The 58,452-nt window shown below is 31.2% G+C and overlaps 3 protein-coding genes, 1 non-coding gene and 1 pseudogene across 4 annotated transcripts; 2 read left to right on the top strand and 3 right to left on the bottom strand.

Moving 5' to 3' along the window:
* Window positions 1–3,346: 3,346 nt before the first annotated feature.
* LOC129296124 (wall-associated receptor kinase 5-like) lies at window positions 3,347–6,510 on the bottom strand. Its single transcript, XM_054934720.1, has 3 exons — window positions 5,962–6,510; window positions 5,696–5,815; window positions 3,347–4,677 (listed from the first exon to the last, which is right to left on the bottom strand). Exons 1-3 carry the CDS (start codon window positions 6,488–6,490, stop codon window positions 3,476–3,478), a joined length of 1,851 nt encoding a protein of 616 aa, XP_054790695.1. The 5' UTR covers window positions 6,491–6,510; the 3' UTR covers window positions 3,347–3,475.
* A 14,643-nt stretch (window positions 6,511–21,153) lies between these two features.
* Window positions 21,154–21,227, top strand: TRNAV-AAC (transfer RNA valine (anticodon AAC)). The gene has a single exon. It is a non-coding gene; the product is annotated as a tRNA-Val (tRNA).
* Window positions 21,228–23,270: 2,043 nt separating this feature from the next.
* Window positions 23,271–26,941, bottom strand: LOC129296127 (uncharacterized). Its single transcript, XM_054934722.1, has 11 exons — window positions 26,836–26,941; window positions 26,241–26,354; window positions 26,012–26,124; window positions 25,765–25,811; window positions 25,581–25,681; window positions 25,117–25,204; window positions 24,752–24,860; window positions 24,490–24,661; window positions 23,914–23,991; window positions 23,645–23,758; window positions 23,271–23,494 (listed from the first exon to the last, which is right to left on the bottom strand). Exons 1-11 carry the CDS (start codon window positions 26,935–26,937, stop codon window positions 23,402–23,404), a joined length of 1,131 nt encoding a protein of 376 aa, XP_054790697.1. The 5' UTR covers window positions 26,938–26,941; the 3' UTR covers window positions 23,271–23,401.
* A 22,964-nt stretch (window positions 26,942–49,905) lies between these two features.
* On the top strand, window positions 49,906–53,053 carry LOC129296125 (formin-like protein 8). The gene is made up of 2 exons (XM_054934721.1): window positions 49,906–51,449; window positions 51,536–53,053. Exons 1-2 carry the CDS (start codon window positions 50,164–50,166, stop codon window positions 52,743–52,745), a joined length of 2,496 nt encoding a protein of 831 aa, XP_054790696.1. The 5' UTR covers window positions 49,906–50,163; the 3' UTR covers window positions 52,746–53,053.
* A 229-nt stretch (window positions 53,054–53,282) lies between these two features.
* Window positions 53,283–57,839, bottom strand: LOC129296126 (protein WVD2-like 7; annotated as a pseudogene).
* Between the last annotated feature and the right edge of the window lie 613 nt (window positions 57,840–58,452).

Raw genomic sequence — 58,452 nt, 5'->3', positions numbered from 1 at the left:
CATGCGCCACGACGCACCCATCCTCCACCACGGCACTTGGCACAGTGAGGGAAATCCTCACTATGCTCACATGCTCTACGTCAGGATTCCACTCTTTTACTCACATCTGTTCATATAACATTCCAATGAGTCCAATTAACATCTCACTATCTAGAACTCTAATCCTACATTAAATTACTAATTCATTCCCTAATCAATCCTTAATGTAGGATTAAAAATTTGAGATATTACAGAATATGCAAAGAGCCTTTGGAATTTTTTCAGATATAATGAAAATCTTATAAAAATTTGTAGCTTTTTGACAATGAGTACCCTTACACTAGGGAAGAAATTAGTTTGGCATGTCAACTTCTTCAAGAGCTATTTACATAGTCCATAATTTATAGTTTGTTCATTATAGTTAGAATTTTAGCTAGACTTATTAGAAAAGTTAGATGGTTAGAAACTCTAATTAGTATATTGTTGTAGTTCGTTGGACTTTGATTGTAAATATTGAACACTTGAATAGATAATGATTTTGGTGTTCCATTGGTTTATATGCTTATATTGATACTGCTGTTATTTATTGAACACTCTAGCTATATATGTTGGGTTGTTGATGTTGTGAAAATTTGCAAGTTCAAACGACTGTAAAGAAAAATATTGATCAATATTTTAAAAAATAAATAACATCACTTTTATAACAAGATATGTAGTTTATATTAACCACGTTACTTTTTATGGATAAAAGCAACTTGGTTTTTAAAGAAACCACATCCCTTTTCTAAAAAATGGATGTGACTTCTTCATAAACCACGTCTCTTCTTATTAAAAGCAACATGGTTTTATTATACACATCCCTCTTAAAAGTAATGTGAATGGGTTAACTTTCTAAGTCGTCTTGATCTATGTACCCCATAATAAAGACAAGAAATGCACTAAAACAGCATCGTGAAAAGCATCCTTTATGGTGGTAAGAATTTAATTGCCTTCACACACACACACGTATTGTAGGAAGAAGTGACTCTTATTGTAGAAAGAGGCCTTGATGCCTATAGATTTCATTTATTGATCAATGATGCAAGTCTTTTACTAACCTAGGTGCATTATGTTGAAAATTATTATATTGATTTTCAACATCTTTCTGTCATATCTTTCACTTATTATTATTTTTATTTATAATTATATGTTAATTATCTCTTGAGTCTTTTTTACCATTCTCTATTTGAATATAATATATGTGGTCTTATTTTACTTTGTAATAATCATTTTTTGATTTGGCAGGCATGGAAATTTCTTTGCAAATTCTCACTACAAATTTTCTCTTGAGAAGGGGTTAAGCACTTAAGCTATATAATTTCACTTTCTACAATCATGCCATATGGAGTTGAGATTGTCTAACTAGATCTTAAAAGTTATTAAAACTACGTTTAATCACTTTTTCCACCCATGTTTACATAAAGTTGAGATCATCTTATTAATTTTAAAAATTATTAAATTATTTTTTATCATTTCATACATTAATAATAATCAATTAAATACTGATATATTAAAAAAATTACTTTCATACATCCCATGCATTTCACAGGATACTTAGTAATATACTACTAAATATGCAGAAATTGATTTTATTATAATTATTTCACTTATATTTACTTATTTTTTATACTTAAAATGAAAAATTTATCGATGAGAAAATATACAAAAATCTATATATATAAATAAATGTACAACATGAAATAAATTTTATTTCCTTTGCTTAATTGACCTTATTCTACATCCACATTATTATATTATGATAAAAGTGTACCTTTCATCCTCTAATTTTGTATAAGATTTTAGTTTGATTTTATAATTTTATAGATAAAGTATCTTTTCAATCCTACAACCCTACCACCATTAGTTTTAAATGATTATTTTTTGTGCCAATCATTGTATTTTAAAAAATTAAATTACTATATCAATATTTGAGAATATTTTGTTAGTATTTAAAAGTTCAATTTTCTTGATGATGAAATTAACTATGTTAGGGTTTAGGAACTGAAAAAAAAATTATAAAATTAAGGGACCATAATGATACTTTGTATAAAGTCAAAGGATTAAGATACACTTTATCTTTTGCCTAAATTAGATTTTATATAAATTCAACTAAAAAAAAGTAAAATCTCACCTAACACATGGTAAGTGATCATCTCCAATCCTTCGGGGAAGAAGTTCAGGAAATTATTTGGCTATAATGATTCATTCTCATGATAATATCAGCATCATCATCACCCATATCATAAAGGTCTCAAGACTTCAAATGAACAATCATCTTTCAGTCTTTATGTTCTCTATCTTTGACACAATAAACTTGTTGTGCCTCTAAAGTAGAGATATAAGGCTCATCCTCTTCATGTTTATTGGTGTTAAGGTGTTGCCGAAATCATCTGTAGTGATTCCTCGCAAGAATATCAATGTATTTGCCTGAATATATTTGAACAAGTTAAGGTCACTCTAAAATGTCCCTTGGTAATTCAATTCAGTTATATAAACAAGCTTAACATAATAAGGGAAGCCTCTATTAACACATATTGGTGTTAGATGAACTCACACAACTCATAGTAATAGGAAAGGTGTGAAGCCCTAGTGCAAGCCTACCATAGTGTAGGAAAGGATCAAACATATACAATCAAAGATAGATAGTCTCATAGTCATGCAATTATCCATTACCAGGTGAAATAGCACACAATTGAGAACAATTTATTACCAATCACCTAGTGTAGACTTCACTTATTCTAACATGCTTGTAAGCACCTAGAGAACTCTGTTCTCAACTAACAACCAATGACCAACTCCTATGACAATAAGACATGTATTGGGAAAAGAAAAGCTCTAGAACAATCATGACACATATCATCTACGAGTAGATCAAATATCTGCATCAAATGCTTTAATTTTAAAAAAATAAAAATAAAAAATCACTCAACAAAATGACTTGTCTAACATAAGCTTCGAATCGAATTAGAGTATTTTTGAACTTTTAGATTACTTGATAAAACTTGTTAATATATCATGAAGTGAATTGCAATTTGAATGGATAAGACGTCCATGTGTTTATTTTCACAAGAAATTTATAGGGTGCTTAATCTATTGTTGAACATGAAACAGTTTGTTGGCAAAAAAAAAAAAAAAGAACATGAAACAGTAATTATCGCATGAATTCCAACCTCATTGAGAGATCCATAAAATCAAAGACCGTGAAGATATTTCCTTTTTAGCTCTGGGTATCCCAAGTCAATAAATAATATTTTCCTCCAAACACCAATCAATGCTGCTTTACTATTGATATCATATAATACAATAATCACCATGAATAGATATTATATGTTGTATCTAAAAATAAATTCTAGCATCTGTAAGTTACAAGGAAAATGCCCAAGGGTCTACATTTTCCGTTAAAATAACAAAATTACAGAAAATATTATTGGTGCAGTAAGACTGGCATACCAACAAATCACCTTCCATCATTCAAGTCAATCAGCACATGATTTGTAATGCTATAATCTCCTGTGTTTCTATAGCTGATGCTATCGCCACTTTCACTTATGCCAGATGTCTCTCCAAGCAATGGTTCAATTTCCCCTGAATTATTATCATTGTTTACCCATGTATGCTTCCTTGTCATCCTTATTCCCTCTAACTCCATTGCAACTTCTTTCATGCTAGGTCTCTCATCACCTCTAAGTCTTAAGCACCTCTTAGCAAGTGAAGCCACTTCTTTTAGTATCTCTTCATTGTTCTCAATCATTATGCCAACTTCAAGTACTTCAAACAATTGACCTTTCCTCAAGGATGATAGGAAGTGCATGGCAAGGCATCTTTCGTCCTCCGGTCTATCAAATGAAAGAGCTATCTTTCCTGTAAGTAGCTCCACAAGCACCACCCCAAAACTGTAGACATCACTTTTTTCAGTGAGTTGGTTGGTTTGCATGTATTCTGAATCCAAGTATCCTAGAGTTCCTTGTACCATTGTGGCTAATTCTGTTTGATCAACTGGAACCAACCTAGAAGCTCCAAAATCAGACACTTTGGCTGTGTAGGAGTCATCCAAAAGTATGTTAGATGGCTTCACATCTCTATGAATTATGGGTGTGGAGGCACTAGAGTGAAGATATGATAGTGCTTCGGCTGTCTCTGCTGCAATCTTCAGACGTGTTTCCCAAGACATCTTGGAAGCCTTCCCCGGATTGTGAATGCAATCATAAAGGGTGCCATTGTTGATGAACTCATAAACTAACAAAGGAATTTCAGTTTCCAAACAACATCCAAGTAGCTTCACCACATTCCTATGATTAATTTGCAAGAGGATGACCATCTCGTTGATGAATTGTTCAATTTGGTTTTGATCAACAAGTTTGGACTTCTTGATTGCAACAACTTTGTTGTCATTAAGAATTCTCTTATAAACAGTTCCATAACCTCCTTTTCCAAGTATTAAGCTATCATGGTAGTTGTTGGTTGCCCTTTTCAACTCCTCCATAGTGAAGATTTTAGCTGTTTGGGAAGAAGCTTCTTTAACAGAGAGTCGTTGTTGCAAGATCAAGCCACCATTTTGTCTGAAAAAATGTTCCTTTTGTTTGATGAGATTCCTCTTTCGGTATACCAAATACAGCCAAGACATACTAAAAAGTAAAGCAACTAAGGCTGCACTTGTACCTACATATCAACATTGAAGAATAGAAAGCACTTTAGCCATGGATAGGACTATACATATCTATGGACTTATGTAATGAACTGCATGGAATATATTATATGTATGTATATGGAGGAATGACACCTAGAGACCAATGCTTCAATTTAATTCAAGTTTCAGACAAAAAATTTAAATTTGAAATTCCGGTTTCGTCGTTAATAATCAATTACTCTTTTCCCTAAAATGTTTCATGTTAAGCTTTGGAAGATTAGTTGCAAATTATCATATAGCTAGTTGGCAATAATTAGATGAGTGTTAAATCCTTGCAACAAGCTAAGTACTTCTGAAATTTCAAACTATCCAAATTTTGACACTATTGTGGGAAAAAATGCACCTAATGTCAACTTTTAATATGGAAGCATGCAGTAAATTGCAAATTAGTAACACAAAAGCCTATGGTATGCTGGAAATTGTTTTCTGGGGCGCAAGATGGCAGTACAATTAGAAAAAGGAATAAATAAGTTTGATACGCAGAAATGGCCGAAAAAAAAAGTGTTTGATATGCAGATGGAAATGAGGAATAATGTTTCTTAAATAAATATATTTATATTATAAAAATACCAAAATACATATCAAATTAAAATACAAAAAAAAAACCATCTTTATCCCAACAATCAACTCTTACCCTCTTCATCACTAACAACAACAATTCTCCTATTTCAGAAAACCATTTACATACCAATAATCATCATTTTACCATTTCAACAATCCCCAACGTTTAACAAGTCAAACATAAATGATGAAATCGCCATTTGAAAAAGAAATTGCTTTATGTATCAAAAAAATTGAAAAAAGAAATTAAAATATCATCCACGGAGGAAACATGGAAGCATCAATCTTGAGAGTTGAGCTATATTTGCCCCACTCAGTCTATGAAGCCTTGTGCAAAATTGATAATAAAAGAAATTTGCGAACCGAGACCGAAGGAAAAAAAAAAAAAAACACACACACACACACACACAATGAATTAAAGGCCATTACCAATGAAGATCCTTGAAAATAGACTTCTTTTTGGTCCGCAACGAAAACCCCCGATCGTGTTGACACAATATTCAATAACGCTGCATTTGTTCATTGAATGATCTTGACATTCGTCTATATCTGTAATTTCAGTTTGTAATACGAGCAAGTGTATCAGTAAATAAGAAATTATAAGGGGAAAAAAATAAAGGAAGGGAAGTATGCAAATTCAAGTTAGTTAAAATTAAAAAAAAAAGAAGAAGAAGAAGAAGAAATAAGGGAATTACCATGACATCCATCAGGATGGTATGGGTTTCCTTCGAAACCATGTTTGCATCTGCAATTGTACCCAAATCCACCAGGAGAGTCCACACAATCGGTGTTGTTGGTGCAAGCATAGTCTAATCTTGCCTTAGCAACATCACAAGTAACATTTGAAACTGTCCAATTTAGCACAAGCGGGGCTTCATCAAAGGGTAACTGCTTTAGATGCCCAAGGGAGAAATTGTACCAATCCTTTTTAACAACAAAAGCATAGCTACAATTGTTGAATTCCGAAATATTCGCATGGTTCTTGAAGCTATATGCTTCAAAATCGATATTCCTCATTCCAACAGGAATATCCACCTGGCAACACCCAATACCTGAACAATTTTTAGCATACATCTCACTCGGAAATGTGTCGCACCGCGTTAAGCAGCCGGTGGAATAAACGGTAGTACTGTGGTTCACGAAACTATTTAAGTAGCCGTAAGTATCACAACCAACATTTATGAACTTGTTTTCTGTGCTAGAAATGGTGAAAGCACTACCCATGGTAAGGGATATAGACGAGCTAGAACCTGTTGTGACTCCTGGTTCATTGTCACATTTTGAAGCCACAGACATGAACAAAGTCATTTGACCTTGGAGGGATATGCTAGAACATTTCATCTTTCCGATGAATAAGGTCGAGCTGTTACATGTGAGATTAAACCGTTTCTCTGCCCGGGAACAATTTTCACCGACGCCAAATGGGTATGGAATACTGACATTTCCACATTTGTCGGGACAACCAGGTAAGGGTTGAGCTTCAGCTTCTTCTGCCATGGCTGCTAATGTAATGAGCAACAACGGGTTGAACCACATCGTCACTCTGTCGTCTTAACTGGGGGAGAAAGGTATTGTAATGTTTGCCTTAGCTTATTGTGCAGGCTTGTTAATTCCCTTGGCACCTTTATATTATCTAGTGAACGGATTTAGATGTATAATTTTTCCTTTAATTATTAGCATTCAAAATTATATTTGAAATCAAAAATTAGAAGGGGAAAAATGAGTATGCAAACAAGACGACACTGACGAAGTAAAACACGCAAACTGACAGGTCAACATTCTTGGAAATTATGGCGTTAGAAAAGTCGAGATATGATGAAGTAAAACGAAAGGGGTTAGACTTAGACCGAGTCTGGTTTTGGTGCCCATTATATGATGAGCAATTTGAACCAGTCAGATTTTTTTAATTTAGATGCTCTAGATTTTAAAATTTTATTTTTATATTTTTATTTTATATATAAAAAATTATAAAATTTTAATAAATCTATCTTATCATTAATCTAAATAATACATATTTAATCTAAATAGTATAATTTAATATTAAATTTATTTTTATAATTTTTATAAATTGATTATCCAGATGTACCATAAACAGTCTAGATTTAAAATTTTCAAGTTACAACTTTTTCTTAATTTTTTAAAGTAGCAGTTTGAATTTTATCTTTATTTTTGTTTTTAATATTATATTTACTAAAATAAAAATTTATAAAAATATAAAAAATTATTATTAAATTCAGGTGATCCATAACATATCTGGATAATTAATTTATAAAAATTATAAAAATATTTAATATTAAATTGGATCATTTAGATTAAATCTGCATTATCCAAATTGATTATAAGATGGATTTATTAAAATTTTTATATTTTATAATAAATATAAAAGAAAAAATCTGGACACTCCAATTGCTCCTCAAGTGATGTTGACGAGTACCCAAACCAAAACATGACTTGGACCATGTGGTATACAAATGAGATTAGGCAATTTTACTGTCCTAAGATTTCCTGAGATTAGACAAGCTAATTAAGAGATTAGTGTATATATGTTTGATGCATGACAAATTATTTTTTTAGAAAAGAAATGGAAAATGTATCTAAAAATAAAATGAAATAAATGTATTTATTATCTTTGTTCTAAAAGATATCTTTCTATTTGCCAAACATTGCATTTAAACTCTCACTATTTGTTCTTGTTAAGCATTGCCGCCACCTGTTTGATCTAAATCCAGTTGAATTTCATTAACATCTCATTTAACTTTCATCACCTCTTCATCTTTTCCTTCCACACCGTTTCTTGTCCTCTTTATTTTTTTTAAGTAAACAATGTTAAGGATTAGGTGTCAAGGCCACAATTAAACAACGTTAATGCCACTAGTGGCACTAATAGGAATACGTGGCAATTTTTTTCTTCCAAACCATCGCTAGACTTTCCCTGATCACCATACCTCCTTCGCCGGAATTAATCTGCTCTTCTAGGGCTCTACTATATGATGGTATTGGTTTTTTCCATAACTTCAACTTGGGTAGTGCTGGAAAGTAGGAGAAAGTGAACGATTTTGAGGAAAAGAAATAAATTAAAAGCAAGAGGTTTGTAAAATGAAAAATAATCTAGGTATCTGTGAGAGTCAATAGATTCCAGGTAAGAATTAAGAGATTCCATTTTGCCAAATGAGATTATAATATACTATAAATTCATAATTTAATTTAATTTAATTTAATGACGTTTAATTTTACAAAATCTCTAGAAAGCAACAGAAAATTTCAAATTCTGTGCTAGAGGCAAATTCAAAATTTTAAATTTTGTAGTAGTTGTTACAACCGCTATAAAATAAACCCTCCAAATCTCAAATTTTAGAAACCTTGTAGCAGCGGTTCAGAACCGCTACAAGTGTTGGCATCAAATTTCAAATATTTGAGAATATTGTAGCGGTTTGTAAGAGCTACAAAGTTCCCCAAGAAAAATATATTTTCTCCACTTCTCTATCCGTAGCAGTTTGACCTTTGCAGTAATGATTTTTGTGACCACTATCATTATGCTCACTGTGGTAGGTTTAGTAGCGGATTGCAGAACAGCTAGTAATTGTGTTTGTAGTGGTTCAAACTGCCAGTAAAAAGGTTAAAACTGTTACTAAAGTATTTTTGTTTTTGTAGTGATATTCCCACTTCAAGGGCATTTGGCCACACACAAAAAGGGGAAAAAAATCAAGAAAACTTGAGTCATCACGACAAATCCATGTGTCCTTTTGGTTTTAAGTCATTCAGTGTTTCACTTGCATATACATAGATTTAAATTCGGTGATTGTGGCCATTAAGTGTCTGTACTATTTAAATCATTAAAATCTATATCAATAATTCAAATAAATTTACTCATTCATTAATTTTAAGTGGAGTATAAATTTAAAACCAGTGATATGAATTTTAATAATTTAGATGATGTAAGCATTCAATGCATATACTAAGTGATCCCATATACGTCAAACATACATAGATATAGTGGTCATAATTATTCAAGAGATATGATTGGTAACATATTTTATATTTTTTTTATAGGAGAACTTAAAACTCTAGTTCAATGGTTGAGAATAAAATTACTTTTTGGAAAGGGAAAAAAAACTTACGAAAAGACTAAAAAAAATAATGCCTTTCAATTTTTTTAAATATTTGTAATTATTTTATTAGAGTTTAGGGAAACGAGAGTAATTGAGACACGTAACGTTAACCTAAAACAAGTTATGTCAGAAATTAATAATTAATATTAATAAATAGTCAAATTTTACATAAAACGCTGTGTTCACATTTTCATTCAAGGATGATATTATATCCTTTTCTTTAATCACGTTCACAACTTTATATGGCGTAGGATTGAGATATTAAATTCAAAGAAGAAAAGTCCTTGAATTCTCATATTCTGTCTTCATCTCCATTCGTAGTGCCTCTCTATTCAGTCCCTTTCCACGACTTGGTCCAAGTATTTTGCATTTGGGTTTACTTGATAAGCCAGGCCATAAGACGTACGCCATCCTGCAATATTTTCACTGTTAACGAACCAATGGATATTGTACAAAAATTCAACAGAAAGGTGAGCGTTAATATTGCATTTTCATAGTAATGATCCAATAGAAGTCAAGTCGTCTTTAAAGTCAACTGAATAACACATAATATTAAACTAAACTTTATATATTTAAAAGCTTTACAATAATTAAATAACGTATAATATTAAACTTTGGTTTTTAAATCGAGATATAACATTCTATAAACATGAAATTAATTGTTAACTTGTTGCTATATTGATTTTACTTTTAATAATGAAAAAACCTCTAACAAATAGGCATTAGAATAACAATCTTTTTACTATAAGAATGTTATATTTCTAATGCTACGTATATTCGCACCCGAAAATTCCTATCCTATCTTCGTCGTCACTGCTGGCGGGTAATAATTACTAATTGATTACTTGTAGTTCGCTTATAATTTACTTAGCTGTGCAATTAAATTTCTGTTTGTGTATTTGGATATATTATCAGTTAGAATTTAAATTTGGAAAAATTAGACCGAAAATCCAGGTGGGAATAATATTTACTGGAGAGGGCCTTAAAAATTCTAATTATTAAAGATGAACAACTACTAAAATGTAAATTTAAAAAGGGTTAAATACCAATTTTTTCCTTCTAAAAGGGAGTCAAAAATGGGCCAGAATACTTCGTTGTCACTATGCATGGCCTCACAACTATTCTACATCAGTAGATAGCAGAGAAGATGATGAGTCTTTGACGGAAGGATAATTATTCTCATGAAAAAAAAATTTAGGGAGGCATAGTGGCCTACCTTTCAATATAGAGTACCCAACGTTTCTAAAAAAAAAAAGTTTGAAAAAAAATAGTTCTTAACCCATTTAAAAATACTAAATTACCCCCCTGTCAAATCTCCCGCGTTAGCCCACCTCACATCTTAGTTTTCTTTAATAGTTTACTAGGATATGGGTATTAGTTGAAGTTCATGTGTCTCATATATTATATTTCCATGTATATGAATTTATTTTTAATTAACTTGATGAAGTGAAGAGTACTCAGTTCAACAAGAAGCTCTTTAATTGCTGAAAACCACTCTATATAAGTGTTGCCGAAATTCTTCAATGCCAAACGATGCACCCCATGCCAAGTCTGAAAAGGGAGGAAAGAAAAACAGAAACAAAATACCGATGGACATAATGCAGTCGTTTAATCAACCCTCTTTAACAAGGGCATGATGGTCTATCAGTTATATTTTGATCCTTCAATATATTTTGAATTTTTATGGTCCTTTAAAAAAAAATTCATGGTTGTCGATCGGTCAATATATTTTCCCCTTTAAATTTGAAGCTTAAGCAGAATTACTTTTCACAACAATAAAAAAAACATATTCACTACTAGTTCTTCAGACTTAAATTAATTAGGAAGCATAACATATAAATTCTAAATACTCAGAACTCCCTCTATTTAGCTCTATAGTTTCATACTAGATGCCTGATATATCTATTTTCTTTCTGAATATTCACTAAAGTCTTAACACACATTCCCCTGGTTCTTGATAATCTACTATTATTGTAGGATTAAAGTTTTCAATATTTTATACAAAAAAACAAAGTTTTCAATATGCTTGTTCTACTAGACAAGGTTTTGGTGAGCATTAGTTACAATTTCATAACTATTAAGAAATGGATGGCTTGACCACCCTTTTTATCGTTTATCCAAGAGTTGCCACTGTGTTCAATGGATTGTCTATATAGTTCACGGAGCCATTTACAATTGGAGATACAATCAAAGTGTGTCAGGAATTTGACTTGGTCCAACTTAATATATTTTTTCCCCACTTTAATGGGCACAAGTTATTTCCTTTAACATGACACTGTATGAAGTGAGTTGTAATATTTCTGTTATTAATTGTAGGCTGGGTCAGTGGAAGGAGAAACATTGAAATGGGAGTGACAACCTCATCATTGGTGAATGCCGAGAAGTTTATAGCGGTAGTGCCTAACTCATATTTTTGCAGCTAGGTGAGCTTCCGTTCCGCCTCTTTTCTTTGTAATCTCATTCAAAATGTGATTTTCACTACATTATACTCAGTGTTTTTGGTGTTTTTCTTTAAGTTCGAGGATTGAGTTTGGCTAGTAAAGCCTTTGTTGTATGATAACTAGTAGTTTAGATTCTGTGCTAAATTCTTCTCTACGGAATTATGTTTTTGGTTCATCTATTCATCAAGCATAAATCCTCAAATTTTGAATTTGAGTGCGCGCTGGCCTTCTAACATTCTTTGTTTCATGCTTGTGTTTAATTTACTAGTGTGACACATTATTCTTGCACGAGTTCGATCATCATTGTAATTAATTCATGACATTGCAGATTTTTTATGGGGGCTATTCAAAACTTCCAATATTCATTGCTTTTTAATTCAAGAAAGGCATTGTTCATTCAGCCACATGTTCCCTTGATCCTAAGACTTGGGAATGGAAAAGGTGATAGGTTGGATTCCAATATTCATTAATTTTTTATTTTCCATAACTTAGGCATGTTTATGCTTCTATCTTAGTAGTGTAGGGCAAGAGTTTACTGGCACTCCAAGAAATGAACACAAATTTTCTAGAAATGTAGTTGACTAGTGGCACCTTTATTTGTAACAATCTAACTCAGATTTTTTTCACTATTTACAATATGTCTGAAGGACTTTCCATGTAGCTAAAGCTGCATCCAACTCAGCAGATAGGGATTAATGTTGACTGAGGGCCATTTTGAATTCAAGCATTGGGTGAAGCTTTGCATTCGAGATGGCCCGTGTATCATCCAGGGCTTTATTCACAACCTCTAACTCCGACTCCATAGTACCCTCTTCAACTTTAGCTCGTGCCAGCTGTTCCTCGGCAACTGCTAGCTGATGCCTTAAGTCAACCACCTTAGCTCATAACGCCTGGAAATGATCCACGTGAGGAGCAATCTCTTGGACCTGATCATTGGCAGTAGTCATCCAGGCCTTGGCGGCAAGGTACTCATCCCTTACAGACCAATTATTCATCAAGTAGTCTGAAAGGAGTGAGAGCTCCTTGCGGTAGCGGTTCATGATGTCGTAACATGTCGGGACTTGGGTGCAAAGGAACACCAGCTCAGGCATAATGACTGCCTTCTCCACAACCTCGAGGGCCTGAATCATCTCCTCATAATTCTGCTTAGAAATAAGGAGTAGGTCTCGACTGAGTTCAAACTGAATGATTCTCCAAGCATCAAACACCACATCCATTTCAGGGACGTGGATATAGGCTATGAGGGTGTCAATGGGGACTGCCTCTATTGAAACAAGCTAAAGAAAGAAAAAGCAAGGTTAGTGATGAGAGAAAAAGGGAAATGGACAAGAAGAAAAGAGCATAACAGGCTGATACCTAACTTGGGTCCACGAGTGCTTTGTCTTTGCCTATGGACTAAAGGGTACATGCAAACCATGTAGCAAGTCACAAGGCATTCTCCACAAGGCCTGCAAGTGTGAAGGAGTTAGTTTGGCACTGCACTAAGACACCTTGGGTGGAGGCCAGAGTGACTATTGCATTCTCTAGAGTTGGAATGCTAATAGCTGTGAGACCAACTACAGTCACTATCTAAAATCCCTCTAAGGGCCTTTCAGAACCCCCAGCCTAGAGGGCAGCTGTTGAGCTGACAAGCGAGACCAAACTGATAGGGGGAACCACTTTTGAGGCCTCAGTGGAGGCAGTCTTATAAACTTCATTGGCCCCAAGCCGCAGCTCACCACTCAGGGCTGCAGTAAAAACATGCTCTTGGCTAATAGCAGCCTCGAGGTCTTCTTGACCACCAGTACCATCTAGGACCATAGTAGACATGACTCCTCGAACCTTAAGGGTAGCCTTAAATCCTTCTATGTTTTCCATTACATCTCAAGCCACATCCCGAGCAACCTTTAATGGATCCTCAAGGATTGACTTAGGGATTGCAATAGAGGCAACCCCCTGGGAGTCTAGAGTTGCTGAAAAGACGACAGAGGTAGAAGAGGTGACTATCTGAAGGTTCGGTATGGGCTCAGATACGGCAACAGAAGTAACTACTAGGGGGTTCAAAATCTTAGCCACCACCCCTCCACGGTGAAGGGGACTCACCTTGCTGTTATTAAATTCTATCAACAGGATCATGGTTCGCTAGCGCTTATGCATGCGCTTTCCCTTCTGGGGAGTGGGTCCGGCTGAAAGAGGAGGGGAGGAAGGTTGATTAATGAGAGGAGGCATTATCTTCTTCCTCCTCTTAGAGTTAGGCGAAGGAGACAGAGCTCGCTTCCTCTTATTAGGTCCATCTCCTTTGTCCGAGTGACTTGAGGAGTGACTCTTCTTAACCTCGAGCTTCTTTGGGACCAAGATGTGGGAGGATACGTCATCCTTCTCCATCCCTTGAATGATGGTCCTTAATGAGGGGGCGTCTGGGTCTCCGAAGTAGTAGAGGCGTCGATATTTTCCCTCAAAAAGTTCATAAACACATGTGATTGTGTCCAATCATGGCCTACAAAAGAGTCAAAATAGGTTATATTATATTTGAAGGTGAAAAGGAATGAATGCAGGAGACAATACTTACTAGTATGACTCTTTATTATACGCCTAAAGCACAAGGGCCACCATTTATTAAAGCGAAGGCAGGCATCTCTATTTATAAGTTCCACTTTGCACTGCCTTTTGGCAGTATATGGAACAGCTATATGGTCAATAGCCTTCTGGTCCAGCAACTCCATGCTAATTTAAAGGGACAGACCCTGAGGGATGCACTGGCTCAACCCAAACTAGCCCCCTGCTAGTTGAGGGTGACAAGACTTCAAGTAGACCTTCAAAAATTTAGAAGAGGGGCCAGTATATGACAACCACATTTTTTTAGGAGTAGTGGTTGAGAGGAAGACCTCGTCCCTTAGCAGCAAGGCAAGCTTATTTTTTTGGTCCACCAAATATCTGTACTAGGTGGGAAGGCAATGGTCCGAAATGTTGAAGGGCTTCAGGGTCCTTCGCAAGGGCCAACTCTACTTACTGAAGAACTCAAAGAAGTTCTTTGACTCAGTCAAAGGATGACCACCCAAGAGGCAAGTAAAGGGGTGGTTGGTATGGGAATCATTAGGAAAAGGTTCCCAATAAAGCAGAGGAAAGTAAGCCACCATCCATAATGTCAAGAACCAAACTGGCCTATAGAAGTTGCTGAAGGGCTTTTTCATCAGAGACTTCCTTATGCCATTATACAGACAGCATAAAAACATAGTCCTCAGGGCTATCTGGTTGTCACAGAGGAAGACTGGGCAATCCATAGGTGCAGTTTTGCGGGCTTCCCTCCCCTCAAGGCCAGGATCTATTGGCTCAATAGGATTCAGATGAAGACTAGGTGCTCCATTAAGGTGACAGGCTTATTAACTAGCTTCTCAAAGAACAACTCCATAATCTCCATATAGGAGCCAGTGCCCCTAATCTTGCTCTCCAGATTGGCGGGAAAGGTGACATAAGAGTCATGCTTCTTAAGGATTGGGTAGAAATTCTCCTCCTTGGTGATAGGCAGTCCCAGGTATATAAAGACATCCCATAATGTGATTAACATAGGACTCAGCTCAAAGATGAAGGCATTATAGCCTAGAGCCTAAAAACTCAAGAAGGTTGTCAGTAGGTTGACCAGAATATTGACATCAACCAGAAAGGGCAAGAAAAGTGACCAGAAAAAGAAATAATTTTATATTAACAAAGGACGTTCAAAGACAAAGTGACGTTTTAATTTTTCCAAACGTGCCACATGGTTTATGGTAGAAAGGGCAAGAAGTAATTGAGATCATTTGTTTGGGCTAAAATATAAAACATCACTCAAATAGGTCACAAAATTATTTAGGCTGAATAACTGAAGAGTCAGGCCCAATCTAAACAAAAAGGTCGGCCTTGAAGCTCAATAACGGCTATAATAAAATAAACATGTCGAAATCTTATCAGTTACAAATGTTAGACTGTTGGCATATGAAGACATGATCTCAATTACTTCTAAAATCTACGAACGTCATGCCCAAATATTTTGGTAAGACGAGCTGATTACCAAAATGGAGAATACAAAATAAAGATCATGCCATGAGTTTCGTGAGATTCCTGATTCTTCAACAAAATATTCTAGGTCTTAAGAGAAAGGCTATCACCACTCTGACACTATAAATAGAAGATAAAGACACAAAAGAAAGACAGTCGACACTCAATCCAAGATTTGCATTTTGTACCTTTAGCCTTGAGTTTTATCAGTTAGTTTTTACTTTCAATTTAGACTTGTAACCTTTTCACATTTTAATAAAAATTAAAATACTTGTTCTACCAAAGCCTTGTACATCTTTTACATCTGAGTGAATTGTAGTAAAGGAGCTCGGGACCCTTTTGTTATCAATTGAAACTCAGCATCTAGCATGCCTAGTATTTGTTGTTCAACCACCAACAATAATAATAGCCCATTTAGGCGAGGAATCATAGGCTATGTGAAAAGGCGAGACATATCGTTGTATAGTAGGACTTAAACCTCTTGTAGCAAGCAAAGGACATGGTGCAAAATACGCCTACTTCATGCTCTTAACAAATATAGTTCATGTTTTTTTGGCACAGGAAATATCAAAGAAGTAAGAAGATACCAACACATGTTCTGGTCAGAGACTGTTTTGAGTAGAGTCGATAATTCAAGCAAGTCAGGCTTATTCGAATCGGATTTAAAGTATCATATCCTCTTAAAAAACTCATATAGCCAAGCCCGACCCTAACTTTTTTGAAAGAGTTTGGGTTGGCCCATCAGGCTTAGGCTGAATTACCGTCTCTAGTTTTGAGACCATTAGAGAGGAGATAAAGCAGCTCCTTAATAGATGGGTTCAGATCCTCTCATCATCTTTTCTCTCATTTTCTTCTCCTCATCCTCATCTCAACCCTTAAACAACAAATTGAATGGTCCAAATTTATTTATTTTATAAAATAAATATCATATAAATAAAAATAAATTTAAACTATTAAAATTTAACATGCACAATTTATAGCTGTATATTGTTACTAAATTTATTTATTATTTTATTACAGTTATAAACCATACAAATTAAATTTTAACAATTTAAAATTATCTATTTATTTTTTAATATGATATTATGATTATTGTTTTATAAAATAATTAAATCTGAGCCATCCATTTTTTAGTCAAAGGTGGAGAAGAGGATGAGGAGAAGAAAAGGAGAGAAAGGATGAGGAGAGGATCTCCTCCCCTTGATAGACTTGCATGTGGGACGTAATGAGAACACGGTTTGACCAGTCAAAGAAGATAGTATGCAATTCTGCATGTTAGATGAAGAGCTAAGATAGTTTTATATTACATTAAATTTTGAAAATAATTAAATGATATAATATTTTTAAATTCTTTTAAATTTGTAGATGTTCTCAATTTTTTATTTTTTATTTGCACATTATTATCCTCTAATTGGATATCAAGTTCCTTCTATTAGTATATTCTTTATAAAATGAGATTTATTTGATACCTATTTAAAAGCTGTCTATATTTTCAATATCTTGAAATATTTAAATGCTAATATACTCAAGTTGACTCAGATATACAAAGGAATTGGAATTACTTTTCATTCTTTATTGAGATGTAGATATTATATTATAGAATTCCTTGAATTCAAATGGACGTAATGTACAATTATATAAAATCGCGGCCCATATGTGGAATTATAAACATATAGTATAAATAAAATTTATTTAAGTGATATAATATAAGGTTGGAATGATTGTTGTTAAATTTGGAATCATAATTTAGTTAGTTAAACATAATTTGAATTATTTGGTTGAGGAGAGAGGCATATTTTCTCTCATCTTATGTGAACATATTTTTTATTTTCAAAAACTTAAGATAAAACAACTCATATTTCATAATAATAAGATTATTATTAGCTTTAAATTGAAGTTTTTTCGAAGGAAAGACGAAATAATTTTAATTAGATCAAAATACTCATTATAAAAATCTAAAATATCCAAAATCTTTGTTTGATGAAGTAATAATGCTATCTCTCTGTCTTTGATTTATATAATTTGACTTATTTGGTTGGGGAGAGAACATATTTTCTGTCATCTTAATTGAAATTTTTTATTTTCAAAAAATTAAAATAAAACAACTCAAATTTCTTAATAATAAGATTATTATTAGCTTTAAATTGAATTTGTTGGAAAGGAAAGACTGAATAATTTTAATTAGACCAAAATACTCATTATAAAAATATAAAATATCCAAAAACTATGTTTGATGAAGTATTATTATCACACTATCTTTGATTTATATTTGGTTGTTTATTCAAACATATTTTTAATTGTTAGCTATGTAAATGCTTTATATAATTTTACTTATTAAAATAACAGACTCAAATTCGTTAGTTATCCTCCCATACTACAACCTATCACTAAGTCCCATACTATCTAATTTACGCGTGGAGTTAATTTTAAAGATTTTTTTTTTTTTGCCAACATTAAATTTGAGAGGTTCAATAATATTAAGTATATCTTCAGAAATTATAAATGTGATTCAAATTTTTAAACCCAAAATCTTTTTCTAAATTTTTAGGTAGAGAGATATTAATTTGAATTTAAATATATATATATATATATAATATAATTTTATTTTCCAAATCAAATTGTTTGTGGCTTCTTAACAATATAATACCAAACATGTCAAAGATCTCAATATACAAAAAAAGGATTCCCAAACTCCCTTATCTCCATTCACTCGAATGTGAAGATGCAAGGAGAATTGAAAGAGTGTATTTTTATTATTGAAACTAAGTTATAGAACTATAATGGATTGAAATATGAGCTGAATCCTTAGAATAAAGTAAAATTAATTTGAGTAATAAAGTGTTTGAATGAGTTGTTAGTTGTTCGTTGTTGCTTTCTTTCCTCTTTGGAGCTATATTTATATTGTTGGTCTAAGTCCGTTGGTCTCGCAACATCCAGAGCCCAACCTATGTGCCAAAATATCTGCTATACATGCCACGGTCTAGCAAGATTCGAGGCAAATTCAAGTAATAGTCTTCTCAGCTCAGTTGCTCTAAGTCTTAAAGAACACATTTCTTGCACGACTCAACACTTACTTAATCTGAATAATGACCTCATGAGATTTAAGGCACAAGTTGGGATATTGGCCTTGTGTCCAAATAACAATATTCCACGCTTAGTCATTCCGAGTCCTTCAAGTTATGTTCCCTTCCTAACTTAGCACATGCTTAGCACAAACATTTGCCTTTAATTGGATCGTGCCTTCTCTTAGTAGATGAATTATTGGGCTTGACATTTCTTCCTCATTTCCTTTGGGATTTTCTTTTTGTCGTTTCATTTGATGTCCAAACACAAATCTATCAAGAAATAATAAAAATTTAATTTTTTTGTATATATACAAAATGATAAATCATCTTGAGCCTAACTCTAAATCTTAATACTCTATTTTATTTTTATATACATATGAAAATAATAAATCAACTAAAACCTAACTCTAAACTTGAATTTGAATCACAGAATTGCTGGAACATCATCCCAAAGAATAAAATTGTAGCATTCTTAAAAAAAAACATGTGGCATTCATTCGTAACATGTTATTCTATTTTTATATATATAATGATAATAATACTGACAAGAATAAGAATTTTTTTAATCCTCCTCTTTATTAAAAATTGCTAGTCAAAATTTTACCCAAAAGAAAAAACGCTTGCGAAAAGTAATAATAATCCAGTCAACAATCATCATGTCCTTAATACTCTCTTTGGATAGAATGCAAATTTGAGAGAAAAGAAAACTAGCAAGTAAAATAAGAGAGAAAATTATTTTTTCCATATTTAGATGTGAAAAGAAAAGTAGGATAAAAAATAGTGTAAGATCCACCATATTTTTTCCTCAATTTTTCTCTCCACCTATGGAGAGATTTTGGGAAGAAATTCATTCTTCCACACCTACCCTTACTGTCCTACTTCTCCTTCTTGGTTTTCTTAAGCAATACTTTCTTCTTCTCACTGTACCACCTCCACTTAGGAAAATTTGTTGGGATGTTTCATTTATAGATCTGTTCCTCTTCATGAATCTCTTCTTGTCTTCCGGCACATTAAAGTTACTAGCCTACAATTTTGGATATAAAATTTGTTGGGATCAAACCAGACATTGACAGCTCTGTTGACACCAACAGCTTTGATACATGTGGAGGTCTCATTCTTGATTATCAAGGTAATTGAATTTAAGGGGTTTTCTAAATAACTGGGCTATTATTCCAACACTGTTGTTGAATGCACGGGTGTCATAGAAGGCGTAAACCTTCTCTGAAATAACAATCTCACTAAAGTCAATACTCAGACTCAATCAAGGCACTCACTCTCATTTAGTGCAAGTTCACCCAAAACCATCCACTCTCAAATATTATCAATAAAATAAGGGGCTTGATCATGAGAAACTAGATTGATACTTCTTTAATTTGGTCCCATATATTTATAAGATAAAGAGAAAAGAAAAAATTTAATCCTATTTATAAGACACTTGTTAATTTTCAATGTTTATTTTTATATTTTTTTTCCTTATTAAATGCCTTAAATAAAAATATCACTAATGATATTTAAAAACATTTATTGGAAGTAAAGGTATAAACTTGTTAAATTTTAAGATAAGGTTAATGAGATTTATGATTTTCTTTAATTCTGATAAAACATGCTGAAAATAACTTATAAATAAGGTCAAAGGACATACTTCCAATTATGTTTTTAAAGAAGCAAACAAATGTGAGAACTAACTTGCTTGTCAAACATCAAATCTCAATCTTGTTACCATAATTTTTGTGGAACCCCTCTTAGTGTGTAGAAGCTTTTTATATTCTAAAATGAACTAATTTTTCCCTGCACGATTTTCATGACCTTCTATTTAAAAGGGGGAAAAAAATCTCCTCTGTCTCATCGCCTTCCTCTCTAGTATTCAATCCAAGACCGTCAACTTCTTCTCTCTTTGAAATCCGCACTCCTCTAAGAGTCAGACTACCTTAGGAAAAAAATTTTGTTGTTGTTGTTATCTTCCACCATTTGGCTCATATTCCGTGATTTATTGTAAATGAAGGAGAACAGAGTTGATTGGCGAGGGAAGATTCAACAGAGGTGTCCACTAAATGGGGCTTTTAATTCCAAGTTTGGTAATCGTTCTCGTCAATATTTTGATGTCAAACAAGCTTGGGATATTGGCGGTGGAGGAGCTGTGGGCTCTTCAAAATCATGCATCTTATAATTTACCTTAATTTTCAATTTGTGTGACAATTTGGTGATTTGAATTAGCGGAGATTTATCTGTCAATAAAATGAATTGACAATCGACTCAGCAAAGGTGTCGTGGTGTAGTTGGTTATCACGTCAGTCTAACACACTGAAGGTCTCCGGTTCGAGTCCGGGCGACGCCATTCCTTTGCTTTTTCTGTTTTAAATTTTGGGAATTTGATATTTAAGGATTTTTAAAAAACATTAATTATAATTAAAGACTATAAAATCATAAAAATTTCAGAAAATGACCATGACCTTTAGTTGGGATTAAAATTTTTCTAATTAAATTTTTTCAGTAATCATTTTTCAGTATTCAATTTTTTATTTTTTTTCAATAGTCACCTTAGAAGTTTTTAATATTTATTTTGTATGATTTCAATATTTAAAATAATTAGAAATAAGTGTTTTCAATATTAGAAATACGAAATATGATTATTAGAAATGTCAAATATGACAAGTAAAACATTGAAAAAATGAGCATTGACAATGCTAAAGACTAATATTGAAAATGTTGAAGATGAATATTGAAAAAATGAAAGATCAATATTTAAAAAAGGTTAACTCAGAACTATGATCTAAAAAGTAATTTTAAAAGAAAAAAGAAGTATGATCTAAAAGTTTAAAACTTCCATGATATTTAATTATAAATAATATTCTTAGAAAATTCTTAAAGTTCATTCTTCCTTTTCTCTTTTCACTTGAGCTGATCGCCTATTGCCATTCTTTCTACTTTTTCCAGTTTATCGTCTTCCCTCTTCACTCATTCAGAAAAATACAATCATGTAAAATCAGATAAGAAGAAAGCAAGCAATTTCTAGTAAAAAGAAAATCGACTCTAGTTCTATTTTCTTCCTCTGGTAATTTTTTTCTCACTATTTTCCTCCCTTCTTTTTCTTGTTATCATCAAGATATAAAATGCAATAAAGTTGTCTTCTCCAGGTATATTTTTATCATTATATTCTCGTTTCTCAAAATCAGAGGCATTGTTTACTCTTTAAAGACAACATTGCATCAAAATGGCACTATTACGCATTGCTCACTTTCTTTTAATGTTATTTTTATAGTTATGATTCTTTAATAACATTAAATATGCAATTATTATATAAGTTAGTATACTATTTATTAGTACAGAATTTTATTTTAAGTTTCACAATATTTTATTTTATTTAAATATTTTAACATTCTACTAGTGGAAGTAAACACTGAATTCATTTTTAAAAAATCATTTATCATCTATAAGTTAGTTCCATCCTAGGCCCAAAATGCCATTCTTCAAAAATTGGGTTACAGAAAGATGAGGTGGAATAATTATTTTTGAATTGTTCTTGAGGCATCTTTTTTCTTTTTCATTATTTTAGTAAAATATTATATTGGTATCCATTTTCCTTTCTTTAATTTTTACCCATGTCTATAGTACCAATCTTCCTTAGATATGTTTAATGTATTAGAGGAGAGAGAATTTTGTTTTAATCCTATTTACAGGACACCCAATGATTATTCTATTTATATTTTTTTCTTTTGCTCCAAATAAACGCTAGAAAAGTTATTAAATGTTAAAATATTTTATTTTTAAAATATGTATATTTGATAAAAATAAAATTAAAAACTTGTTAAATTTTTAGATGAGGTTTAAATTTAAAATTTTTCTTGATTTCAATGAAATATATTAAAAATAATTTATAAATAAAATCAGAAAAAGTATTAAGCCAAATGTATAGGTCTAATTGATATTTTTTAAGTGGACAAAATACAATGAGAATTGGTACATTATAACTGATAGTTATAAACTCTGCATATTATTGATGTACACAATATAATAAAAATTTTACTTTTTGATAAATGTGAAGTGTCTATTAATGATGAAGAGTTGTTTATAATAAATAAGGGTATTCTAGGAAAATAGCATTACATTTTATCCTATTTATTAGATTTGTTTAATGTGTGTACAGCTCCATAATGACAATAATTCTGGATTGGAGGGAGTAATGAAGCATTCTACAAGTTTTCTCATTGCAGAGTCAGATCACTAACCCATCAAAACACTAATTTCCTGATATGGATTGCAAGACCATTAAAACTGTCTGCTTGGCCCAAAAAAAAAAAAAATCAAAACTCTGTCTGGGCGTAGATGACAGTGAAAGATTGGAATAGTGTTCTCACTCTTCACAAGTAACTCATGACATTTCTGCAGATTCAGTTCAAAATCTCAGTAAAAGGGAATCTAATCCATTCTCACAAATCTGGTTTACATGCAAGTAACATAGTTATACACTCATTTATTATAAGTTTGATATATCAACTTCTTGTAAGTTAATTACATCCCAAAAAGAAAGCAATTTGAGTAGCAAGGAAGCAACAGTGCACTATCTTCCACCACTATAGGCTGCCTGAATGGATTTAATTGAACCTACACGACATAACAGTTCAATGCTTTTGTTGATATCTGTTATATGGTAAGAAATGTGAAAATCTAGATAATTATGAATCAACTCACCACTGAAGAATCTCTCAAAATAAATGCATCTTTCAAAACAATGAATGGAGATAAGATGCTTACAGGTAAACCAAGAGAGCGGCCAGTTACAGACTCAATGCAACGTGCTGCAAGATGGCAAGCTTCCTCGCAATAGTCTGTGAAAACAACCGGGATGTTCATCTTTTTCATTAGCTCCTGAAATTTTCATCGAGAGAACAGAATAAAAATGATGAAAATAAAGGCAAAATTGCCCAGTTTATAATCTGTTTATTACTATTAAAAAAAAAAGTAGTACATAAATTGAAAGCAACACCGAAACATAAAAGAGAAGCATAAGGTGGCAGGCGTACAATGCTAGGAAACCAACTAGTATAAGCTGCAATGCCAGCATTTGGAGCTATGACTAGATGCGGAGAGGAATCCTTATCCTGTTAGGGGAACAAAATTTAAGAGAAAATAGCTAAATTGAATAATCAAACATTTAAAGTCAACTGCAAACAATGATAATATGAATATTGACAATTAAAAGATTGGGAAAATTAAGCATTTAATTTTTATACTTTTGATTCCATTATAATTCAATCCTTAAATTTTAACTCGAGACAACTCAATCCTTATAAACTGACTTAATTGTAACTCAATCACCAAACGTTAACTCATTGCAACCTAGTATCTATAGTTTTAGTCATTTAAAACATTAGTTTTTAAACTTTAACAATAACTTTATTCTTTATAATTTTATTTTTTTAAAATTTAGGGACCAGCATTTTAAATAGATAAAACTACAGGAACTAAGTTTTGAAAGTTAAAGTTTAGAAATTGAGTCAAAACTGTAAAGATTGGGTTGCACCAAATCAAAATTCAGGAACTGAGTTTTTATTGAGTCAAAGGACCAAATGATTAATTTTTCCTAGAAGATTAGATACCTTGACAATATCACTATAACGGTCATGATAGAACCCTTGCCAAAGCTGCAGTGACACTGCCGAAGTGGTATCAGTTTGTGTTTTTAAGATAACATCATCACCAGATAATTTGCAAGAACACTCATCATTATCACAGACAGCATATTGAGAAATACTGATCTTCTCTCCATCCCTGTTCACTGGCAAACAAGAAAGATATGCATTTTGACCAGGTTGTAACCAGTATTAGGAGAGAACATGAATCACAAGAACTGCAATAGACCTGTGTAGAGGAATTGCAGGCCCAACAAGTTCTATATGAATACGCAGACCAGGGAAGAGTGCCTGTAACTCCCCAAATACGACGAGTTGTGGAAGCTCTTTCTCAGGTCCTTTTAGAGACAAGTAATGAGATAGAAGTCAAATGCTGAGGGATCATGGAAATTACTAATGTAAAAGGGAGATGCAGATGCAAAGACTTTTTTAAACGACGATGAAAGTTTCACTACCACTAAAACGATATGACCTTATAACGAGGTAACAGAGAACATTTTAAAATTCACAGAGAGCATAAGAGGGAATTCTTTGGAAAAAGGCATCCGAATCAAATTATAACACTTGAAAGAGAATTGGAAAGTGATAGTTTACCGAGGTAATGTATGTACAGCTTATCACTAATTTCAGGATTCAAGATCGTGATTCCAACTAGTTGCAAGGCATGATATACTGTAAGTGGCTGAAACAGAAAACACCAGAAAATAAATAGATAAATAATTATCAGAATAATACCAGTTCAAACGTGTATATTATATGTATTATCATATGAAGAACCTTTACTGGACGTTTCCTTTTGATCCAAGTAAATGAAAGTAAACGAATTTTCACCTCCCTCGTTCCAACTTTAAAATATCAGAATTATGTCTAATACAAATCCCCTTCCTAGACTACGTAAACAGATTTATGTCAACAAGAAAAGAAATCTTGCAGACAAAAAAATGGCCATGAATAGTGATTTCATTTAGAAAACCTAGCAGCGAGTAAGACATGTTTATAAAAGCCATTGAAAGTAAATGAAGATAAAGCAATTGCTAGAGATCATGAGATTCTCATACCCAGTGAAGAAGAAAAGCAACAGGTGAGTCTAGTGGAATGCACCTCCACTTATAGTAGTCTCCCCAACTATGCAACTCCTCTGATATAGGAGATTCAGGCCCTGGTCATTCATATGTTAAATTTACTCTACATCTAAAGGAGGATCAGAAGGAGAAGACGAAAAAGTTTGAAGCATAAAATTACCAGAACATGGGCATAAATAACTTGGGAGATTCCAGCCTTTGTTTAATCTGCATAAATTAATTTTTCCAACAATGAACATTGATCTAAAACTAGTAGGCTAATGGGAAAAGGTTATCTGAAGATTACAAAAAGTGAAGCATAATTTTTTTGTTATTGTTTATCTTAAACTGAATTTCAATGCTCAAACATAAAATAGAAGGATTTACTTAAGTTGCAGAATATGAAAGACGTAAGAGAAAACCCCAACTGATCAAAGGAAGCACACGACGCCCAACAGTGGCATTCATGCATCCACATTCCAACTCGATGAAGATGCCTCTTGACTAAGAATGAACACCTAGTCTCCTGCTTTTCACAAATCTGGAATAACAAGAGCATTAAGTAAACAAGATATATAAACAAACATATGGAACAACACACACACACACATTAAAAAGATGCAGATCAATATCACCCACAAGCAGATCACCAATCACCTGAAATGTAGCTTCTCGAGAGAATGTGAGAGGAAATTCATGCAACACATCCACGTTCCTCATCTGTTTTTCCAACCGCTCACACTCTTGTTTATGATGACCCCAGTGTGCTACCTATGCAAAATGTTGAGAAAAGAATTATGTGTATTTAATGTAGAATATCAATATTTAACTAGAATATATCTGAAAGTAGCATCCGGTATAAAATAAATTATGAATATCATTATATCAGAAATGTCACACAGGTCCATTTTTTATGTTTCTCGTAGTGCAGAGGACATCTTCTCACTATATCATCCATACAATCTCATATGACAACTGAGAGTGAACATAACCAATACAAAATGAAGATGAAATGGAGGCTTTAAACTCAAAAAATTATTTGTTACTAGGTCATGAAGCACATTACAGACCTAACCCAAATTCAAATTCCAATTCATTTTCGTATGAAGCCCCCCCCCCCCCCCCCAAAAAAAAAACCATCGTCAAGGAAATCAAGAAGCAAGGAATTCGAAACCGAGAAGTTCATTGGATAAAAAATGTGTATAGGAAGCACAATCAAGTGAAGAGAAAGAGACATATAAGAGAGAAGAACCTGGTGAGCGACAGAGCAATAAGAAACAGCTTCACAGCGAGCACAGCGTCTCGTGGCGGGGCCGATGCACGGAGTTCCCCTCCCCTTCGCCGCGCATTCCATCGTACGGCTCGTTTCGCCATGGCTGGCCTTCTTCAACTTTCTCGGTATTCTTTGGGCTTTAAGCCCAATAGGCCAGAGAATGAGTCTGAAGCCCAATCACATACTCACCTTTCTTCTTTCTAATTATTTGACCATAACGCCCTTCAAATTTCTGTTCTCTTCACTTCCTTGCATCGAAGCACGGTTTCAAATTGGTTTGGGAATGGAAGGAACGATTCGAATGAGCTTCATTTTAAAAAGGGACAAGTTGGGTTATAAAATTTTAAAATCCTTACTTATGACATTGATGATTCCTCAAGAATGTTTAAAGAAATATAGTTAGGTAGCCAAGAGACAGAGAGTAAAAATACTCTGACATTTTACTTTATTTTAATTGCATAGACATTCATTTTATACTGAAAACATACAGTTTAGTTTAATCCGTTAATTCTATTTGAAATGTTTTTTAAAAATTCTAAAAAAATATTTTTAAATTAAAATTTGTATTAAAAAAATTTTGTTCAATAAATTTTTCCCTCACCATAATAAATCCTAAATTATATTATTTTCAGTTACATTATTTTATTGTAAAAAACATGTTTATAAATTTTAAATTTAAATTATTTATAAAATCTCTTGAACTTATATCATTTTATGTTTTGAGATGAACAAAAATAAGTTTCACGAATTTGATAAAAATTAAAATCATAATATTTTATAATATGATAAAAATTAATAAATTTTATAACATAATAAAAATTTGAAAATGTATTTATTATATTTTCTAGTCACACACAAAAAAAATATTTTTTTTTCAAATATAGATTTTTAGATAATTCTTATGTTAAAGAAGGGCATTTTGGTCAAACTAAAAATTTAAAAGTCAAACTTAACGGTCAACTAACAGTTGGATGAATGAAAATAAAATTTTAAATATAAAAGAAAGGTTTATGTAACATATATTTAATTTCAAGAAGTTCACATGAGTTTTCAAAATGGGTCTGTGTATTTAAGACATAATAGAAGGGTGATCCATGTATTTCACTCAAAAAAATTCAGGAGAAGGATCTAATACTATTGAAATTTATTATAAAAGACTATAAAAAGAAAAATTAGGATGAAGGACTAAGGTAAATGTAATTAATTGATACTTTGAGGTTCAAAAATATAAGGTATTTTTTGAGAAATTGAATGTTTAAAAATGTAAGGCATTTTAAATTTTTTGAGGTGTAATTATTATTTTTTTTAAGTGTCACTATTGATAATGACTTTATATTTATTTTAGGGTGTTTGATAAGGATAAATATAAAAAAATAAGGTTAGTTTGAAAGGAGATAATTACTTTATTAGAGGGTGAGATTCTATTAAAAATACCTTATATTTTTAAACAGATGGAGTATAACCCTAATATAAAATCTGTCAATAATACCTCAAAATAAGTTACAAAACCCTCTTTTCAAAATAAGGTTGTGCAGTTTTAAATTCCACACACTAAAATAAAAAGTAGTATTAAATTCAATTAAATCAATACAATTTTAAAAAACCTTTGCTTTTAAATAATTGAATCAATATAATTTTAAAATCTTTACTTTTAAAAAGTTAAATTAATATAATTTTAAAAATTGTACTTTTAAAGAATTATTATATTTTTCAAAAAACATCTTGCCTCAATCTCTGCACTTTAGAATTTTCAAGGGAGATGAGATTAGTAACTTACTACAAGTTTCTGGGCATTAGTTTCGCTTTGTTTTAATTTATTATTTTTCATCCCCGTGTTATATTATATATATACATATAAAAGAAATAGTTTCCTCTCAAATAATAAGTTTTTGTTAGTAACTATTTAATATAACATATGAAATGTAGTTAAAAAATGTATAAGGTTTAATTAGGGGGCAATTTAGTATTTTAAAATTTATATTTTGTTATTTGGTCCTTTTTTTAGATCCTCTCTAACAAATATTGTATTCTCTAGGTTCTTTGTAATAATTTTCCCCCAAAAAAAGATAGAGTCGCCTGACTAATTATTAATTAACTATAATTTTTAGTTTAATGGTTGTGTTTAATCCTATATTTATATTAAAGTGAGGCTATGGGTTCAAATCCCCTATGTGTCTTTGGGGAGAGATTGTTGGAAAAGATTTAGCCATCGTCTTCTTTGTTATTTGATAGGCTTAACATTTCAACCCATGATACCTATGATCTTTGCAATCTCTCAGTAAGGCATAATAAAATAAAATTACACCCTAACTTATAACAATAATTGTTGATCTATTGATTGTACTTGATCCTTTATATCTGCCTCGTGAAAAGAAAAATAAATTAAGACTTTCATATTCAATATGTTTCTTATTTCATTCAACACAGAGCATGTTATCAGGCTTGAAGAGCTTATAAATGTACTTATAAATTGTTTATTAATAAGATCTTGACATGAGCTATAGGGTTTGATGGCAAGATCTTGTTGACTGAGTCAAAGTTTTATCAACTGAATTAATTTTTATTGATGAAATAGGTCCATGTTAGCAATGATAAAAATTGGAAGAGTTGGAAGAATCATTTCTAGTGAAGCGTTAAAAGAGCTTTTTCTTCCCCCTCCATGAATGGGTTCAACAGTCCAAGGGAAGATGGGTTCCAAGCCATTTCTTTCCTGGGCTTTATAGGCTATCTCTCTTTCCATTGGACTTTGGGCCCAAAGATTTTTCTCATCATTGACTCCACGGATCAAACGAGCCTATTCAAATTAGTTACAGAAAACTTTGAATAAAAAATTAAGGAGCTAATTAACATTGATAATAATACAAAGGATGCATGTTAAAATCGTTTCTTACTTTTTTATAACAAAAAAAATATAGTTAATATAAAGAGTAGAAAAGGACAAAACAATACAAGAAATGAAGAGAAAATAATGGAGGAAAATTCATATTCATTAGTATACATATGCTTTGAACATGATCTCTATTTATTAACCTCCAACCATTCAAGTCCTAACCTAATGTTATAAAGATATAATGAGGAATATAATGGTGTAATATGTAACCTTTGAAAGTTATAAGCTATTAAGATTAAGAAACTCCTTCCATGCTATTCATGAGGATATTAAAAATAAAAGAATCTTAAAGACTATGAGTTATGGACATCCATAACATAATATTTATAATAAAAAATAGGTTTTGAGATCTCATCAAAATCATGATAAGCTTTGTAATTTGAAGAGTCTCTATCGGGATGTTTATGGATTGATTATTCGTTAATAAGAAACTAGTATTCACAAATTGGGTTGGTGGTGATAGCAGTGGTTACTATTGTTCCTCCTGCTATTACTGTTACTGTTGCTGATGCTACTTCTACTACTGTTGCAACTGCTTCCATTACCAATGATGTTGTTATTACTACTGCTACCACCACCACCACTACTACTACAATTACCACTATTACTACTACTACTACTACCACAACTATCACTACCATTATCTGCTACTACTTCTGTTACTATTGCTATTGTAGCTATTATTACTTCTACTATTGCTGCTGCTACTACTACTCCTACTGCTGCTACTATTACTCTTACTGCTACTCCTATTGTTATTGTTGCTGCTGCTACTACTCCTCCTCTTCCTCCTCTTACTACTCCTCCTGCTGTTGCTGCTGCGGTGACCACCACCACCATTATTATTATTGTTGTTGTTGTTGTTATTATTATTATTATGTAATACATTACATATACAAATACATATATAATATTGTGAAAACATAACTTTAAATTCCTATACTCTGTCTGAGTTTGTTATAGTTCTCTTTATTTTTTTTAATATTCTAAGTCCACACACTTTTATTTTTTGATATTCTAGATTTTTATAACACCACTCATGGAAAAACTTAGAACACTAAAAAACAAAAATGTAAGGACTTATAATATTAAAAAAAGTATAAAAATCTATAGTAAAACTCAAAGTAAGATATAGATACCTAAGGTTATGCTTTTCTTATAATATTTAATTTAGTAATTATGAAATAACCCACTTCATTCCCTTTGCCTTTCTTCCGTCTCTTTCTTCTTAATCTTCCTCCGAATCGAAACTTGAAAGCATTGAATATGTTCTTTCTTACCAATTTTTTTTTTATTAACTTTTGTATAACAAATTGATTATATATTAATTTTAATATTATTATTTTATTATTATATATTATAATTGATAAAATCCACTACCTTATTATTCATAGGCTTAACAAGGTTGGACATGACTTAAGGAGCATTTATTTTGTTGATGAATAAGGTTGGGTATATGTATTCTTTAAATTAAGCACCTTGTTCAACCAAACAACATTTAATAATTCTAAATTCTAAAATATATTTAAAACTTGTAAAACTAATATGTAAACCTATTAAAAAGATTTATTTTTAAATAGGCTTTTAAATAAGTATTCAAGTTAGGTCAAGTTTTTGGGAGACTCAAGTTTGAGTTATAAAAAAAAAAATCTTATAGGATTTTAAGTCAGACTCAAACTTCTTACCTACCATACATATTCAGATCTATTTGATTAAAACTTAATTTAGCTAGTCTATTACCACCCTTGTTACCAATATTAATGTTGGGCAAGGTTATTCTAATTGACTGAATGAAATATTGACCTTAATGTAATTAAGTACAACAAAAAATATATGATTAATATTGGTATAATTATCAATTAAAATATAAAAATTATAACAAATCAGACTATTTATGAATTGTGATTTTTTTTAACTAGAATTTATGAAATGTGATGTTTATCTAGAGATGATAATTTGAGTGTAGCTCATTTATATGAGTCAAGTTTAATTCAGGCCAAACTTAAAATATGTATACGTGCAAAAAGTGTCAAATGGTCAAAGTCCATCCCAACCATAGTGGACTTTCAGGTTTATTTGGGATGACTTAAATATTCATTTTACTTTTTTAGCAATTTTAATTTTTATCTTAAAGATTAAAATTCTTGAAAGCGTAAAAATGAAAATATATGAATTACATTTCCTTTTCATTTTCTAAAAACTATTCAAAACAATTAGTTATTGAAACATTAAAACTTCATTTAGAATGTGAAGGGTGTGATTGAAAAGTTTAGTAGAAAATTTATGAGCGCTAAGTGAAGGATGAAGTGAAAATTAATTTTATTTTATTAATAATAAAAAAAGAATTCATATGTTCTAATTATATTCATTTATGTTAAAGCTTATTCATGCAGCTTGAATAACTATGAAGTAAAAAAAAGAATAGAATTTGGTCCCTCAAAATGCCAAAATTTTCATGAAGTCCATAAAGACTTTTCTAACATTAAGGAATTAATAGAAAAGATCAAATTACTCTTGATTGAAATAAAAATCTCAAACCTTAGAATAAACACTTGCGAATTGCTATTGAATTCTCATGTTTTTAGGAAAGAAAAGTTATAAATATTAGAACAAAAATTGTAAATCGTAATTAATATTTGCAACACTTAAAAAATATCAAAATTTCAAATGCAAACTTGTGAATTATTGTTGAATTCTTGCGAACTTAAGAAGAAAAATTATTAATATTAGAACAAAACATGTAAATGATAATTGATATTTGCAATACTGAGAAAATATCAAGATTTTAAATATGAACTTGTAAATTACTATTAAATTTTTGTAAATTTAAGAAGAAAAATTACTAATATTAGAACAAAATTAGTGAATGATAATTGATATTTGTAATATTTTAAAAAATATCATGATTTCAAATGCGAACTTTGAATTGCTGTTGAATTCTTATAATTTTTAAAAAAAAATTGTAAATTTTAAAACAAAAATTGCTAATCAAGAGCACTTGAAGTATGCTTGAAATTTTTATTTCAATTAAGAACAATTTAATTTTTTACATTAATTTTTTAATAATTAAAAAGTTTTTAAACACTTAAAAAAATTTATAATATTTTAAGAGATTAAAATATTATTTACATAATTTAAAAGAATTTTAAATCCTAAGTATTTTCTTGCTGGCTTATCAGACTTGGAATGAATTACCAACCGCAATTGTAACATTTATTATTTAGACTTTAGAGAACATACCTAGACGTTAATCATGTCAGAAAAGAACATTTGACAATAAAAGATGTCAAATGTTATGAAAAACACTCATTGCGTGAAGGGCGAAACGACAGCTTTCGAATCTTCCAGGAACTTCAAGGTCAAATGTCTTTAATTCATGAATTACTTTCTTTGTTTTGCCTTCAATACCATCATCATTCATTAGTGACGGCCGAGCGCCGACAAATTAATGAGACATCCTCTGCACGACAATAATAATATGCTCTTTTTATTTTAAATTATAAAATAATTCTAAAAATGCTTTTTTATTTAAAAATATAAAATAATTTACAAAAAGATTTTATAAAATAAATTTTTATAATTATTTAAAAATATAAAATCCTTTAGATGGAAAGAAAATTAAAATAATTATAGTATAATGATTAAACGTGTAGATTTTAAATTATATTAAATGAAGATTTTTTTTAAATTTATATTTTTATTTTAAAAAAGTAAGTTAGTGGAGTATCATTCTTATGTTTTATTGGTATGCATAATTTAATTTCAAAATGTTGTACTCCCTTCATTAAAAATGATAAAATATTTTTGAGGAGTTAAATGTAAAACATTTTTAATTTTTAAGGTGTAATTATTGTCTTTTTTTAAAAGTGTTCCTATTAATGAATGAATTTATATTTATTGTAGGATGTTTAAAAAGATAAAATTAGTTTGAAAGTAAGTAACTACTTTATTAGGGGTAAAATTTAATTAAAAATGTCTTATATTTTTTAAAGGAGGGAGTATAATTTCGAACAAATAGAGTAATTATTATTATTATTATTATTATTATTATTAAGTTGTAAAACTAAATGCGGATAGGTCGAGGTCAAAGAGGAGCCCAAGTTGACTTGAAATGGTCAAGTTTAATGGACGCTTATAAATGATCGAATCCAATGGACGCTTTTTTTTAAAAAAAAAAAAATTGTTGGGATTAAACATATTCTAAGAACAGTTAGACTTATTGAACTTTATATATTTAGTATATTTTTATATAATTCAATCAAAGAAAATAAATTTTAATATGTCAATAAGATTAATAATGAGAATTTATTATACAATAAATAATATATATAAAATATTTATATATTTTGATTTAATTGAAAAAATAATTTAAGTATAAAAAATAAATGTAGAATTTTTTTCCACTGGATAAACATATTTAAAAAGACCTAAATTACAGCATGTAAAAGAAAACATTTAAAAAAAAAAAAAAGAGTGACACTTCTGCTCCTCCATCATGTGTCTTCTATTCTCAGTGCCTCTCCATTTAAAATCCTTTTCATTACACGGAATTAATTAAATAAAGAATAAATTTTTAGTATCCGGAATTCAGACAATTTTTTATTTTTTTTGGGGTTTCCCCGGGGGTGCGGGCAGAAATTTCCATAACTTAATGGGAGATTTTGACAGATTATTGTAAAGTTCAAAGATATACTCATATAATTTGAAAAATAAAAAATTGTAATGACATAAATAATTTGATGATCATTTTTTTAAAAAAATTATATTGAATAAGTTGACATAGTTTTTTTATATATTTATATTCTTTATATCTTATGTAGATCATTAAAATAAGGTTAATGAGTATTCTAAATCTTGAAATATTGCACGAAAAATGCCTTGAACGTTGAAATCTTAAAATATACAAAATTGATTCTAAACTTTTAAATTCATAACAAATTAAACTTTACCATTAACATCATTACTATTCACTTAGTGAGTCTAATCAAAATGCTGATGTGACAGTTTTTTACTGATGTGTCATTTTTAATTAGCACCATAAATCTTAAACTATTATGTGAGTAACGTCATGAACCCTAAATTTTGAAATTCAAAGCAAATCACTCACACTATTTATGTGAAAAACGTTGACTATTATGTAAAGCAAATTAGCTTCAACATAGTCTATCATAGTTAATGCATCGTTGGCTACAGCGAACAGCCCATAATTTTGTGAAATGACTTTTTCTTTCCTTTTTTTTTGCAATGTTTTCAAAACAATTAGTATCTCATGCTTTCATATATTTTATAACTCTAATTTAATCTTATTTTAAATAAGTTTTATTTATCTAATGGTGAAAACTTAGAATCTCACTTAAAAATAAGTTTAAGATTTTAATGAACTGGTTAATTTGAGTTTAAAGTCTGTTAATGAAATTGTTGGCTTTTACATCCATCGTTCGTAAAATCCTTTGATACTTAAACTTCTTTTTAAATAAGATTTCAAGTTTTTAACATTAAATAAATAAATATTATTTAAAATAAGATTAAATCAGAGTTATAGAGAAATATAAAAGCATGAGATACCAATCGCTTGGAAAAATTGCAAAAAAGGTAAAAATATCATTTCACAAAATTATAAGTCGTTCACCTCGACTAACAATACATTCATTGCGACAAACCACACTGAAACTAATTTGGTTTACATAATAATTAGCATTTTACACATAAATGATGAGAGTAATTTGCTCTGAATTTCAAAGTTTAAGATTTGGAATGCTACTAGTGCAATAGTTCAAGGTCTGTAATACTAATTAAAAATGATACATCAGTAAGGAATTGCCACATTAACCTTTTGACTAGGCCCCACTAAGTGAACAGTAACTGTATTAATGGTGAGTTAATAGTGAAGTTTAATTTGTTGTGAATTTAAAAATTTAGGATTAATTTTACACATTTTAAGAGCTTAAGATCTAAGATGCTTTTAGTACAATACTTCAAGGTCCAAAATGCTCATTAATCCCATTAAAATATTGGATAAATGAGCAAATTATCCTTTGAACTGTAGGTCTAATAGCACCACAAACTCTAAACTCATTTATTATATAAATTGTTTCTTAAACTTTTGAAAACAATACAATTTATCTCTTATCATTAATAAAAGTTAACTTTAACATTTAGTTGATCAGAAAATAAAAATAAAAAAGACATCAAAAAGTATTAAAAAAAGAATCAAAATTACAGACAATGAAAAAAAATTGGTCTTCTTCTGTAATTTTTTAGGCCTTTTTCTATCATTTTAGAATTAACTAATGATTAAAGTTAACTTTTATTAGCAGTAGAGGTTATATTGTACTATTTTAAAAAATTGAGAGAATAATTTGCATATTAAATAAGTTCAAAATCAATAATATTACTTGATCTAAAGTGTAAAGAGTGATTTGCCTATTAACCCAACTATTTTATATATCTAATAACTTTTTGAATCTAAATATTTTTTATTTAGTTAAAGGATACAAAATATCAAGAATAGAAGTATAAAATTATAAAAAATACATGTCTTATTTGAAATTTTTTACAAAGTAAATGCACCATGATACTTGCCCTTATTAGTATGTGAAAAATGACAAGGACCTTCAAAAATTATATTGGGATAATTTCAACTAAGGAATAATTATCAATGGCTAAAAAAAATCTAAAATTTCACTACAGGTTTATGGATTTAATTGAAATAAAATGGGCGTTGGAAAGATTAAAATGCATTTTTGCAAAATTAACTACTCAATTACTCTTTAATAACATGTGTTAAATAGTTAACTAGTTAATTACATAATTTCATAATCTTAAAAACATTACTTATTAATTTAATAACTTTACTTGTTAATCTGTCAACATAATTTGTTAATTACTTAACTTGACTTGTAAATCCTTTGCAAGACTTATTCACTCTATTTGATCAAAAAATATAATCATTAGTTGTTAATTTTTTTATTTTACTTGTTAATTTATCAATATCAGTTGTAGATTACTTGACCTTACTTGTCAATAATCATACTAATATCAATTATTTATTATCTAACTCTTACTTGTTAATTTATCAATATCGATTGTAAATTACATGACTTGTCAATAATCATATTAGTTCAGTCATTTTATCCTAAATGCATAATCATTAGTTGTTAATTCTCTAATTTTATTTATTAATTTACTAACATAAATTGTCAATCATTTTTTTTTTGCAAAAGGCATTTTAGTCTTTTCAGTCACCCATTTTATTTCAATTTAGTCCAGAAATCCTGCGGTGAAATTTTAAAATTTTTTTGAGACCCACTAGTAAATATCTCTCTTCCATGATCCTCAATTGAAATTCTCTTAATTATAAATAATTACTCCCTCCAAATCACAATACAAATTATTGTTAACTAATTTACATTTTCTAAAATAAATTAGCTAAAATCAAGATTTTCTAAAAATTCTTACATCTTTTTAATCATTCTCCTTAAATGTAATAAATATAATATTTAATTTATTTGAAATACTTTCATTAATTACTCAATAAAATAAAAATATAATTGTAAAAAAGAATATAGAACACCCAAGTAATGATCCATATTCTAGACTAGATAAAACTTCTAAAAAACTATTTATATGGGCCTGGCACTGAAACACCTTTTCCCCCCTCTCTATCCAGACTCTCCCAAGATAGTCAAGAAATTGGCAACCTCAATTTCACAGTCCCCAGTATATGTTGATTCTCTTTCTTCACTCGTTCACCTTCATCCCTTTGGCTTCTTTTATAAGGAAAAACAAGATCTCGAATGGAGAAATGGGGTCATCGTAAAGGGCACAACAGAGAAAACCCATCTTCCTCTTGCACCCTTCTCGACTCTTTTAAAAAAATATTTTTAAAAAATGTCATATAATAAGAAACAAAGGAATAATCTGATTACATGCTTTTTTATCATTTTCAAAATAAAGGAGCAAGAAGGTCAAACAAAAATAATAAAAGAGTTATTAATACTTAATATTAAGAAGGGGGGAAACGTATCATTTCGTATGGAAATAAGAAAATAACCATTTTTATTACTTGGTAAAATATGATTAGAAATGTCTAACAATTTTAATAAGAAGAAATAAAAGGGCATGTGAGTGGCAACAAAAAAATGAAATAAGAAAAAATATACTCCCTCTATTCAAAAATATAAGACATTTTTTAAAGAGTTGGATGTTTAAAAATGTAAGGCATTTTTAATTTTTTGAGGTATAATCATTATCTTTTTTAAAAAAATACCTTTATTAATAACAACTTTATATTTATTATAGGATATTTAATAGAGGTAAATATAAAAAGATAGGGTTAGTTTAAAAGTAAGTAATTACTTTATTAGGGAATAAAATTTGATTAAAAATGTTTTACATTTTTAAATAGAGGGAGTAGCTAAGAAGGAACTTAGTTTCTCTCCTCTCAATCCCATTGAATATGAATCATATAGATTTAATATGAATGATCTAAATTAAATATTTTTAATTTTAATTTTATATTTATTAAAATAAAAAATTTATAAATTTTTTATAAATATTTTAATTTTGGGTCATCCAAATTTGATCTGGATAGCCCAAACCCACCATCCTACATAGAATTAGGGTAGGAGAAATTTTAGCAGACTGAAGACTTGAAGTTCAAGAAACGACAAAGAAAGCAAGAGAAGTGACCAAAATTTGGAAACAAGTTCATATCAACAAAAGGTGCTCAGAAATGAAGTGACGTTTTGATTTTTTCAAACGTGCCACTTGGTTTATGTTACCAGTCATTGGCACACGGGGGCCATTGTTTGGGCTAAATATGAAATGTTGCTCAAATAGATCACAAGGCTAGTTAGGCTGAGTAATCAAAACGTCAGGCTTAATATAAACAAAAGAGGCCGGCCCGAAGCTTAATAAAGTCTACAACACATAAACATGCTGAAATTCTGTTAGCTTCAAATATTAGACAGTTAGTACGAAGACATAATCTTGAGTAATGTCAAAATCTACGCCCAAGTAGTTCGAGGAAACAGGCTATTGATCAAGATGGAAAGACTGTGCCATAAGTTTCACGAAATTCCTAATTCTTCAGTAGAACGTGCTAAGTGTCAAAGAAAAAGCTTATGCTATCAAACACTATAAATAGAAAGAAGAAAATAGAGAAATCCAGTCAACATTCTATCAAGATTCGCATAATTTACATTTACTAGCTCTTTTTTAATTCTTAATTTTTAGTCTGTAATTTTCAAACACTTCAATAAAATTACATACTTGTTCTGCCAAAGTTTACTATCTTTTTATATCCAAATGAACTGCGATAAGGGAACTCAGCACCCCTTTCGTTATCTATTGAGACCCAACGTCTCTGGCACGCCTGATATTTATTGTTCGACTACAAACAGTGAGTTTTTTTTAATAAAATGAAATATTATATTAGAACTTATAATTTAGGTGTAATTTTGTTAAAAAAATAAAAATAAATAAATTGATAGATTCACTTATTTAACTCACTAATTCATAAGAGTTGGGTTGAAATTTTTTTAGTGTATATAAAAACAAATGAATCAAACTATAACTTATATTTTTTAAAAAAAGAAAAGAAAAGGAGCAACTTATATTTTTTAAAAAAAACGAAAATAAAAAGAAAAAGAAAATGTAGCTAAGAAGTTAGTGCGGCTAATAGGCTCTAAATGTTCATATATAATAATGACGAACTCTTAATTTGAATGACATAAATTAGAGTTGCACATTTCAAGAGTCAACGCTCACCCTTCATTCATTTTGTGGGGTCCGTCAACATGTTCCCATGAAGCAGAGTTTGAAGTTTGAGGTTGTTGGTGTACGTGTCGTGTGCTTTGCAGTCATCATCACCCCTTTTTCACGCGTTTTGATTTTTTTTTTTTTGGTGGATCACGCGTTTTGATTTGTTTGGATGCTCTCTGGGTCTATTATCTCCGCAAGCTTCTACACTCCACAGAGATTACTTTCAATAAAGTAGTAATTGCAACAATGGCGCCAGCCAAAAAAAAAAAAAATATTGCAATAATAACGTTCCGTGATGATCCAAACTAATAGTATGCTTCCTCGTCTTTCAAATTTGGCCTCTGTCCCAATCCTAGGCTTTTTTTATGAGTTTCAGTCCCAAGTTCCGTTCATGTATAAATACAGATTTTAATGTGTTTAATTCTTTAATTTTCGGCTTTGGGTGAGTTTTATTTGTTAGCCCAATTAGCTCATATAGTTAAAAACTCAAAAAAAAAATTTTGGTCTTTGATCAACCATGGCCTTGTTATTAAGATATGGTAGATGATGAAAGGAGCCTAATTTATATGAAAATTATTTTGTTTCTTCCCCTTTTTGAGTTTTTTTTTTCAATTAATATAGTATCCAGTTCTATTAAAAAAATCCCATCATATCAAACATAGGTGATTGCTTTTTCAATTTCAATTCTTAAAAAGTGTTATATAACTATAAGAGAGTATTTGGTTAGAGGGGAGAGGAAAGATTTTGTCCTCTCCTCTTTTTGATTTGAAAAATTGGAGGGGTAAAAAAAAATCCTTCCCTCCCTTTCAAACTGAGGGAATTGGAAGAGGAGGGTTAAGATTTTGCATACCCCGATCAATATGCCCTTCATGATAAGTTAAAAAAAATGTAGATACAGTTTTTTAGTATTTCAATACTGATAAATTCAATCTTACTTGTCCAACAATCCAATCCACATGGTGAGAATGATAATCTTTGTTAGAGGCCATATTCAGACAATAGCTTTTCCATCAAATCTACCAATAAAGCAATTGTCAATTTCATCAAAGTGAAAGCAAAAATGATATTTGATCCACTATTAGGAAATGGCCAACTTATGAGGAAAAAATCAAATCTTTCTTTTAGAAAGCTGTTTGGGATTGACTTCAATCAGAATTTGTTATCTTGGGGGATGCAAGCCCATGCAAAAGACTTTGCCCTTTTGGTTGCAATTCTCCTAACTCTTTAATTCACATTCTGTATGGTTGCACAAAATTTGGGAAAGTACGGTCGAAACTTGTCAAAAATGATAATATTAATACTTTCTTTTTTCTTTCATCACAAGAGTGGTTTCTTTAGAATGGAAGAAAATAATAATCCAAGTAGTCCCACTACTAAAAAAACCCCTTAGTAGAGACTTTGTGTTCATGTATGCTAGAATATTAGGAGACATGCAAACTCATCTATTTGAAAGAAGATCATCCTGCCATGAACATTGCTTTCACCTAATATTTTAAAAATTAAATCGAATGATGAATTAGAAAGGTCAGCAAGTTACGATTTTCATGGTTTAACTAATTAAAACAGTGATCAAACTGGTAACTTAATAATTAAATGAAAAGTATTATTTATATACATATATTTAAACAAAAAAATATTAAAAATACTGACAGTATCATTATGAATTCAGAGGTTTTTAATCATAACATATTAAATTTTAATTTTTAACATTTGTTTCATATGTAAAATATTTTTATTTACCTTAATGGTTCTTTTAAAGCAAATAAGCTTTTAATTTCCTCTACACATTCATTCATAAAATATCAATAAACAAATCATGCATTCAATAATTTATTATAATAACCAAGGAGTAACTTGACATTAAATTTTTTTAGTTTGAATAAAAAAAATTACTACTAAAGTAATACTAAAACTAAAAACTGGGTTAAAATGGGCCAACAATTTGGTCTGGGTTTTTGTTGGGTTTTTAAAACCTATCTAGGTTAAAGCGGGCTAACTCGAGCCAATTATTAAAATGTGTTTAATGGTTGAACCAAATGTTTTTTTTTTTTGTTGGGTTACAATTCGACCAGTCCAACCATACGAGTCAATCCAAGTCTCAAAACATTGCTTTTACTTTCACCCAAAAATATTATCAATGACATTAATCTATTCAAAAGTTAACAATCCTTTGAGACATGATTAGACTCATGTAAAATAGTGTCCTACTAAATTTAGCTAGATAAGATTGGATATCCATAGTTCTAGTAGTAGTAACGTATATGCTGCCTTTGGAGGAATCCAACAACGCATTATTATGAATCCACATCCCACCAAGCATTTAGCTATCATGAGTTACGACCTTAGATAAAGTCCTAAGGGAACGAGGGTTAATTCATTCTTGTTCTTTTTTACTACCTGTAGGCTTTTGCCTCTGTTGTTAATTTAAAAAAAAAAAAAATAAAGGCTACCCCTAACACTTTCTTAAAAGGCCACCTCACGAGTTACAAGTGGTATTAAAATAATGTTCTCAACTAATATCTCAATAATTTTATTAAAAAAAAAGTTACCCCTAACACTTTCTTAAAAGGCCACCTCACGAGTTACTAGTGGAATTAAAATAACGTTCTTAACTGATATCTCAATAATTTTATCATATTATTTTAATTATATATATTAACTGCATAAAAATTAACTTAAAGAATTAATGTTTGAAGTAACTAAGCTTGATAACCCATATAACAATTTTAAAACGTAGGGCTTGTTTGATTGATGAATCAAACATGGCGATAGAAACAAGAGTCATATGTAGCAGTAGATTTTAATGGTTAAATATAGTGCGTTTAAAAAAATAAACAAAGACAAACAAAACACTACTCAGTTGACCTTCTTTTTTGGTTTTTAAAAAATTTAAAACAAATTTAACAAATGAAAAAAAAATTAATTGAAGTGTTAACCCTTCCCGGTAGAAGCATTCAATTGTCGGCAATAATTAACTTCTCTTTTTTTTTTTTATATTGAGGGAATTGATCAAAGTTCAAATATTTTAAGGATATAAACGTATAATATAACAAGGGTGTCCATGCTTGTCTCATCTTAATTTGCTCAGTTTTGTCCAAATAATAATGGAATGGGTCTATCCTATCTCCAAAACAAAGGGATAGGATTTTGTATAACGTAAAAAAATATTTAGGACATAGGATCATCGTCAACAAGTCCCATCCTAGTCCAAATATGTTGTTATATTTTTATTAATAATTAATAATTTATTTATTTAGTCAAGTTAAAGTATATTTTTTTTTATATATTTTATGTTCTTTTTACATAACGATTTGCTCATTTGAGTTGTGTAACTCAATAATTCTATTATTGTTATAGTATTTATAGCCTAGAAATCATTTGTGGTTATTGTACACTTGACTTTAAATTATGTTTATTGTGATTATGTTTTTTTAATTTAAATTATAGTTACTATAACTCAATCATTGAATTTATGTATTAGCATTTTTTTATTTTTTATTTAACAAGTTATACAATTTAATAAATATTATTACTCAGATTTCTCTTTTACATTTTGTTTATTTTATCATAACATTCTGATTTTATCTTGATTCTGAACTGGACAAGATGATTTTTAAAATGGGATGTAACCAAAAATTAGTCCCATTCATTTTTCAGAATGGAATAAAGGATAGCAGTATCCAGGTCACATCCCATCTTGTGAATGTCCCTGTGAGATAAGCCACATATTTTATTAGTTAGTTAAATGATATGATATTCAACGTAACTTTATTAGAGTTGGGTGTGTGTGTGTGTGTTATATAACACTAAAATTATCCTTTTATTTGTATTACAAAAAGATGAAATTTATTAAAAAATAATTTATAATCATAATAAGCTAATTCAATTAAATATGAAACCAGATGTTACAGTGCATTTAAAACTATCCATCTCTGATTCCATGAGTAATTATTCATGTATTGTAGAACTACAAGAGTCTCTTGATTATTTTGTTTGTTAACGATTACAACATCTCATGCATCACACGAGTTATCTCCTAGTTAATGTTAAAAATGTAAATCATGATTCAGATTTTCAATAATGAGAAACCAAATATCACATTTCAAATCAATTAATTATATACTTTTTGAATTTGAAATAGAACCAGGAGAATATGGGCCTGTTTGATTCTTGTTCAAATTTTTTGTTTTTAAAAACTGTCCTGTAATATAACTTTTAAAACAAAATAAAATAAAAATTAATTTAGTTATGCCAATTTAAAAATAGTTTTAGAATTAAAAAATGTACTAATAGTAGTGATTATAAATAGTTAATATTAGTGATTAATAATAAAAATTGATCAAGATAGCTATAATTTTTAATAATCAAATGTAGTGTATTTTAAAAATAAAAAATTAAAATGAAAACAACTTAAAATTGTTTCTATTTTTATGTTTTTAAAAATAAAAAATAAAAATAATTTTGAAAATAATTAATAAAAAAACACTTATCTAAATAAATTTTTTAATTTTTTAATTTTAAAAAATAAAAAAATTTAAAAAAATAGAAAACAAATAGGTCTTATAAGGCTGACAAACAATAAATTATGGTTAGGATATTGTAAGGTAAGAATTTATAATTGCTCAAGAATTCTTCCCAAATAACAACCCTTAATATGACATTAAAGATGGCGCCAACAGAACATACTATTGTTTGCCAGATATATATATATATATATATATATTCCTATAAAAATGTAATCTATTTTAATTTACATAATTATTTTATCCCCATAAAAATATAAATCAATAAATAAAATGAGACGTGAGACATGAAACATGAAATCAAGTTCTGAACATGAAATGAAATCTCTGCTTAAAATAAGTTGCAAAACAATAACTTCTTTCCTTTTTCATTAAAAACTAAAATAAGAATACAAACAAAATTGTAAAAAAAAAATTAAAAAAAGGCCAATTCACGGATTAGGCAGAGTGGAACATATCAGCCCGCCTTTTGGAAGGTTAAAATTTTTTCAATCCAATACTCTAGACACCATACCATGCAAGAAAATGTTGAGGGAAAATGACAATTACAAACTTTGTAAAGACATTAATTATATATGAAGATTTTGAATCATTAAAATATCATAGAAAATATTATGATCTTTATTTATAATTAAAAAATAAAAAAATATAATTATCGGTAATATCATGATCTTTATTTATAATTAAAAAATAAGAAAAATATAATTATCGGTCTCTATAATTTCATTAAATTTTGCTTTTAATCTTTATAATTTTTTTTTCGTGTTTTTATCCTTAAATTTACAATCAACTTTCATTAAAGTCGTGAGCAATCTTTTATTGATTATTTCAATGATTATAAATATTTTAATTGGAAATAAAAATCATAATCTTTTTTTTAAATTTCAATATTTTGAGGCCTTTAATTGCCATCAATATCTTTATAAAGTCTTTAATTATTATTTTGCAAATGATTACCTTTGAGTTTTGACAGCCCCCCTGTATATATAAGAGATAATAGATTAGTAGAGCTGTTAATATATATAATCAAAATTTATGGGTTTGAGCTAAGAAACGAGCTTATAAAGCCTGAGTCAATTCTCATTGACAACTCTATAAATTGGTATAATAGGGTTCTATAAAACCATATATAATAGGAAAAAGTTATATATTTAACCTTATATTAATAAAATGTTTGTTTTTAATTAAATCAATATATGTGTATTTTTTTAGATTACATATTTTATAGCAAACTCTTGTTATTAATATTATTAATATATTAAAATATATTTATTATGATTTGATTGAATAAAAATATATTAAATATATAAGGTTAGAAATTAAGTCTTGCCCTTTATAATAAGTTGTTGAGAAAGCTGTGGCTTTTTATGTATTCAATGGACATTTAGATTTGGATTTTTTATGCCATATATTGACATACCATAGTGTCTATGACATTTAATTTGGAGAAAATTAATCACTTGGTTTTTATTAACTCAATTATAATTTAATCTCTAACTTTTAACTTATCATAATTCAATTTTTATATTTTTCATTTGGTGATAACTCAATCCTGAACTTTGAATCAATGTAACTCAGTCATTATATTCTTAATCATTTAAAATATTAACACTATATTTTAAAAAATAAAATTATAAATATTAAAGTAATTTAAAAGTTTTAGTTTTTTTTTTTTTTGGAGGGCCCGAAAGGATTCATTGCTCCCCATCAAAGACAAACAAGAGAGGTCAACGCCCCAACGAGTAACAAAACCAGACAAAAGAAAGCCAACAAATAAAACTAAACAATCAAATAAACAAGAGACGAAGCATAAAACCCCGTTGAAGTTACAGGATAGAGGATCCGTTTGGATTTCAGTTGGGTATAATAGATTATGAAAATAATTAATTAAGTGGTAGATTTTAATCATAATTGATTATGTTATAACGCAATCTGTTTGGATACTTATGTTAGTAATTTTTTTAAAGATTCAAATTTTATTAAGAAAAAAAAGAAGAGAAAAAATTTTGTTTTAGTTTTATTAAATTTTGTACTTTTTTTGTGATTTTTTCTTGGACTTTTTATGTAATTTGCTCATATAACTTTGTAACAAAAAAAATGCAAAAGCAGAGAAGCTGAGATTTGGAGCGTTGGGAAAAAATTGATTTTTTGAGAAAAAATCGATTTTGGTAAAAAGTAGATGTTTGGGTAAATTATGGCTTAATCGATTTTTTTGTCCTTAAAATCGATTAAATCCTCAATCCAAACGGACAGAGAAACGTTTCGTCTAACCACGTTTCTAGTTACAGTACAGGTTATCCCAAGGCTTCTCCATCGCGATGGGCGGATACTTCCAGAAAATTACTGTCCAATTAAAATATTTTAAAATTTAAAGACTAATATTTTAGAATAGAGTTAAACCCAGTGACCTCATTTTTATTTTGCTAAACTTATGGGGGTCTTTCATTTATTTTCAAAACCTGCACTTTAATCCAATTGTTAATATTGTTAAGAATTTTCTGCTAAAGATTCTAAAATACTTGATTTTTTATTTATAATTATATTGAAAATTTTAAAATTATTAATTTACCCTTATAATTTAATTTCCTACTCTCTCTCCTAATTTTAAAAATTTTGAATAATTAAGTACATCAATATTTAAATAAATAACCTAAATTTTTTTGTTAAAATTAATAAATTTTAAGAAAATGAATATGAATCATGCTGAAAATTTTATTATATTAAATCTTTATTTTATTTATAACCAAAAAAAATCTTTGATCCATTAATTTTTTAATTACTTTTTCAATAAACATGTTTACAGAACAAAAAAATTAAATATAATTTAAAAAGTAAAAAAATATATATTAATTTTGTTTGGTAATATGATTAATTTTTAGATAATATTTATATTTAAATTGGGGTATTTTGATGCAATACATGTCACTCAATGGTCAATTAACATTGGGTAGATGAAAATGAAATATTAAAAATAGATGAGATGTTTGTGTTTTATAACTATTGATACTAGGGGTTGCTCATATAAATTTCAAAAATAGAATGGAGGTATATCTGATTAAGGAAAAATAGAGAGGTGGCCAGAGTATTTACCTTTTAAATTACTAAAATTCTTAATCTTTATTTATATTATTACAAACATCAAAATTTTTAAAAGTTAATTTCTATAATTTTATTTTTTAAAATATAAGAACTAATATTTTAAATAACTAAAACTATAAGGAATGAAAGTTTAGAGACTGAGTTATGATTGAATTAAAACTATAAAGATCAAATAATTAATTTTTCTTTCAATTTATTATTATTATTATTTCAAATACTACAATAACCTAACAGTAACTATTTCATTACACCATTTTTTAATTTAAGTTCATAAAAATAATACCCACACACCTTTTTCATGTTTATTTTATTCTATCTCTGATAAAATGGGTCTCCTCATTTCAATGCATAAATTGGAATCATGGGTTTCGACGAGCCGATCCTTTTGCTCAATTTGTGGGGTTAAAGAGAAGAGGTAGTTGGAACATAACCTCCATACCTTTTGTTTTAGTTTTTATTTGTTTATCTTTTTATAAACTTTGGTGGGGGGACGCTCTCAATTAGGTTTCGATGAAATTAGTTTAAACCAAGTATTAAATTTAGATTTTTTTTGTTTGAGGGGAAAAAATTAGATTTTGTACATAAACATGGGAAAAATTTCTCATCTTTCGTACCTAACTAATAAATCATAAATAATAATTCCAATAGTTGCGTTGGTTTGACAATCCAAACCAATGTGCTTCCTTATCTTCCAAATTTGACCTTTTCCCCAACCCCCAGTTTTCAAATTGGCCTTTGTGGATTGCAATCTAACAAGGCCTAACAATTTTTTGGATGGAATAAGATATCAATTCAAATAAGAATTTGAATTTTTTAAATTTAAATTTAAATTCAAATAATTAAAATGTAAAAAAGGTTAGATAATATGAACTATGTGAATTTAATTTAAACGATTCAAATTTATCATTAAAATAGCATTATTATTAGTCAATAAAGGTTGGTCCAGTCAGTTAAAATTTGATCCATAATTTTTAAGGTTATGTGTTCAAATTCTTCTACTAGTGTGTGAAGAATCTTGCTAATGAACGATATGCAAATGCTTCTATAAGCACTTTTGAATTTTAATGTAAACTCTAATAATAATAGTCTTCAAACTCAACTCACATAAACATTTTTTATATAAAATAATATCACTATTGTTTTAACATAGCAAAGTACCATCCCCATTAAAAAGAATTTAACCATAACAATGTTGGTTAAAAAGGAAGGACTAGATAGTTTATAGATAGCTAAAAAATAAGTTGGCATAAAGACCCTATCAACAAGACAACAACTCTCAAATTTGATTTGTAATATTATATACCAAATATTATTTTTTTAAAAATATATTTGACCAAAATAGAACATTTAAAAATATTTGATCAAATCCAATTCACAAAGTCATCCATGCATGACACTCTTGACATTTTATATTAGCCCAAAATGGATGGGATAAATGGGTAAAAAGAGAAAATTTGGTGAGCCACCCTTGGCCTTTTCTCATGTTACCTAATCATTGGAGGTTGTGTAGGACCCACCACTAAAATCCCAAGTCAAAAGCAGTCATCTTCATCCCAAGTTCTGGAACCATATTCTAAGCCCCCCACCATACCATTACTGTATACATAAAAGGGTTTGGTACATTTTCATATTTGGAGGCTATTTCACCAAGTCAGCAAAAGATCTTACCACTATTCTATAATATTAATTAACTATTCACATTAACATGGCATATTTAAAAGAATGAGTAATTTTGTATTCCTAAACTCTTACCCCTTCAAACACCTTTAATTTTCTTTTCTTTTATTGTTTGAAACAGTAAAAGAAGGAACCACTCAACCCCTTTCTACTCCCTTGTAGTGTTTCAAACCAAGACCAAATCTCTTTTGTGAGAGTACTAGATTACTCCTACAACCATTAAGGTCATTTCATGTGGTGGAATAAATCAAGGTAGTGTATAATTAAATTAATCGTTCAATCAATTAAGATATTAATTTAAAAGTTAATTATAAAAAATGTGGTCGAATCATGATTAATTTAGTTATGAATAAAATAGTTTATTAAACTAGTTAAAATACTAGTTCAATGATTTAATAATTTAACTATTTGGATTGAATCAAATTTCAGTACTATGAAATAAATAGATAAAATTGGACAGGTTTTTTTTAATGTTCATGGGATTAAGGTTAAGAATTTGAATTTATAAATAAAAAAATTATCTTGAATTAAGCTTGATTGTAGTTGAATTTAATATAATATTATTGGATATAATATAATTGTGTAAGAAAAATTAAGAAAACATTTATAAATTACCCCTGAAGGAGGTATGCACATAAAAAGCCTACACTAAAATTCATATTTAAAGGATGATTAATTTCACGTTCCTAAACTTTTACCTCTTCAAACTTTTTTCATGTTTTTTTTTTTTTACCTTTTCAATTTTGTTTGAAACAGTGAAGGAAGGAACCACCAAATCCCTTGCCACCCGTTGTACTGTTTCAAACGAAGACCACATCTTTCTGGTGAAAGTACTATATTACCCTTGTAGCCATTGGGTTTTTTTTAAGTGAAAGAAATACACGCGAGTTGGGCTGGGTTCATTAATGTCATGGTAAATCTCGCAACTCACGAGAATTTAAAAATATTGAAAAATCAATCATCTATAAGACATCAACATCAGAATTTTCTCACATTCATATGAACGGCACCTTTTTCACATAACTGACCTTTGGTGAGAATGTTGGGATTCATTTCTATTTTCAGGGTGTTTTTGGAAATTGCGGATTTTGAGGACGAGTGAGCAGTAAGACCCGAAAACAATAATAAACTCATTCTCCTATTGAAACTGTCAGAAAATATAGGCACCGCGCGCTCTCTCCCTCTCCCTCTCTCTCTAATCCCAATAGCACAAGAAAAATCCAAAAAATCGAAACTTGGAATAATCCCAGATCAGAAAAGGGACAATCTTTGCAGATTCGGTTTCAAAAAACCAAATATTTCGGCCGTCCTCTGGTCTGCGATCTTCTTCTTCTTCTTCTCTCCTCAGCTTTCATGGCTTCTTCCTCCAATGTGAAACCATGGCTTTGTTTAAGCTTTCTCTTCGTTCTTCACACTTCTCTGCTCGCACCAATCTGTAATTCCCAGCCTCAGAACATCGAAACCTTCTTTCCATCTCAAACTCAACCCCCAGCTTCTGAACCGAGCATTTCTCTACCACCGCCGGTTGTTCCGCCGTCATCAGAAGTACAGCCTGCACCGACGCCGGCGTCGGCGGATACAACCAGAAGTTCATCATCGAAGGGTAAGGTAGGGAGGGCTGTGGCTATTACTGCAGCAAGCACTCTGGTTGTTTCTGCGTTAGCGTTCTTCTTTGTCAGATGGTGTTTAAAGAAAAGACGTAGAGAAGAGAGACGTGTGAGCTCTGCTTCAGAACCTGGGGATGGAAATGCAAATGGAAGAGATGTGACTCAGACGAACACGTTTGAGCGAATTGAAGGGAATGTGAAGGGATTGATTGTTGATGAGAATGGTTTGGATGTGATTTATTGGAAGAAGCTTCAAGGGAGAAATAGCTCCAAGAAGGGATTACAGAAGGAGGTTCGAAGCATAGCTAAAGAACAAGATCAAGAACAAGAAGTAGAACAAGTAGAGATAGAAACAGAAACAGAAACAGAAACAGAAGATGGGTATGGAGGACATCATCGCCGGAAAAAATCTGAGCCTGTTCAAGAAATTCCTCTGCTTCGTGGTAAGTCTTCGGCTTCGGAGAAGAATTTATTATCAGAAGGTGAACATGGGTTGAATCGGAGCTGGAGGAGAAACTTGTCTCGAAAAATAGCTCCTCCGCCTGCGGCGCCGGCGTCAGCGGTGGCGACTGTTTCACCAACATTACCACCACCACCGGCCGCTTATTTTTCCGCTGTTTCAAAAGCAACGCCGCCGCCTCCACCGCATTCTGCGGCTGCTTCTTCTGCTTCACCACCATTACCACCACCACCTTCTGCTTACTTTTCTGCTGTGAACAAAACGAAAAGCACTGAAACAAAACCACCTCCACCTCCACCTCCACCTCCTCCGGCAATTCCGGATAAAAAGGGTCCGGCACCACCTCCCCCTCCTCCGCCGGTGCCGGCTAAAAAGAGTCCAGCACCACCACCTGCTCCGCCCGTGGCCGGCAGTTTGAGGTCATCTTCAAAACCACCGCCTACCCCAGTTGAAAAGCCTCCAGGAGAAAGCGATGATAATAAAGTGAAACTTAAACCTCTGCATTGGGATAAGGTTACCGCTAATGCTGATCATTCCATGGTTTGGGACAAGTTGGATCGTGGCTCCTTCAGGTAATAACAACAGCAATAATAATCAAAATCCTAGTTTTAAAATCAGTGAGAGTAAATTCTGATATATTTGTCCATTTATGCTTCAGGGTTGATCAAGATCTTATGGAAGCTCTATTTGGGTATGTGGCTACAAGCAAAAGAACACCAAGAGGGCAAAGCAATTCATCCAGTCCAAGCAAGGAGGTCTCTGCACAATCAAGCACAACTTTCATCCTTGATTCAAGAAAATCCCAGAATATTGCTATTGTTTTGAGATCTCTAGCTGTGTCGCGACGAGAAATTCTTGATGCCCTTGATGAAGGTCAAGGCCTTAATTCAGATACAATTGAGAAGCTTGTTAGAGTTGCTCCAACCCAAGAAGAGCAATCTAATATCCTTGATTACAATGGAGACCCAGCAAGACTTGCTGTTGCAGAATCTTTCCTCTATGACATCCTCAGAGCTGTTCCTTCTGCTTTCAAGCGCTTGAATGCTATGCTTTTCAGGTCGAACTATGACACAGAGTTAATGGAGATCAAGGAGTCTCTGAGCACTCTTGAATTGGGCTGCAAGGAGCTTCGAACTCGAGGTCTCTTTGTGAAGCTTCTTGAAGCAGTTCTTAAAGCCGGAAACCGTATGAATGCTGGTACTTCAAGAGGCAATGCTCAAGCTTTCAACTTGTCTTCTTTGAGGAAGCTCTCTGATGTCAAAAGCACAGATGGGAAAACCACATTGCTTCACTTTGTAGTCAAAGAAGTAGTCCGGTCTGAGGGAAAACGCTGCGTTTTTAACCGTGATCACCGCCTGAGTCGCAGCGGAAGTAGGAAAATAAACAGCAAAGGAGACACTGAGAACTCTGTTTCAGAAGAACAAAGAGAAGTGGAATACCTAAGGCTAGGATTACCATTTGTTGGAGGAATCAGTACAGAGTTTTCCAATGTGAAGAAAGCAGCCCTTATAGATTACAATAGTTTAGTTGCTTCAATCTCATCCCTCTCAACTCGGATAGCTGAAATCAGACAACTTGTTTCAGAGTGTGGGAATGGTAAAGGAGGGAGCTTTGTGAGGGAAATGGACCATTTTCTGAGAAATGCTGAGGAGGAATTGAGATCAGTGAGAGATGAGCAGACAAGGGTAATGCAGATTGTGAAGAAAACAACAGAGTATTATCAAGGAGGAGCTTCAAAAGATAAAGCAGAGAATCTTCTGGAAATATTTGTCATCGTCAAGGATTTTCTGGGAATGGTAGATCAGGCCTGCATCGACATCGCTCGTAACATGCAGAAGAGGAAGACGACAAAAACAAATTCTGGGTAAATATCATATTTTGCCCTAAGTGTGTGTATATACAGAAGAATTATCAGTTTTGCCGATTGGAATACATTATTTCATTCAAAGCCATGGGAGGTTCCATGTTTTGCTCACAAGACACAGATGTAAATAATCTCGTACTCGAGACAATTTGATTGGTCCCAAACTACGTGGAGATGACAACCATCGTGACAGCCCGTGTCTGGAAAATTCAGGAACTCAAACCATCATTTTGACGTTACCCATCTCACTCAGTCTTTAGTTTAGTTCTACGTTAATGTTGTATTCCATTGACATTAACGAGAATTTGCATAGCTTCTCGTGATTTTCTGTTACAGTATCTCTGATAATTCTTTTGATTTGTAATTTTAGATTAATGAGAATTTGTATTTATTCACTAAAGATAACATATCATCAGAGCTGCTCCCCATATTGCAAAATATACCAGCAACAGTACTGCTTTGCTGCATAGCAACTCAGAAAATTGTCCAATTATGGTTAATAACATATCAGAAACCATACTAATCAATCATAGAAAGGATGAGGAAGAAGGAAAATGATGCAACCCTGCACATGAAGTATGCGAATTACATATTACAGACTTCATATTCTGTTATTTTCTAATTGGTACATTGCAATTGCAAAAGAGGCGAAGAAATTTATTATCGGTAAATTATGCAGGATTCCTACTCCTCACATTATCCAGTAGACTCCACAATATACATTTCTCATTATTGCACAAATTTAAATACAAATTATAAATGATTGCTTTCATTCTCAATCAAAGGTCTGAGTTGTTGCCGTTAACATTTCCTCTGAACATACATATATCTACCTGTCCACTGATGTACTTTATCTCGTTTTTGTTTCTCTATTTCTTCACCCTTTTAAAAGGGCTACTGATGAAGTGTCTCAGACTTAATATCCCCCTGCACAAGAACACGAAAGAATTAAGAAGAAATTTTTTGAGATTTAAAATATTGAAAGGATAAACCTACATCAATGCATTCCTGCTTTTCTCTCACTTTTCTTCCTTCATTTTGCTTACAAATAATCATGTATAAAATAATTATTGATTGTTTAAAGCTTCTGCTTGTCCGTTAGCAACTTTACATGCAATGGGCTCTAAAATTCTTTAGTACCATTAATACAAACATTTCAGAGTTCAGAGTTCATTTTGATCGAACACAGAGAGTATGCCTTGTAACGAAAAAATGATCTGCCAATCAAGAGGAATAATTTACTAGCAGCCAAATCCAACGCCTTGAAGTTTTTGCATTGTTACTTAATTTAAGATGAGGCCATTATTTGGATGACTAGATAGACAATAGTAAGGCGCTACAATTGTAGAAATGACTTACAATGAATTCAAAGTAAACATTTATCATTAGTGGGGCCCACTAATCACCATCACCTCTGCTCATCTGCCAGAATACCTCATACGGCAGTACAAAACAGAAGTTTTCCAAGGACGACTAAATGAGTCCAAATCATCATAATCAATGGGAAAAATAAAGAACGATGAACGTTCCAGCTACGCTTCATTATGTAGGAAGATCTGCTGTATTTAATCCTCAACCTACTCGTTATCAAATATTCAGACGTATGATACTTGCCTTTTCTGAGCGGTTTTTTGATACTTTTTGAACCCGGTAAAAAGCTGGCAAAGGTGTTGCCTTGAAATTGCGTTTTACTTTCTTGTTCTCTGCCTCCCTTTGCTCCTGTATTCAGAAATGAGGGTCAGAGTCGCACTTTCTGCATATGAGATGGATAATGATAGCAGTAGCCAGCTGACTACATCTAAGATGAACTATAAATCCATACAGCCTAAGAGATGGAATGGACAAGAAATATCAGTAATTTGTTGGAGCAAAATTATGATACAGAATAGCATACCTTCAATTTTGATTGAAGCCGTACTCTTTCTGCCTCTTTTGTATTAGATTTTCCCTCTATTTTCTTTGGAAACTGATTTGAAAAGTGAAGGGATGGGTCAGAAGAAATAAACAAGACTTCCAAAATGAAAATAGAGGCATTAATATCATCACATGCGCTTAATTGCACAGAGAAGCAGGACCTGTGCATACCTCTTTTCCTTTCTCTGCTCTCATGTCATTTTTTAAGCTTCCAGAAGCTCGGACAGCATTTCCACTTATTTTATTGATACTATCAACCTTGGTTGGCCTATTTAGTATTTATGAACAATTTCAGTAGGTCAGCAAACACAAATTTACAGAGATCACTCTGTGCTAGCATCAAAACAGAACTTAAGAAATGCTTTTATGATTTTATATTAATTTTTTTCCTGGTGAAGGGAGGAAGAGGAGAGGTGGAGGTAATCAACAGCCTCTCTATCAAGCACAGGCACCTATTAGCTCCTACAGACAATTTATTTTCTATACTCATTTCATAATTTTTTTATTTTACCTAGGTAAACAATACAAATTAAATTTAACAGTATAAGGTTATAGGCTGCCAGAAAAAGTGGACTCCAAACAAGAGGTTAAGTTGGAAAAAGTAGTCTTGCACTACAGGTGTAAAAGTAAAACAGAAGTTCCACATTCAATATGATACAAATAGTTTAAAAAAAAAAAACGATGGGCAAAAGTTGGTCATTGATTGTATTGAACAAATGAACAGCTTTTAGGTTGGATAGTGATTGGGCACTGCACAGGAGTAAATTGGATCGAATTTGCCATAACATGATGGGGCTTTGACATTACTATAAGGATAGTCATAATGCTCTTCCAGCCTCCATTTCCCAAATAATGAAAAATAATCAAGGTCACAAAAGATAATTGTAGGGAAATGAGCGTACAAATTTTATGCTGGAATCCAACATATTTATGTGTGATTGATTAAAATTCTTCTAAGGAAAACCACAACGCAATGCCATCATATATGTTGGTACAGTCTTAAAAATGTAAATGATTGTCAAAAATACGAAATATGTTGAGATGTGTTGAAAGTATGAAAATGACAAGATGCAATTTATCAAAAGAAACTAAACTGAAGGAACTAAAATCGCATATTAATAATAAGAAAGCCTCAAAAGATTACCGTCCATTTTCTTTTCGCATAGACTTTTGAATCCTTGGCTCTGTTTCCCTAGAAGGAATCTGCCCAAGAATTTTGCAAGGAACATTAAGAAATGAATGAGTATTTCCACTGGTAAAAAATGTCTCAAAAAAAGAGAGAGAGAGAGATGTAAGAGTACACCATAACCTTATAACAATTACCTGCTTTTTTACCAAGGATCTTTCTTCACCAGAAGTTTGAGGCAGGCTGATGCTCTGGAATGTTTTGAATGTTCGTTTAACTATTTCCTTATCCCCCATTTTCTCCATGATAGATGATTTCCTCATTGAAGAAAGAGGGCCGGATCAGGTTTACTTGGACCCAAGCTAAGGGACATGTGCAAAGATTTATTAGCAATTCTTTTGTTTTCTCCAGTGGATGTAGTGCCCCTCCCAGACAAAGAGGCACAATTTCCCTTCCTAGTTGAGGCAAATGCTGGTGTTTTTGTTGTTGTTGTGGATCTTAAACTTCTAGGTGTGGAAACCTGAGCTGCCTTAGATGAAGGTAGCACTGGTTTCTTCTTTGTCTTTGCTGCATTACTATTCCTATCTCCAGCGGTAGCCTGTCCTAACTAAACAGTGAGAAACAAGGAACAGGGTATCCAAATTACCAAAGTTATACATCATATAAACTGAGATTTAAAGTCAAATTTTTCAATAAAACAAATATAATGAAGTTTCTATGACATCAAACACACCTTTGGTCCTTTGAATGCTCCATTTTTACATGTTTTGCTTCGACTTCTGAAGCCTTTACTATCTCCTCGTCCAATTTGAGAGAGCTTTCCTTTAAATCTTCAGCTCCATTGGTAGGACTTTTCCTTCAGATTTCTCTACCTGGGAACTGTCTAATATGTATTCCAACTGCTCACTCTCTCCGTAGACAGATGAGACTTGATGATCTCCAGAGACTGCAGAATCCTCCTCCAAAGAATCAACGACAGTCCGGCTCATCTCACCAAAAGAATGGGTCTCTTGCTTGACCCCTTCGATGGAATTTTCATTGTTGGATGCATCAAATTCCGCATCAGCCCTACAAATGCCACTCTGATCTTCACCGTTTCATCTTCTGGTCTCAAAGTATCTATGTCCGATTGCTTCTCTTGACTCAGCAATTCAGCTTTCCGAGCAGCAATCTTCTTATAATGAGCTTCGAAGTAAGCTTTCTTCTGGGCTACTGATCCAGGTGTGGCACACTTCTCAACTTCTTCCAAGTACTTATTTGGTGAGAAAGTCGACCATTTTTCCCAGGACAGCGAATCGTTCTCAAATCTACCAAACGAAACAGACAATTGCAAACCAGGACTGGAAGCCGCCGTCTCTCCCATCTGCCAACATAGCACAGAAAAACGAAAACCGTAACCATAATTGCAGGCAACACCACAGAGGACAACTAACAATAGCACCAAAAAGCACAGGATTTGAAGAATAATAAATTGGTAATCCCTTAAGAGATAGACATATAATTTTAGAAGAACGATAATTCCAAAAAAAAAACCAAAAAAAAAAAAAAGAATCCATCAGTGATCTTAAACAATCTTAGTGACAAATGGATTTACCTTATTTTCACATGCTGAAGAATCTACAACGAAATCACACATGGAAGTTCAATTTCCGTTCAATTACCACTCAGCCAGAACCGTAAGACACAGCAATAATGCACGGCAAGGCCTGTAAACTAGCGATGAGGAAACGAAAACAATCAATCAATCCTGGGAATCTCACAGAAAGAGAAATGTAAGAATACTCACAATGGAGACAAAAAGAAGGCTCTAAAAAATTACAGCAAATGATGAGTAAAGTGATTGCAAGACATGTGCATGTGCCGTGACAGTGAGCAGTACTGCTCGCTCACTGATTCCTTTAACTTCAAATTCTACACAACCTTTCCACGGTAAAGACATTCTTTGTCCACTAGCGGTGCACTTCTGGAAAAGTCCTAAACCCAATCATCAAGACAAAGCAAACATTCCACAAAGCGTGAGCAAAGTGCAACCTCAGGGGTCAAAAACTTGAAACCCACAGATCACCTTGATTGTATTCCCAAAGAAGATTAACTTTTTTAATGACATTAAGTCACTGGGCCCACCAAAAGGTAGAATGTATAATTGCGATAGAATAACCTGCACCAGATAAATCAAGCAAAAAGTTAAAATGGAAAATAAAAAAAACGATCCAGCACAGAATTACCAATGGTGAATGAATAGAACGATGAAATCGCGACCAAACTTGAGTAATACTATAGATTTGGTGGACGACAGACTTGCTATCCCCCACAATGGTGATGATTGATTGATTCGATCCAGATAACTGTGAAATGGAAGGCAAATTGAAGGAAGGCCCACTTTGGAAGAAAAAAGATGCAGCGTGAAAGGTACGAGTGAGATAAATTTGCCAGAGGAGCTTGGACAGTGGACCCATGTGGGACCCTGTTGAATTAGCTTTAACTGGAGCCATATCTGAATATATTGGCCAAGTATACTGACAGAACGGAGATGAACGGGGACATGTAAAACGACTTGGCATCATCCTCGGGGCACTTTAAACGATGCCGTTTGTCAGGGTGATCCAATATGGGCTCAAGCCCAAATGTAGCAATATGTTGAAAAGTCATGCACTATAAACCATGCAACAAA

Source organism: Prosopis cineraria, unplaced genomic scaffold (assembly GCF_029017545.1).
Source record: "Prosopis cineraria cultivar Desert tree isolate PC_DT_omini unplaced genomic scaffold, ASM2901754v1 PC261, whole genome shotgun sequence".
Classification (NCBI taxonomy): Eukaryota; Viridiplantae; Streptophyta; class Magnoliopsida; order Fabales; family Fabaceae; genus Prosopis; species Prosopis cineraria.
The sequence above is the reverse complement of the archived record's forward strand: the minus strand, read 5'-3'. Positions and strand labels throughout refer to the sequence as shown.

Excerpts from the sequence above, each read along its gene's own strand:
- LOC129296124 (XM_054934720.1), bottom strand. The coding sequence starts at position 6,490 with ATGGGTAGTGCTTTCACCATTTCTAGCACAGAAAACAAGTTCATAAAT. Across the intron at positions 5,816-5,961 it reads CCATCCTGATGGATGTCATG|ATATAGACGAATGTCAAGAT; the intron begins GTAATTCCCTTA and ends CTGAAATTACAG. Across the intron at positions 4,678-5,695 it reads ATTTTCAAGGATCTTCATTG|GTACAAGTGCAGCCTTAGTT; the intron begins GTAATGGCCTTT and ends GTTGATATGTAG.
- LOC129296127 (XM_054934722.1), bottom strand. The coding sequence starts at position 26,937 with ATGGAATGCGCGGCGAAGGGGAGGGGAACTCCGTGCATCGGCCCCGCC. Across the intron at positions 26,355-26,835 it reads ATTGCTCTGTCGCTCACCAG|GTAGCACACTGGGGTCATCA; the intron begins GTTCTTCTCTCT and ends CATTTTGCATAG. Across the intron at positions 26,125-26,240 it reads CTCGAGAAGCTACATTTCAG|ATTTGTGAAAAGCAGGAGAC; the intron begins GTGATTGGTGAT and ends TTGTTATTCCAG.
- LOC129296125 (XM_054934721.1), top strand. The coding sequence starts at position 50,164 with ATGGCTTCTTCCTCCAATGTGAAACCATGGCTTTGTTTAAGCTTTCTC. Across the intron at positions 51,450-51,535 it reads TTGGATCGTGGCTCCTTCAG|GGTTGATCAAGATCTTATGG; the intron begins GTAATAACAACA and ends TTTATGCTTCAG.